Raw genomic sequence first — 72,089 nt, 5'->3', positions numbered from 1 at the left:
CTATCTTTTCAGAATGTACAGAGCTTGATAATGAATCGTAATCTGTCTGTATTGATGTCTCTCCACAATTTGAAGAAAGGTTGATTTTTTCTGTGAAAACGAATCTTCTTTGTAAACGTGGGAACTTTGAAGAGCCTATTTAATTTCTGCTTAGCAAGACGAGTATATAAGAGGTGAAGTTGGGGATATAAGCCATTAGCAACTTGGCCATCGTTCCAGCTTGTAGCCAAATTGTCGTTTTCACACACAACTTTTGAAAATGAAGCGCCAGTCAGAAATAATCTACACTTGTTTGGGATCAACTGAAACACGCTTTTTGATGACACCAAATTTTAACTTTGCTGACGATGCCCACACATCCCGACTGGTGGATTATTCTTTCACAGATGACAGTGACAACGATTATGAAAACGACAGTCGTGCTCCACATTTCAAAGAACCCCTACAGAAACTCGAATCAGAATTGGCTCTGCTCACCTCCAGAGCCCGACAGGTTCAATGTAATCGTCGTCGCCGAGATGTTCAGAGAAGATTCAGCAGACATTTAAAGGAAAGAGCATCCCTTAGACTAAAGACCGAAGAGGACGACGAGAAGCTGAGGAATGAATGTGTCTTAAAACGATTAAATGATGCTTTAAGTCTGCCAAAAACGCATTGCGGCATCCAAGGAAGACTATGCACGCCTCAAGAAAAACAGAGATCAAGGAAGAAGAAATCCACGCAATCCAGTTCACTTACAGTGTATGATACCGAGCGACCCACCAAAAAACCTAAAATGGATTTGAACATATTTCGGAGGTGTTCTAAGAAACCAGTTGTCAAGAAGGTGGCCTGCAAAAGGAAGCAAATGAGTAGTTGGGTTGTAGACGATGACGACACAGCGCCTACGGATTGTTTGTTTGGATTCCTTAAGATAAAAAGATAAACTTTCATGCAAAACTGTTTGATAGGTACATCCAAAAGAAGTGCTTTGTTTCACCCGTTTCAGTGCTATCGTATGTGTCCATATTATGTCCAATAAACTTCAAAAGGTTTACTCGTGTTTTAGTCATACTCAAATTTAATCTTTCCAAATAGGAATGAAAAAATGTCTTCAGAATGGGCGTTGCATGATAGTTACAATTCCATGTCATATTGATAGTAAGCAAATTCTTTTTCTCCATTGCCATGTACATAATAGGTCAAGAACGGTATAGGGTTAAGCCAACACAAAGACATTAGCTCCAGAATGATAGTGACAGAATTCAGCCAGTTTGAACATTACTGAGAACCAAGTTTTAAGCATTCAATGTAATATTTGAAAAGGGTCACTCCAAACGGTTTTGTCACTACTTATTTTGACACAAAAAGAACATTTCTTCATTAAACCGATACAAAACTTTATGACTGTTTATCATTACATCTTCTTGGTGAGTTTACAAAGTGTTTGCGTGCAAAGCAAGAAAGTGTTGGCTCTACAGCTCTCCTTCCAAGAAGACATGTGCCTGACTTTTATTTCCAAAGAAAGAAAGAAACTTAGTAAATATGCTTAATATTACAATATGATCCAAACAAGTACCAATAGTAAGTGAAAAATGTTCTCGTAGCTTGGATCACCAAACACACGGTAAGAACCTGCACCTTTTTACACCCAATAAAACAGCACATGCATACGATTAGGTACATATCCGTCCTGTCATTTTACACATTGCACAACGTTTAAATGAAACTTACTGAGAACTTGCACGTATGTATTCCAGGCAGTAAACAATGCAAGATATCAAAAGAGTGTGAAACAATATAAGAAACATGGCATGCTGTGATAGTGGCTAAAATTGAAAGTAAGCATATATTCAAATGGATTGCGCTGTTTAACTGACGACTTGTAACACCTAGAAGAGCCTTTCCGAAAACTGTAAGATGGAATGACAGTGGGGACCGTTTTGGGTTGTATAACAAGTGCACGGGAAACTGCTTACTGTTTCGTCAGTTATTATTATCTTCACAGGTTATCTTGACAAAGTATGGCACGATAGGCTCTATTGCTGGTAAATCTTGAGCCACGCAATAACAGCTTGGCATCTTTGCAACCTTGATGACACTGAATGATTAGTTTAATCAGAATTGACTGTCAATCAGTGAATAATCAATCCCAAGTTGAGAAATTATTGTCATACATACAGCTATTGTTTTTACAGTGGCGCTATGTTATTGTCTTTGAGATCACAGAACCGTAACAAATGAATACTCAGTTCTTTGTGGAGAAAACAGTACTTGCTATTCATGCTGATGTCATATCGGACCTTGTTTGGTCATTTCAATCACGGCGGACAACGGGCAGAAAGTGATGTTTTCAATGCCTATATGACACACAAACCAAACGACTCCTGGTTCAAACCGTTGCAGTTGTGGGGATTTTTCATTTTAACCAACGCACCAAAGTGTCTATGCAAACATGTCTCGTTTAAGGTACTTGTGAAATAGAGATAAAATTCAAGTCCGTGTGCGATTTGTTCAATTACAATGGCTAACAATATTGGGGCCTTATCAAATGTCATGCGTAGGTTATCGGTTGTAAAAATATGTATGAAATTCCACACAACTACCATTACGTGTTGGATTAAATGTCCCTACACTAGTGTGTAGCTAAACAGATTAGCGCTTCGATCTTTCCAAACGCGAATCGGATTAGAGGCTAATGTAAAGAGGAAATTATTTCAACAATAACAAGTTCTTAAACCAATCTATACTAATCTGCTAGAGTGGTACTATCAGGGTCGAAGGATATACCTGACTATCTTTTCAGAATGTACAGAGCTTGATAATGAATCGTAATCTGTCTGTATTGATGTCTCTCCACAATTTGAAGAAAGGTTGATGTTTTCTGTGAAAACGAATCTTCTTTGTAAACGTGGGAACTTTGAAGAGCCTATTTAATTTCTGCTTAGCAAGACGAGTATATAAGAGGTGAAGTTGGGGATATAAGCCATTAGCAACTTGGCCATCGTTCCAGCTTGTAGCCAAATTGTCGTTTTCACACACAACTTTTGAAAATGAAGCGCCAGTCAGAAATAATCTACACTTGTTTGGGATCAACTGAAACACGCTTTTTGATGACACCAAATTTTAACTTTGCTGACGATGCCCACACATCCCGACTGGTGGATTATTCTTTCACAGATGACAGTGACAACGATTATGAAAACGACAGTCGTGCTCCACATTTCAAAGAACCCCTACAGAAACTCGAATCAGAATTGGCTCTGCTCACCTCCAGAGCCCGACAGGTTCAATGTAATCGTCGTCGCCGAGATGTTCAGAGAAGATTCAGCAGACATTTAAAGGAAAGAGCATCCCTTAGACTAAAGACCGAAGAGGACGACGAGAAGCTGAGGAATGAATGTGTCTTAAAACGATTAAATGATGCTTTAAGTCTGCCAAAAACGCATTGCGGCATCCAAGGAAGACTATGCACGCCTCAAGAAAAACAGAGATCAAGGAAGAAGAAATCCACGCAATCCAGTTCACTTACAGTGTATGATACCGAGCGACCCACCAAAAAACCTAAAATGGATTTGAACATATTTCGGAGGTGTTCTAAGAAACCAGTTGTCAAGAAGGTGGCCTGCAAAAGGAAGCAAATGAGTAGTTGGGTTGTAGACGATGACGACACAGCGCCTACGGATTGTTTGTTTGGATTCCTTAAGATAAAAAGATAAACTTTCATGCAAAACTGTTTGATAGGTACATCCAAAAGAAGTGCTTTGTTTCACCCGTTTCAGTGCTATCGTATGTGTCCATATTATGTCCAATAAACTTCAAAAGGTTTACTCGTGTTTTAGTCATACTCAAATTTAATCTTTCCAAATAGGAATGAAAAAATGTCTTCAGAATGGGCGTTGCATGATAGTTACAATTCCATGTCATATTGATAGTAAGCAAATTCTTTTTCTCCATTGCCATGTACATAATAGGTCAAGAACGGTATAGGGTTAAGCCAACACAAAGACATTAGCTCCAGAATGATAGTGACAGAATTCAGCCAGTTTGAACATTACTGAGAACCAAGTTTTAAGCATTCAATGTAATATTTGAAAAGGGTCACTCCAAACGGTTTTGTCACTACTTATTTTGACACAAAAAGAACATTTCTTCATTAAACCGATACAAAACTTTATGACTGTTTATCATTACATCTTCTTGGTGAGTTTACAAAGTGTTTGCGTGCAAAGCAAGAAAGTGTTGGCTCTACAGCTCTCCTTCCAAGAAGACATGTGCCTGACTTTTATTTCCAAAGAAAGAAAGAAACTTAGTAAATATGCTTAATATTACAATATGATCCAAACAAGTACCAATAGTAAGTGAAAAATGTTCTCGTAGCTTGGATCACCAAACACACGGTAAGAACCTGCACCTTTTTACACCCAATAAAACAGCACATGCATACGATTAGGTACATATCCGTCCTGTCATTTTACACATTGCACAACGTTTAAATGAAACTTACTGAGAACTTGCACGTATGTATTCCAGGCAGTAAACAATGCAAGATATCAAAAGAGTGTGAAACAATATAAGAAACATGGCATGCTGTGATAGTGGCTAAAATTGAAAGTAAGCATATATTCAAATGGATTGCGCTGTTTAACTGACGACTTGTAACACCTAGAAGAGCCTTTCCGAAAACTGTAAGATGGAATGACAGTGGGGACCGTTTTGGGTTGTATAACAAGTGCACGGGAAACTGCTTACTGTTTCGTCAGTTATTATTATCTTCACAGGTTATCTTGACAAAGTATGGCACGATAGGCTCTATTGCTGGTAAATCTTGAGCCACGCAATAACAGCTTGGCATCTTTGCAACCTTGATGACACTGAATGATTAGTTTAATCAGAATTGACTGTCAATCAGTGAATAATCAATCCCAAGTTGAGAAATTATTGTCATACATACAGCTATTGTTTTTACAGTGGCGCTATGTTATTGTCTTTGAGATCACAGAACCGTAACAAATGAATACTCAGTTCTTTGTGGAGAAAACAGTACTTGCTATTCATGCTGATGTCATATCGGACCTTGTTTGGTCATTTCAATCACGGCGGACAACGGGCAGAAAGTGATGTTTTCAATGCCTATATGACACACAAACCAAACGACTCCTGGTTCAAACCGTTGCAGTTGTGGGGATTTTTCATTTTAACCAACGCACCAAAGTGTCTATGCAAACATGTCTCGTTTAAGGTACTTGTGAAATAGAGATAAAATTCAAGTCCGTGTGCGATTTGTTCAATTACAATGGCTAACAATATTGGGGCCTTATCAAATGTCATGCGTAGGTTATCGGTTGTAAAAATATGTATGAAATTCCACACAACTACCATTACGTGTTGGATTAAATGTCCCTACACTAGTGTGTAGCTAAACAGATTAGCGCTTCGATCTTTCCAAACGCGAATCGGATTAGAGGCTAATGTAAAGAGGAAATTATTTCAACAATAACAAGTTCTTAAACCAATCTATACTAATCTGCTAGAGTGGTACTATCAGGGTCGAAGGATATACCTGACTATCTTTTCAGAATGTACAGAGCTTGATAATGAATCGTAATCTGTCTGTATTGATGTCTCTCCACAATTTGAAGAAAGGTTGATGTTTTCTGTGAAAACAAATCTTCATTGTAAACGTGGGAACTTTGACGAGCCTATTTAATTTCTGCTTAGCAAGACGAGTATATAAGAGGTGAAGTTGGGGATATAAGCCATTAGCAACTTGGCCATCTTTCCAGCTTGTAGCCAAATTGTTCTTTTCACACAAAACTTTTGAAAATGAAGCGCCAGTCTGAAATAATCTACACTTGTTTGGGATCAACTGAAACACGCTTTTTGATGACACCAAATTTTAACTTTGCTGACGATGCTCACACATCCCGACTGGTGGATTATTCTTTCACAGATGACAGTGACAACGATTATGAAAACGACAGTCGTGCTCCACATTTCAAAGAACCCCTACAGAAACTCAAATCAGAATTGGCTCTGCTCACCTCCAGAGCCCGACAGGTTCAATGTGATCGTCGTCGCCGAGATGTTCAGAGAAGATTCAGCAGACATTTAAAGGAAAGAGCATCCCTTAGACTAAAGACCGAAGAGGACGACGAGAAGCTGAGGAATGAATGTGTCTTAAAACGATTAAATGATGCTTTAAGTCTGCCAAAAACGCATTGCGGCATCCAAGGAAGACTATGCACGCCTCAAGAAAAACAGAGATCAAGGAAGATGAAATCCACGCAATCCAGTTCACTTACAGTGTATGATACCGAGCGACTCATCAAAAAACCCAAAATGGATTTGAACATATTTCGGAGGTGTTCTAAGAAACCAGTTGTCAAGAAGGTGGCCTGCAAAAGGAAGCAAATGAGTAGTTGGGTTGTAGACGATGACGACACAGTGCATACGGATTGCCTGTTTGGATTCCTCAAGATAAAAAGATAAACTTTCATGCAAAACTGTTTGATAGGTACATCCAAAAGAAGTGCTTTGTTTCACCCGTTTCAGTGCTATCGTATCTGTCCATATCATGTCCAATAAACTTCAAAAAGTTTACTCGTGTTTTAGTCATACTCAAATTTAATCTTTCCAAATAGGAATGAAAAAATGTCTTCAGAATGGGCGTTGCATGATAGTTACAATTCCATGTCATATTGATAGTAAGCAGATTCGTTTTCTCCATTGCCATTTACATAATAGGTCAAGAACGGTATAAGGTTAAGCCAACACAAAGACATTAGCTCCAGAATGATAGTGACAGAATTCAGCCAGTTTGAACATTACTGAGAACCAAGTTTTAAGCATTCAATGTAATATTTGAAAAGGGTCGCTCCAAACGGTTTTGTCACTACTTATTTTGACACACAAAGAACATTTCTTCATTAAACCGATACAAAACTTTATGACTGTTTATCATTACATCTTCTTGGTGAGTTTACAAAGTGTTTGCGTGCAAAGCAAGAAAGTGTTGGCTCTACAGCTCTCCTTCCAAGAAGACATGTGCCTGACTTTTATTTCCAAAGAAAGAAAGAAACTTAGTAAATCTGCTTAATATTACCAACCTAGACAGTGAAGTAAAATGCAATGATTCCTAACCCATGTCAGTCAGATTACCCCCTTGAGATGTGAAGCGCCTCACTTTGGTTCATAATATGATCCAAACAAGTACCAATAGTAAGTGAAAAATGTTCTCGTAGCTTGGATCACCAAACACACGGTAAGAACCTGCACCTTTAAACACCCAATAAGCAAAACATGCATACGATTAGGTACATATCCGTCCTGTCATTTTACACATTGCACAACGTTTAAATGAAACTTACTGAGAACTTGCACGTATGTATTCCAGGCAGTATACAATGCAAGATATCAGAGAGGGTGAAACAATATAAGAAACATGGCATGCTGTGATAGTGGCTAAAATTGAAAGTAAGCATATATTCAAATGGATTGCGCTGTTTAACTGACGACTTGTAACACCTAGAAGAGCCTTTCCGAAAACTGTAAGATGGAATGACAGTGGGGACCGTTTTGGGTTGTATAACAAGTGCACGGGAAACTGCTTACTGTTTCGTCAGTTATTATTATCTTCACAGGTTATCTTGACAAAGTATGGCACGATAGGCTCTATTGCTGGCAAATCTTGAGCCACGCAATAACAGTTTGCCATCCTTGCAACCTTGATGACACTGAATGATTAGTTTAAACAGAATTGACTGTCAATCAGTGAATAATCAATCCCAAGTTGAGAAATTATTGTCATACATACAGCTATTGTTTTTACAGTGGCACTATGTTATTGTCTTTGAGATCACAGAACCGTAACAAATGAATACTCAGTTCTTTGTGGAGAAAACAGTACTTGCTATTCATGCTGATGTCATATCGGACCTTGTTTGGTCATTTCAGTCACGGCGGACAACGGGCAGAAAGTGATGTTTTCAATGCCTATATGACACACAAACCAAACGACTCCTGGTTCAAACCGTTGCACTTGTGGGGATTTTTCATTTTAACCAACGCACCAAAGTGTCTATGCAAACATGTCTCGTTTAAGGTACTTGTGAAATAGAGATAAAATTCAAGTCCGTGTGCGATTTGTTCAATTACAATGGCTAACAATATTGGGGCCTTATCAAATGTCATGCGTAGGTTATCGGTTGTAAAAATATGTATGAAATTCCACACAACTACAATTACGTCTTGGATTAAATGTCCCTACGTTAGTGTGTAGTTAAACAGATAAGCGCTTCGATCTTTCCAAACGCTAATCGGATTAGAGGCTAATGTAAAGAGGAAATTATTTCAACAATAACAAGTTCTTAAACCAATCTATACCAATCTGCTAGAGTGGTACTATCAGGGTCGAAGGATATACCTGACTATCTTTTCAGAATGTACAGAGCTTGATAATGAATCGTAATCTGTCTGTATTGATGTCTCTCCACAATTTGAAGAAAGGTTGATGTTTTCTGTGAAAACGAATCTTCTTTGTAAACGTGGGAACTTTGAAGAGCCTATTTAATTTCTGCTTAGCAAGACGAGTATATAAGAGGTGAAGTTGGGGATATAAGCCATTAGCAACTTGGCCATCGTTCCAGCTTGTAGCCAAATTGTCGTTTTCACACACAACTTTTGAAAATGAAGCGCCAGTCAGAAATAATCTACACTTGTTTGGGATCAACTGAAACACGCTTTTTGATGACACCAAATTTTAACTTTGCTGACGATGCCCACACATCCCGACTGGTGGATTATTCTTTCACAGATGACAGTGACAACGATTATGAAAACGACAGTCGTGCTCCACATTTCAAAGAACCCCTACAGAAACTCAAATCAGAATTGGCTCTGCTCACCTCCAGAGCCCGACAGGTTCAATGTAATCGTCGTCGCCGAGATGTTCAGAGAAGATTCAGCAGACATTTAAAGGAAAGAGCATCCCTTAGACTAAAGACCGAAGAGGACGACGAGAAGCTGAGGAATGAATGTGTCTTAAAACGATTAAATGATGCTTTAAGTCTGCCAAAAACGCATTGCGGCATCCAAGGAAGACTATGCACGCCTCAAGAAAAACAGAGATCAAGGAAGAAGAAATCCACGCAATCCAGTTCACTTACAGTGTATGATACCGAGCGACCCACCAAAAAACCTAAAATGGATTTGAACATATTTCGGAGGTGTTCTAAGAAACCAGTTGTCAAGAAGGTGGCCTGCAAAAGGAAGCAAATGAGTAGTTGGGTTGTAGACGATGACGACACAGCGCCTACGGATTGTTTGTTTGGATTCCTTAAGATAAAAAGATAAACTTTCATGCAAAACTGTTTGATAGGTACATCCAAAAGAAGTGCTTTGTTTCACCCGTTTCAGTGCTATCGTATGTGTCCATATTATGTCCAATAAACTTCAAAAGGTTTACTCGTGTTTTAGTCATACTCAAATTTAATCTTTCCAAATAGGAATGAAAAAATGTCTTCAGAATGGGCGTTGCATGATAGTTACAATTCCATGTCATATTGATAGTAAGCAAATTCTTTTTCTCCATTGCCATGTACATAATAGGTCAAGAACGGTATAGGGTTAAGCCAACACAAAGACATTAGCTCCAGAATGATAGTGACAGAATTCAGCCAGTTTGAACATTACTGAGAACCAAGTTTTAAGCATTCAATGTAATATTTGAAAAGGGTCACTCCAAACGGTTTTGTCACTACTTATTTTGACACAAAAAGAACATTTCTTCATTAAACCGATACAAAACTTTATGACTGTTTATCATTACATCTTCTTGGTGAGTTTACAAAGTGTTTGCGTGCAAAGCAAGAAAGTGTTGGCTCTACAGCTCTCCTTCCAAGAAGACATGTGCCTGACTTTTATTTCCAAAGAAAGAAAGAAACTTAGTAAATATGCTTAATATTACAAACCTAGACAGTGAAGTAAAATGCAATGATTCCTAACCCATGTCAGTCAGATTACCCCCTTGAGATGTGAAGCGCCTCACTTTGGTTCATAATATGATCCAAACAAGTACCAATAGTAAGTGAAAAATGTTCTCGTAGCTTGGATAACCAAACACACGATAAGAACCTGCACCTTTAAACACCCAATAAAACAAAACATGCATACGATTAGGTACATATCCGTCCTGTCATTTTACACATTGCACAACGTTTAAATGAAATTTACTGAGAACATGCACGTATGTATTCCAGGCAGTATACAATGCAAGATATCAAAAGAGTGTGAAACAATATAAGAAACATGGCATGCTGTGATAGTGGCTAAAATTGAAAGTAAGCATATATTCAAATGGATTGCGCTGTTTAACTGACGACTTGTAACACCTAGAAGAGCCTTTCCGAAAACTGTAAGATGGAATGACAGTAGGGACCGTTTTGGGTTGTATAACAAGTGCACGGGAAACTGCTTACTGTTTCGTCAGTTATTATTATCTTCACAGGTTATCTTGACAAAGTATGGCACGATAGGCTCTATTGCTGGTAAATCTTGAGCCACGCAATAACAGCTTGGCATCTTTGCAACCTTGATGACACTGAATGATTAGTTTAATCAGAATTGACTGTCAATCAGTGAATAATCAATCCCAAGTTGAGAAATTATTGTCATACATACAGCTATTGTTTTTACAGTGGCACTATGTTATTGTCTTTGAGATCACAGAACCGTAACAAATGAATACTCAGTTCTTTGTGGAGAAAACAGTACTTGCTATTCATGCTGATGTCATATCGGACCTTGTTTGGTCATTTCAATCACGGCGGACAATGGGCGGGCAGAAAGTGATGTTTTCAATGCCTATATGACACACAAACCAAACGACTCCTGGTTCAAACCGTTGCACTTGTGGGGATTTTTCATTTTAACCAACGCACCAAAGTGTCTATGCAAACATGTCTCGTTTAAGGTACTTGTGAAATAGAGATAAAATTCAAGTCCGTGTGCGATTTGTTCAATTACAATGGCTAACAATATTGGGGCCTTATCAAATGTCATGCGTAGGTTATCGGTTGTAAAAATATGTATGAAATTCCACACAACTACAATTACGTGTTGGATTAAATGTCCCTACGTTAGTGTGTAGTTAAACAGATAAGCGCTTCGATCTTTCCAAACGCGAATCGGATTAGAGGCTAATGTAAAGAGGAAATTATTTCAACAACAACAAGTTCTTAAACCAATCTATACCAATCTGCTAGAGTGGTACTATCAGGGTCAAAGGATATACCTGACTATCTTTTCAGAATGTACAGAGCTTGATAATGAATCGTAATCTGTCTGTATTGATGTCTCTCCACAATTTGAAGAAAAGTTGATGTTTTCTGTGAAAACAAATCTTCATTGTAAACGTGGGAACTTTGAACAGCCTATTTAATTTCTGCTTAGCAAGACGAGTATATAAGAGGTGAAGTTGGGGATTATAAGCCATTAGCAACTTGGCCATCGTTCCAGCTTGTAGCCAAATTGTCGTTTTCACACACAACTTTTGAAAATGAAGCGCCAGTCAGAAATAATCTACACTTGTTTGGGATCAACTGAAACACGCTTTTTGATGACACCAAATTTTAACTTTGCTGACGATGCTCACACATCCCGACTGGTGGATTATTCTTTCACAGATGACAGTGACAACGATTATGAAAACGACAGTCGTGCTCCACATTTCAAAGAACCCCTACAGAAACTCAAATCAGAATTGGCTCTGCTCACCTCCAGAGCCCGACAGGTTCAATGTGATCGTCGTCGCCGAGATGTTCAGAGAAGATTCAGCAGACATTTAAAGGAAAGAGCATCCCTTAGACTAAAGACCGAAGAGGACGACGAGAAGCTGAGGAATGAATGTGTCTTAAAACGATTAAATGATGCTTTAAGTCTGCCAAAAACGCATTGCGGCATCCAAGGAAGACTATGCACGCCTCAAGAAAAACAGAGATCAAGGAAGATGAAATCCACGCAATCCAGTTCACTTACAGTGTATGATACCGAGCGACCCACCAAAAAACCCAAAATGGATTTGAACATATTTCGGAGGTGTTCTAAGAAACCAGTTGTCAAGAAGGTGGCCTGCAAAAGGAAGCAAATGAGTAGTTGGGTTGTAGACGATGACGACACAGTGCCTACGGATTGTTTGTTTGGATTCCTCAAGATAAAAAGATAAACTTTCATGCAAAACTGTTTGATAGGTACATCCAAAAGAAGTGCTTTGTTTCACCCGTTTCAGTGCTATCGTATCTGTCCATATTATGTCCAATAAACTTCAAAAAGTTTACTCGTGTTTTAGTCATACTCAAATTTAATCTTTCCAAATAGGAATGAAAAAATGTCTTCAGAATGGGCGTTGCATGATAGTTACAATTCCATGTCATATTGATAGTAAGCAAATTCTTTTTCTCCATTGCCATGTACATAATAGGTCAAGAACGGTATAAGGTTAAGCCAACACAAAGACATTAGCTCCAGAATGATAGTGACAGAATTCAGCCAGTTTGAACATTACTGAGAACCAAGTTTTAAGCATTCAATGTAATATTTGAAAAGGGTCGCTCCAAACGGTTTTGTCACTACTTATTTTGACACAAAAAGAACATTTCTTCATTAAACCGATACAAAACTTTATGACTGTTTATCATTACATCTTCTTGGTGAGTTTACAAAGTGTTTGCATGCAAAGCAAGAAAGTGTTGGCTCTACAGCTCTCTTTCCAAGAAGACATGTGCCTGACTTTTATTTCCAAAGAAAGAAAGAAACTTAGTAAATATGCTTAATATTACCAACCTAGACAGTGAAGTAAAATGCAATGATTCCTAACCCATGTCAGTCAGATTACCTCCTTGAGATGTGAAGCGCCTCACTTTGGTTCATAATATGATCCAAACAAGTACCAATAGTAAGTGAAAAATGTTCTCGTAGCTTGGATCACCAAACACACGGTAAGAACCTGCACCTTTTTACACCCAATAAAACAAAACATGCATACGATTAGGTACATATCCGTCCTGTCATTTTACACATTGCACAACGTTTAAATGAAACTTACTGAGAACATGCACGTATGTATTCCAGGCAGTAAACAATGCAAGATATCAAAAGAGTGTGAAACAATATAAGAAACATGGCATGCTGTGATAGTGGCTAAAATTGAAAGTAAGCATATATTCAAATGGATTGCGCTGTTTAACTGACGACTTGTAACACCTAGAAGAGCCTTTCCGAAAACTGTAAGATGGAATGACAGTGGGGACCGTTTTGGGTTGTATAACAAGTGCACGGGAAACTGCTTACTGTTTCGTCAGTTATTATTATCTTCACAGGTTATCTTGACAAAGTATGGAACGATAGGCTCTATTGCTGGTAAATCTTGAGCCACGCAATAACAGCTTGCCATCTTTGCAACCTTGATGACACTGAATGATTAGTTTAATCAGAATTGACTGTCAATCAGTGAATAATCAATCCCAAGTTGAGAAATTATTGTCATACATACAGCTATTGTTTTTACAGTTGCACTATGTTATTGTCTTTGAGATCACAGAACCGTAACAAATGTATACTCAGTTCTTTGTGGAGAAAACAGTACTTGCTATTCATGCTGATGTCATATCGGACCTTGTTTGGTCATTTCAGTCACGGCGGACAACGGGCAGAAAGTGATGTTTTCAATGCCTATATGACACACAAACCAAACGACTCCTGGTTCAAACCGTTGCAGTTGTGGGGATTTTTCATTTTAACCAACGCACCAAAGTGTCTATGCAAACATGTCTCGTTTAAGGTACTTGTGAAATAGAGATAAAATTCAAGTCCGTGTGCGATTTGTTCAATTACAATGGCTAACAATATTGGGGCCTTATCAAATGTCATGCGTAGGTTATCGGTTGTAAAAATATGTATGAAATTCCACACAACTACAATTACGTGTTGGATTAAATGTCCCTATGCTAGTGTGTAGCTAAACAGTTTAGCGCATCGATCTTTCCAAACGCGAATCGGATTAGAGGCTAATGTAAAGAGGAAATTATTTCAACAATAACAAGTTCTTAAACCAATCTATATATATTGATGTCTCTCCACAATTTGAAGAAAGGTTGATGTTTTCTTTGAAAACAAATCTTCTTTGTAAACGTGCGAACTTTGACGAGCCTATTTAATTTCTGCTTAGCAAGGCGAGTATATAAGAGGTGAAGTTGGGGATATAAGCCATTAGCAACTTGGCCATCGTTCCAGCTTGTAGCCAAATTGTCGTTTTCACACACAACTTTTGAAAATGAAGCGCCAGTCAGAAATAATCTACACTTGTTTGGGATCAACTGAAACACGCTTTTTGATGACACCAAATTTTAACTTTGCTGACGATGCTCACACATCCCGACTGGTGGATTATTCTTTCACAGATGACAGTGACAACGATTATGAAAACGACAGTCGTGCTCCACATTTCAAAGAACCCCTACAGAAACTCAAATCAGAATTGGCTCTGCTCACCTCCAGAGCCCGACAGGTTCAATGTGATCGTCGTCGCCGAGATGTTCAGAGAAGATTCAGCAGACATTTAAAGGAAAGAGCATCCCTTAGACTAAAGACCGAAGAGGACGACGAGAAGCTGAGGAATGAATGTGTCTTATAACGATTAAATGATGCTTTAAGTCTGCCAAAAACGCATTGCGGCATCCAAGGAAGACTATGCATGCATCAAGAAAAACAGAGATCAAGGAAGATGAAATCCGCGCAATCCAGTTCACTTACAGTGTATGATACCGAGCGACCCACCAAAAAACCCAAAATGGATTTGAACATATTTCGGAGGTGTTCTAAAAAAACAGTTGTCAAGAAGGTGGCCTGCAAAAGGAAGCAAATGAGTAGTTGGGTTGCAGACGATGACGACACAGTGCCTACGGATTGTTTGTTTGGATTCCTCAAGATAAAAAAATAAACTATCATGCAAAACTGTTTGATAGGTACATCCAAAAGAAGTGCTTTGTTTCACCCGTTTCAGTGCTATCGTATCTGTCCATATTATGTCCAATAAACTTCAAAGCGGTCAAAAGTTCACTCGTGTTTTTGTCATATTCAAATTTAATCTTTCCAAATAGGAATGAAAAAATGTCTTCAGAATGGGCGTTGCATGATAGTTACAGTTCCATGTCATATTGATAGTAAGCAGATTCGTTTTCTCCATTGCCATTTACATAATAGGTCAAGAACGGTATAAGGTTAAGCCAACACAAAGACATTAGCTCCAGAATGATAGTGACAGAATTCAGCCAGTTTGAACATTACTGAGAACCACGTTTTAAGCATTCAATGTAATATTTGAAAAGGGTCACTCCAAACGGTTTTGTCACTACTTATTTTGACCCAAAAAGAACATTTCTTCATTAAACCGATACAAAACTTTATGACTGTTTATCATTACATCTTCTTGGTGAGTTTACAAAGTGTTTGCGTGCAAAGCAAGAAAGTGTTGGCTCTACAGCTCTCTTTTCCTGACTTTTATTTCCAAAAAAAGAAAGAAACTTAGTTCATATGCTTAATATTACAAACCTAGACAGTGAAGTAAAATGCAATGATTCCTAACCCATGTCAGTCAGATTACCCCTTTGAGATGTGAAGCGCCTAAATTTGGTTCATAATATGATCCAAACAAGTACCAATAGTAAGTGAAAAATGTTCTCGTAGCTTGGATCACCAAATACACGGTAAGAACCTGCACATTTAAACACCCAATAAACAGAAACAAAAAATGCATACGATTAGGTACATATCCGTCCTGTCATTTTACACACTGCACAAAGTTTAAATGAAACTTACTGAGAACATGCACGTATTTATTCCAGGCAGTATACAATGCAAGATATCAAGAGAGTGTGAAACAATATAAGAAACATGGCATGCTGTGATAGAGGCTGAAACTGAAAGTAATCATATATTCAATTGGATTGCGCTGTTAAAAATGACGACTTGTAACACCTAGAAGAGCCTTTCCGAGAACTGTCAGATGGAATCACAGTGGGGACCGTTTTGGGTTGTTTAACAAGTGCACGGGAAACTGCTTACTGTTTCGTCAGTTATTATTATCTTCACAGGTTATCTTGACAAAGTATGGAACGATAGGCTCTATTGCTGGTAAATCTTGAGCCACGCAATAACAGCTTGCCATCTTTGCAACCTTGATGACACTGAATGATTAGTTTAATCAGAATTGACTGTCAATCAGTGAATAATCAATCCCAAGTTGAGAAATAATTGTCATACATACAGCTATTGTTTTTTACAGTGGCACTATGTTATTGCCTTTGAGATCACAGAACCGTAACAAATGAATACTCAGTTCTTTGCGGAGAAAACATTACTTGCTATTCATGCTGATGTCATATCGGACCTTGTTTGGTCATTTCAATCACGGCGGACAACGGGCAGAAAGTGATGTTTTCAATGCCCTCGTATATGACACACAAACCAAACGACTCTTTGTTCAAACCATTGCAGTTGTGGGGATTTTTCATTTTAACCAGCGCACAATAGTGTCTATACAAACATGTCTCGTTTAAGGTACTTGTGAAATATCGATAAAATTCAAGTCCGTGTGCGATTTGTTCAATTACAATGGCTAACAATATTGGGGCCTTATCAAATGTCATGCGTAGGTTATCGGTTGTAAAAATGTGTATGAAATTCCACACAACTACAATTACGTGTTGGATTAAATGTCCCTACGCTACTGTGTAGCTAAACAGATTGGCGCATCGATCTTTCCAAACGCGAATCGGATTAGAGGCTAATGTAAAGAGGAAATTATTTCAACAATAACAAGTTCTTAAACCAATCTATACCAATCTGCTAGAGTGGTACTATTAGGGTCGAGGAATATACCTGACTACCTTTTAGAATGTACAGAGTTTGAAAATGAATCGTAATCTGTCTGTATTGATTTCTCTCCACAATTTGAAGAAAGGTTGATGTTTTCTTTGAAAACAAATCTTCTTTGTAAACGTGCGAACTTTGACGAGCCTATTTAATTTCTGCTTAGCAAGACGAGTATATAAGAGGTGAAGTTGGGGATATAAGCCATTAGCAACTTGGCCATCGTTCCATCTTGTAGCCAAATTGTCGTTTCCACACACAACTTTTGAAAATGAAGCGCCAGTCAGAAATAATCTACACTTGTTTGGGATCAACTGAAACACGCTTTTTGATGACACCAAATTTTAACTTTGCTGACGATGCTCACACATCCCGACTGGTGGATTATTCTTTCACAGATGACAGTGACAATGATTATGAAAACGACAGTCGTGCTCCACATTTCAAAGAACCCCTACAGAAACTCAAATCAGAATTGGCTCTGCTCACCTCCAGAGCCCGACAGGTTCAATGTGATCGTCGTCGCCGAGATGTTCAGAGAAGATTTAGCAGACATTTAAAGGAAAGAGCATCCCTTAGACTAGAGACCGAAGAGGACGACGAGAAGCTGGGGAATGAATGTGTCTTAAAACGATTAAATGATGCTTTAAGTCTGCCAAAAACGCATTGCAGCATCCAAGGAAGACTATGCACGTCTCAAGAAAAACAGAGATCAAGGAAGATGAAATCCGCGCAATCCAGTTCACTTACAGTGTATGATACCGAGCGACCCACCAAAAAACCCAAAATGGATTTGAACATATTTCGGAGGTGTTCTAAAAAAACAGTTGTCAAGAAGGTGGCCTGCAAAAGGAAGCAAATGAGTAGTTGGGTTGTAGACGATGACGACACAGTGCCTACGGATTGCCTGTTTGGATTCCTCAAGATAAAAAGATAAACTTTCATGCAAAACTGTTTGATAGGTACATCCAAAAGAAGTGCTTTGTTTCACCCGTTTCAGTGCTATCGTATCTGTCCATATTATGTCAAATAAACTTCAAAGCGGATCAAAAGTTTACTCGTGTTTTTGTCATATTCAAATTTTATCTTTCCAAATAGGAATGAAAAAATGTCTTCAGAATGGGCGTTGCATGATAGTTACAGTTCCATGTCATATTGATAGTAAGCAGATTCGTTTTCTCCATTGCCATTTACATAATAGGTCAAGAACGGTATAAGGTTAAGCCAACACAAAGACATTAGCTCCAGAATGATAGTGACAGAATTCAGCCAGTTTGAACATTACTGAGAACCACGTTTTAAGCATTCAATGTAATATTTGAAAAGGGTCACTCCAAACGGTTTTGTCACTACTGATTTTGACACACAAAGAACATTTCTTCTTAAAAGGATACAAAACTTTATGACTGTTTATCATTACATCTTCTTAGTGAGTTTATAAAGTGTTTGCGTGCAAAGCAAGAAAGTGTTGGCTCTACAGCTCTCTTTCCAAGAAGACATGTGCCTGACTTTTATTTTTTTAAACAGAAAGAAACTTAGTTAATATGCTTAATATTACAAACCTAGACAGTGAAGTAAAATGCAATGATTCCTAACCCATGTCAGTCAGATTACCCCTTTGAGATGTGAGGCGCCTAAATTTGGTTCATAATATGATCCAAACAAGTACCAATAGTAAGTGAAAAATGTTCTCGTAGCTTGGATCACCAAATACACGGTAAGAACCTGCACCTTTAATCACCCAATAAACAGAAACAAAAAATGCATACGATTAGGTACATATCCGTCCTGTCATTTTACACATTGCACAAAGTTTAAATGAAACTTACTGAGAACATGCACGTATGTGCTCCAGGCAGTATACAATGCAAGATATCAAGAGAGTGTGAAACAATATAAGAAACATGGCATGCTGTGATAGAGGCTAAAACTGAAAGTAAGCATACATTCAATTGGATTGTGCTGTTTAAATGACGACTTGTAACACCTAGAAGAGCCTTTCCGAAAACTGTACCGTTTGGGGTTGTATAACAAGTGCACGGGAAACTGCTTACTGTTTCGTCAGTTATTATTATCTTCACAGGTTAGAGGTTTGGCAAAGTATGGCACGATAGACTCTATTGCTGGTAAATCTTGAGCCACGCAATAACAGCTTGCCATCTTTGCAACCTTGATGACACTGAATGATTAGTTTAATCAGAATTGACTGTCAATCAGTGAATAATCAATTCCCAGTTGAGAAATTATTGTCATACATACAACGATTTTTTTACAGTGGCACTATGTTATTGTCTTTGAGATCACAGAACCGTACCAAATGAATACTCAGTTCTTTGCGGAGAAAACATTACTTGCTATTCATGCTGATGTCATATCGGACCTTGTTTGGTCATTTCAATCACGGCGGACAACGGGCAGAAAGTGACGTTTTCAATGCCTATATGACACATAAACCAAACGACTCTTGGTTCAAACCATTGCAGTTGTAGGGATTTTTCATTTTAACCAATGCACCATAGTATCTATGCAATCATGTCTCGTTTAAGGTACTTGTGAAATATAGATAAAATTCAAGTCCGTGTGCGATTTGTTCAATTACAATGGCTAACAATATTGGGGCCTTATCAAATGTCATGCGTAGGTTATCGGTTGTAAAAATATGTATGAAATTCCACACAACTACAATTACGTGTTGGATTAAATGTCCCTACGTTAGTGTGTAGTTAAACAGATTAGCGCTTCGGTCTTTCGAGGGCAATCGGATTAGAAGCCAAAGTGTTTGCTTGGAAAACAAGAAAGTGTTGGCTCTATTTCTCTCTATCATCATCATCTTCATTTATTATTCAAAAAAAGAACCACCCACGGTGGTACAGGAGAAAAAGTTTCATAACATGAAAATAATTAATATTTAAGAAGATGTCGGTTATACTGTACAAATATTTGGCGATAAACATGTTGCTTGAAGATGTGTACGAACATTTAAACAGAATCATTTACATAAACAAACACACATATACACAGTTACACTCAAATGTACGCATCTATAATACATATGAATTTTGTAAGGTTCTTGATTTATTTTACATTTCTGGTACTCAGCATTTTTTGGGGGTATTATTATATTCGGAAACTGCGTATATTTATTTGAGCTAAGTTTAGATCTTGATTCACGGAACGCTTCACATTTAAACAGGTTGTGGAATTTATCGGCTATAGCTGGTGACATACACAGTTTACATGTCCTAAATTTTCTATCTGTACCAAGCCAACAGCCAACTTCCACAGGTAGATTATGGTTACAGGTTCTTTGTTTTAGAATAGGGTAATACATTTGTTAAGATAGGAGAAGAAAGAGGACATGTGCCTGACTTTTATTTCCAAAGAAAGAATCTCAATTAATATGCTTAATATTACAAACATAGACAGTGAAGTAAAATGCAATGATTCCGGTCATATCTCACCTTCTACGCCGATTTGCGGCATAATCATTTTAACAAAATATATACGACTGACCCGACGTTTCTGGGAAAATCTCTTCATTACAAAAGGTTATCCACCTGCTGAATTATGACAATAACATCACACCCCTAGCTGCTGCTTCTTCTTCTTCTCCTCCTTCTTCTTCTTCTTCTCATTTGTCAGACTACCCAGTTGTTAGACAGTGCAGTAGAGATGGCTTGTCAAAGCATATGAGATTTACCTGTTGCAGACCAGTCTTAATAGACTTAATCCATAGCCCCTTTTCCCATTCCTGATGTTCAGCATACGTGGATATGCTATGGAAACCTGCCAAGATGTGCCGTCTGCTGGGGTCTTTAATGACTACAGTCACCACCTTGGTTGACGATGAGTCACTCTTCACTATTCTAGTGTGGAACCACCATGAGACATGTGGTCCTAGAGCCAACAACAGCCTTGAAGGTTTCAACAGTCGTTTGAATGCCAGTCATTCCTGCCGACACCCAAACCTTTTCCGTCTTATGAAGATCATGAAGAAAATCGAAAAAGCAGACAACATGAAACTTGTTCAGTTGGACTTTGGTGCTGCTCCTCCACCTCGGAGATGAGTTTCCCGAGAGACAGAAAACCGTCATGGTAGACTCAAAGACCAGTTGACTCATGGGGTCAAGACCCCAATGCAGTATTTGGATGCTGTGAGCAGACTGGTGAAATTGGGTTGACTCTTGTTGAATTATTTGTATTATCTGTGTGACTATTTAAGCCTAGACAGACAGACAGTTTATTAGGGTCTCACCTCATGTACAGCAATATATACATAAAATAATATACATTTAATATCAAAGTACACAGGCCTTTCTATAAGAATTGCGAGAGACTATGTATAAAACAGGTTATACATAATATATTTAAAAGAGCATTCCCTGAAATAGAATAGAAATACATAATAAACTCAGGAATAGCAAAGCCCTCTTCGCCGGGTTAAGATTAAATACAAGTTTTTTGCCGAAATTAAAAGTAAGCTAGTAAATGACAGTAAAACACACATCTTATCAATATCAGACAGAGAGTTGTATTGCGGTAATAGCAGCGTCGCGTTCTGCTCTAGCTTGTACCTCAGGTCTGAATATACTGCACAATGTAAAAGGACATGTATCTCATCTTCGATGCAGTTGTCACAAAAGGGGCATAACCGTTGTTGAAGGGACAGTTCTTCATATCGGCCCGATTCAATACGTATGGGGGCGACACCACAGCGAAATTTACTTAATGCACTCCTGAAGTTTTGGGGCATGTTAACTTGAGTATAAGATTCCATACAGTAATCTTGTTTGAAAAGACGATAATTTCTCAATTATCTATCATTTTGCCGAATGTTGTCTCTCCATGCTTCCAATATTTTCAGTTCATATGCATTAATAACACTATCGATCACATTCTTGGATATAAAAGTTTCAACGTTGTAGGAATTACTCGACCTTTGGTTTTCAAAGAACTTGTAAAGTCTGTAGTTCCATATCTTAAATCTTGATACTCGGTAATTGTCCAGTAAAATGAATATTCTTCTGTTCAATCTATCCCAGTTCATGTTCACCAATCTTCTCCACTGACGTAACGCGGCTTTCCACAGGTCGACACACATAGGGGTCCATCCCATCTCCCCCTGTACTGCATCATTAGGAGTATATTTTCCGACCCCAAGAATATGTGTACACGCTCTGTTTTGAATCTTTGTAATTGTGGAAAATCTTCGAGTTCCCCAAACTGTTGCACCATACGTAATCACAGGTAGCACAATTGCATCATATAGTTTGGAATACGCATCGTAGGGGAGACCACCCAGGGCTTTACTTTTAGCAATGATAAGACCCAGGGCTCTACTCGCTGACTGTGAAACTGCTTTTGTCGTCGTGTTAAAATCCAGGAATTCATCAATTAAAAGTCCGAATTGGTTGTAAGATGAAACTGTCCTTAGGGGGTCGTCACCGTAGTAAAAAATACAATTCGTTCTGCTGCACGATGGGTTACGAAAATGTACAATACCGGTCTTTTCTCTGTTAACACACATCTTGTTATCGACACACCACTTGTGAACATGACTTAGCATTAGTTGGAGATCCGTTTCATTCTCCGCGAGTAATACAAGGTCGTCAGCATAAAGTAAAATACATACTAACTCGTCGTTTATTGTCACTCCTTTCCCAAGCGGGGTGATTGCTAGATCATTAATATACATATTGAAAAGTAGTGGAGACAGCAGACAACCCTGTTTAACACCACCATATAGTTCAAACCAGTCCGTTTTAAAACCATTTATTCTCACACAACTTGAGACGTTTGTATATAACTCACGTACTATCTGTAGTATGTTTCCACCCAGACCGAGGTGGTGTAGCTTCTCCCACAATATTCATCTGTCCACTGAATCGTACGCCTTTGTAAAGTCTATGAGTGCTGCGTATGTTGACAATTTCTTCTTTTTTTCTCAGCTCCACAATCGATGTCAGAGTGTTTAAATGATCAACTGTACTTCTTCCCTTTCTGAATCCATTTTGTTCTTCAACTTAAATGCCATTTTGTTCAACCCATTCAGTAAGTCTATTGTTAAGAATTTTGAAAAACAGTATATTCATAACATTTATCAGAGTAATGCCTCTATATGACATAGGATCTCGCATGTCTGCTGTAGATACTTTGGGGATTGGGTTGATGATACCTTGTCGCCATGAATCAGGAATTACGCCACTGCTAAAACATTTGTTGAAAGGCTCAGAAGAAATGCATGCGAAAGTCCATTACGTAATACTTCAATTGGTATTTCATCACTTCCGGTTGCTTTCCCATTTTTCATACTAGAGATGGCACGGGATACTTCTTCCTCCGTTATAGGAATATTCAAGGTATGATCAACATTAGGTAGCTGCATATCTGTGGAGAGATTAATATCAGAGTCTGCGTGAACATTTAAAAGATTTCTAAAATCGGTTTTCCATTTGCCCATTACAACATGAAATAAGTTGGATACAGTCCCATCATCCTTAATCACTTCCATACGGATTATCTTTCTGCGTTCATTACCCACGCCCACTTTTCATATTGTCTTCCAAAACTGTGTGTTATCATCCCTTACCATGTCAGCAACCTCACCATGCAATTTCTTCACATAGTCCCGTTTTGAGCCTGTACACAGCGATCGAATTGCTTACAAAGTCAGCTTTGAGAATTTTCTTTTGTAACCCTTTACCTTTCGTCCATACTTTCTCTGCTTTACACAAGTCACACTACATGTCAGTAAGATTGCCATTCCACCATGACTTTCTCTGCTTACACTTCTTGTTATTACCCTGATATACTTTAACCTTTTTGCACTGTAGCTTCGAGTTCATCTCCGTTTTAACATGAGAACAAAATTCCTGGTATATACCATTCACATCAGTTTGTGTGTTCTCTGCACTCTGTATTCTATCAATTGTGTCTTGGACAGCTAACACAATGTCCTGCTCGCTCAAGAAGGTAACGGGAATATTTTTCAAATCAAACTTGGTATATTCCGCAGTGGGTAAAGGTTGATACGACTCGTCGCTATATGGAAGGTTAATCTCCCAGGAAAGCAAGGAATGGGCGGGAACACATCTAGGTCCTACACCCGACTGTCCGCATATCGTACTTGGAAGGTCGGAGGCACGATTCACACTGAAATTACTGTAGTTATCTAAACATTCGTGTGGGACAATACAGTAGTCGACAACAGCACACCCTCTTGATGAAATAGATGTAAAGTCATTATGTCTACATTTTCTTCCATTAAGCATACACATGTTGCATTCGATCATGAAATCAAAATGGGGCGGTCGGGTAGCCTAGTGGTTAGAGCGTACAATGGGTACAATGTGTGAAGCCCATTTCTGGTGTCCCCCGCCGTGATATTGCTGGAATATTGCTAAAAGCGGCGTTAAACCATACTCACTCACTCATGAAATCAATAAAGAGTTCACCATATCTATTCACCACATTATCAACAACACCTCTCTCTGATATATCATCCACTCCCTCAATATAATCACACAAGTCGCCACAGCGACTGTTGAAATCACCACACACCGAAACACTTCCCTGCTTTTGAAATTCATAAATATTAAACAATAATGTATCAAGAAAGTCATTTACATCCACGTGTCTGCTTGAGTTTTCAGGGGGGAGGTAGCATACACATAAACTATGTTGAAAGTTCAGTTCTTTATGTGTAAGGGATATCCATAGAATAACCTCAGTGTTCCCATCTAAAACACCAAACACATATTCATTTAAAACACAATCCTTTATCAAGAAACCTACCCCACCTGATCCGGACTTGGCCTTACGGTTGACTTTGTTTGATAGGCATTACTTACGGTTAACCCTGGTCCTGTTATGACCGACCCACTTGTATCCGGGGACACATATAACTTCATCTCTTCTTAAATGAGTTTCGCTAAGTCCAACAATGTCATATTTACCATATTCTATACAAGCAACAAGGAACGAATGATTATCTTAGTTTATGTTAGTGTTCCACCCGTTGACATTCCAAAACCCTGTCTTCACCTATCTTCTGCGCTGTGACCTTGGCTGGCTTGAACGTCGCTCAACACGTGACCAGTCTTCACCGCTAATCCCGCTCTCTGCGCCCAAGTTATGTCTTCTTGACGTCGTGTAGCGGTTCTCGGATGAGTCATGCCTTATTGCCTCTTGCACGGACGCTTTCATGGCGGCTGTTGTTGTGATTGCTTGTACTGACCTTATCACTAGACACAACCCGGTTTCCTTTCAGCTCCAGTTTACCTCGTCCCACAACATTTACAATTTTCCTCAAATTTTGAATTTCACGTTGCTCGCTTCTTGTTTGGTAGGGCGCAATGTACACATCTTTAAAGTTCCTTGTATTTTTAAGGGATTTCTACTTTTCTAAAATGCTCTTCTTTTGTTCTAGATTTTCACACTGCGCGATGATTACCACAGGCTTGTCAGTTTTGGATTTTAGCCTCGTAACTTTAACCATGTTAACGTTGTGAAGCTTTAGACCGTCTCTGATCACAGAAATGACCATGTTTGACACATTTTCGCCGTTCGTCTGGTGAACGTTGAGAAGCACAATTTTGTCCCTGTCAGCTGTATGATGATATGATAGGCTTTCTTCATTTGCGCATTTACGATCTTCCAGTTTGCAGACTTTACGTGACAAATCTTGCTTTACATTGTCTATTTCATTTTCAAACTCACCACGTAATCTTCTTGTTATTCGGTCTTCAAGTGCAACTAACTTGTTGTTGAAGGCTGTTTTCATGTCTTCTCTTGTTGAATTATTTGTGTTATCTGTTTGACTATTAAAGCCTATGACTATTCTCGCCTATTTGTTTACTATGGCTTATATTTTCGTGAGGTGTCTGACAAAAAATGGATATGATCGGGACTAATCCATTTTACCACTTGGATAACATGCATTGGGCGTTGGGAGAAGTCAACCGTGACATTTGTGATTTTAAGGTGTCTGACAAAAGCTGTGGTGCGTATCATTCTACTGCTGTGGGTCTAACATTGATGTAATGAAACCTGCTGTGGTGTAACATCTGCTGTGGATCTAACGTTGATCTAATGTAACGATGCTGTGGTGTGTATCGTTCTACTGCTGTGGGTCTAACATTGATATAATGTAACTATGCTGTGGTGTAACATCTGATGTGGATCTAACATTGATCTAATGTAACGATGCTGTGGTGTGTATCATTCTACTGCTGTGGGTCTAACATTGATGTAATGCAGCTATGCTGTGGATCTAACATTGTTCTAATGTAACGATGCTGTGGTGTGTATCGTTCTACTGCTGTGGGTCTAACATTGATATAATGTAACTATGCTGTGGTGTAACATCTACTGTGGATCTAACATTGATCTAATGTAACGATGATGTGGTGTGTATCATTCTACTGATGTGGTGTGTATCATTCTACTGCTGTGGGTCTAACATTGATATAATGTAACTATGCTTTTGTGTAACATCTGCTGTGGATCTAACATTGTTCTAATGTAACGATGTTGTGGTGTGTATCATTCTACTGATGTAGGTCTAACATTGATGTAATGCAGCTATGCTGTGGATCTAACACTGTTCTAATGTAACGATGCTGTGGTGTGTATCGTTCTACTGTTGTGGGTCTAACATTGATAAAATGTAACTATGCTGTGGTGTAACATCTGCTGTGGATCTAACATTGATCTAATGTAACGATGCTGTGGTGTTTATCATTCTACTGATGTGGGTCTAACATTGATGTAATGTAACTATGCTGTGGTGTAACATCTGCTGTGGATCTAACATTGTTCTAATGTAACGACGGTGTGGTGGGTATCATTCTACTGATGTGGGTCTAACATTGATGTAATGCAGCTATGCTGTGGATCTAACCTTGTTCTAATGTAACGATGCTGTGGTGTGTATCGTTCTACTGCTGTGGGTCTAACATTGCTATAATGTAACTATGCTGTGGTGTAACATCTGCTGTGGATCTATTATTGATCTAATGTAACGATGTTGTGGTGTGTATCATTCTACTGATGTGGTGTGTATCGTTCTACTGCTGTGGGTCTAACATTGCTATAATGTAACCATGATGTGGTGTAACATCTGCTGTGGATCTAAAATTGATGTAATGTAACGATGCTGTGGTGTGTATCATTCTACTGCTGTGGGTCTAACATTCATGTAATATAACGATGCTGTAGTATACGTCATTCTATCTGCTGTTGTTTGACATGTATTTAATGTAACGATAATGTGGTGTGTATCATTCTACTGATGTGGTGTGTATCATTCTACTGCTGTGGGTCTAACATTCATGTAATATAACGATGCTGTAGTATACGTCATTCTATCTGCTGTTGTTTGACATGTATTTAATGTAACGATAATGTGGTGTGTATCATTCTACTGATGTGGTGTGTATCATTCTACTGATGTGGGTCTAACATTGATGTAATGCAGCTATGCTGTGGATCTAACACTGTTCTAATGTAACGATGCTGTGGTGTGTATCGTTCTACTGTTGTGGGTCTAACATTGATATAATGTAACTATGGTGTGGTGTAACATCTGCTGTGGATCTAACATTGATCTAATGTAACGATGATGTGGTGTTTATCATTCTACTGATGTGGGTCTAACATTGATGTAATGTAACTATGCTGTGGTGTAACATCTGCTGTGGATCTAACATTGTTCTAATGTAACGATGGTGTGGTGTGTATCATTCTACTGATGTGGGTCTAACATTGATGTAATGCAGCTATGCTGTGGATCTAACCTTGTTCTAATGTAACGATGCTGTGGTGTGTATCGTTCTACTGCTGTGGGTCTAACATTGCTATAATGTAACTATGCTGTGGTGTAACATCTGCTGTGGATCTATTATTGATCTAATGTAACGATGTTGTGGTGTGTATCATTCTACTGATGTGGTGTGTATCGTTCTACTGCTGTGGGTCTAACATTGCTATAATGTAACTATGCTGTGGTGTAACATCTGCTGTGGATCTAAAATTGATGTAATGTAACGATGCTGTGGTGTGTATCATTCTACTGCTGTGGGTCTAACATTGATGTAATATAACGATGCTGTAGTATACGTCATTCTATCTGCTGTTGTTTAACATGTATTTAATGTAACGATACTGTGGTGTGTATCATTCTACTGCTGTGGGTCTAACATTGGTGTAATGTAACGATGCTGTAGTATACGTCCTTCTATCTGCTGTTGTTTAACATGCATTTAATGTTACGATGGTTAAGTGTACGTCATTGGTCGAACATGAAGTCTAACTTCTCTAGGGCAGATTTAATGATGAGGACGCGATATATGGTATTCTGTACTACTATCATAGACCTAATAAGATATCTATGATTATGGCATTGGGTTGAGTGAAGGGACACTCAAGATGAATGACATCCTCTTGGTGTCTTCCGATGGTCTCTTATTACGTATGTTATGATAAAAGGGGGAATCAGATACTATATCAAGCTCAGAAAAAAATAGTTTTGATCTCTCATAAGCAGTGTGCGTGTGAGTGAGCGCGTTTGCGTATATAACTAACGATCGGATAGCATATTATTGATAAACACTATTTTCAATCTGTCACCGGCAATAACGCATCCAACAATACATGTAGAGAAGTCAGCAGAAGCGGTCAATATTATTTATCATATATGAACTTGTATCGCTCCAGCGGTCACTTGCAATCTGCCAATCACATGAGAAATTTATGATCGAATATGACATACCGGGACAATTGTGTTCGTTCCCCGTCTGCACTTCCCCACGCAAAACGAGAGAGAAGCAAGAGTGCGTCATTGAAATCTGAGGAGGCAAATCGGTCAGCCGGGTGGCAAGATGAACAGCTGAACCGCACTTCTCATGGCATCGCCATGTCAAAATTGAGGACACATCTTAACGTTGAAAGTTAGATACAAGACATCCGCAATTTGTAAATTGCCCTCAACACACAGGACTCTATGAAATGAATCTGTTTGGCGTAGCAGTAAATACCTTTTTCAAGAAGTGATCAAGTCGACTCCAAACATGGTCGACTATTCACATGTAGTTATTATTTATGGACCGCCACTTGCATTGTGAAACGTGAACAATAGTCAGGAAAATCTTAAGACGAAACCGTAACAAAAAGCGTTATAACTGATGACATCGATATCACTATTCATTCCATAAACGGGCATATATTTTATCATATAAACGGGCATATATTTTATTCGAATTCGGGTTTTATGGATATTCAAAACTTTACTGCAGTTTTCATTTCCATACAATATTTACTGAAGATTGCGTGTTACTCAGTTCAATGCATACAACATTTACCACGTGTTTCGTCCCCAACGCCCATGGTAGTCCCTTGTGATGACAGTCAATACATTGTGATTGTATGACACCGACACATGAGCGTCGCTCAGTCACTCAATCAGCTTAATGCAGTCAATAATATGATGTGGACGTGGCCACGCCCGAATTGAGACAAGGATTACTTGCTATTGAAGGCGTTGTCATGGAGATATAAACTCTTTTGTCTGCTTCCCCATACTACTATGGAAACGGCGACTAATGAGAGTATTACATAACATACAATCTTCAACAACTTCAATCAAAGTGACGCCCTCAATATACGAGCATAAAGAGAATATACTAGCAGAATATACGGAGAGTTTGGGTGATTCTGGCACAGTCTCGCTGGTTAGGGTCATCATCAGCTCAGGTCCCTTGCCCTCTCTACACGCAGCCCAGTCAGTGAATGGGACTTCTCCCAGGAAGCGTTGCCTAGTCAAATCCACCCAAATTTTTCGAGAATGTGAAGACTCCCCAACACTGCAGCCTTCTACATTACCCAGATTGTCAGAAGGGCTGTATTCCTGGTAGCAAACCAGGGTACTCTCCCAATGTCAGTCAACAGATTGGGAGGTACCAAGCCTAAGGCACCAAGAACAATGGGGAGTCAACTTGGTAGGTGGGATGCAAGCGTGACATTTCCAAAGTGAGGTCCGCATATTTGCTATGTTTCTCCTGAATATTGTCAATCACATTAGTGTCAAAAGGGACAGAAGAATTAATTAAATAAATGATTTCATTGGATTTATCAAAAGGACAAGATCAGGTTTGTTGGCCTGGATAGGTCAGAGGCTGTGTAGGGCCTATTCCAAAAACAATTGTATTTATCATTTTCAATGACACCCTCTGAATATACTGAGTCGTACCATGGATGCACCTCTGTGTCAAAACCACAAGCATTATTATTATTATTATTATTATTATTATTATTGACAAATAAGTCAACACAACAAACAAAAGTACTGTAAGAACACTCACATTTATTTTAAACAGAACTGACAATAAATTTGTAATATTACCAGATATGGTTGTAAAGCCAAGATAATAAAAACAGTACTGGAAATCTGCCAGATAAAGGAACTGCAGAATCAGTCTAAGATATTCCATATATTGCACATAGCATGTTTCTTGAACAAAATGCTACATGCCAGAGCTAGAAATGCAGTAATAGATTATGGAGTCATTTCCAAAAACACTCAAATATTAAGCATGATCCAACTTGAGTACAGCTGGATCGTGCATCTCCAACATCGCAATGCCTGGGAGTGTCCATCATAAATAGGAAGATGTCTTTGTAATTAAAACATATTGCACATGACACTGATTGTAACAAGGATATCCAAAATGTTGGTACACACGATGAGTACATGCAAATATCTAGGACAGAATATTGGTATAAACATAGATAATAGTAAACAGTTCATAATTCATTTATTGCACATAACCACATATTTCATATATGACCTGGTTACAAATGCTGGGAGAATATATATATACAATGTAATATATAATATATATTCAATATACCTCAAACAAAAACATTCTATGCACATGGAAACAATATGTAACACTAAAATAAATATCTGATTTGTTGCATACTGATCACTCTCATAGGCATCTGGTCCCCTGATATTTCACCATTTGAATAGTATTAGCAACACTTTTGTTGTCCTGGAGTAGATTAGTAAACTACATGTATTAGTTAACCATTATTGAACCATTATAAACACCCTACAAAGTTTTTGAATATCATGCTAGTCAGACAACATAAAAAGTTTTTAAACCAACCAGGTTACTTTTGGCTGAGGTTTTCACTACTGGTATTCTCTTTGAAACATTAAATGAAAACAAATGTCACTGCTATGCAATTTTCTGCAGAACACATAAAACACTAGGTATTTCCCTTATTGAAACACTTCCTACTACTGTGCAGGAACATACATGGATGTAAATGCATGTGCTGTCATTCACTACAGCTGCTGTAATAAGCTTGCATGGGAGCGACAAGACTGAAAATGTTCATCATTAACAGGTGTTGATCATTAGAATTTAAGTGTCTTACTGATATAAGATGGTAATTATTCAACTGTTCATTTCTCCTCCCCTGTGTCAAGTGCCTGCCATGTGGTATGGGACGGTCGCCAGGCTGCAGTACGAGACTGCCTGGTATTTATGCAGGGAAGGCTGCACTGTGAACCTGTAACCGAAGAGCCCCCACCATACACACGTGTCTTGTGTGACCAGGAAATACTCTCAAGTTGGACTCTCTGGTATTTCTCAATGTGGGATTACATCTGCCTGGCTTAATATTATTCATCCTTGTTATACTGCTAGAATTTGGCACATTGATCTCCAGGCAAATAGCTCTCTTCTGTCCTAAAGCTTTTTATATGTATGCATCAATCCTTCTTACACCGAAATCTCCAAATAAGGACAATCATAAAAAAACATCCGTAACTACAGCCCAATATGAAACTGATTCTATGAAATAATAGACCTCTAAAGATAATAGACTGCTAATTGTTGTTGCATGTAAGGTTATAATGTGGAGGCCTTTGAGATTGTGTGATCAAAATAATCAATATCTCATGTTACAGGGCCTGTGCAAGATGTAGGGAGCATGTAGTTGTTACACCTAGCAGGGCTGTATACAGCTGTGTTGCTGCATGCTGCCCCATAGCCCCACAGCATCCTCCTGTTAGGTGTGATATGACATTCATACACTCTCCGGGAGACATGGGACTGTGTCACTTCATTAACTGATGATAATTTCAGAAATGTTCAACTTCGCACTGGTAATTTCTATCTGTCACATCTCAAGGGAATAACCTGACAAATGCGTGTCACTCGTTTACCACTGGTCAAACACAATCAGGACACTGTACTACATTGTACCTTAAATAATGTACAAACAGGAAATGGTAGATCTGTAACAACAACAACAACAACAACAACCAAATATCACCTGTTGTGGCACACATAAATATATATCATTGAATAGAAACCATCTGGCATTCTCAAGTCAAAGCACAACAAGCTGGAGATGTGATGATATACTTGGATTACTGGCTTAGTTACCAAACTGGCATGATTTTCCCAAACGAATGCACCATCAATAATATCCATCAATTACCATTGTAATCTGGGGAAAGATTGATATCCCACACAAAGGATTTATTTCAGTGTCAAAATCATAGGTCTTTTGTAAACCTGACAATTCCTCAATCTATTATCATCACAGACTTCCAACAAACTTTGTAAAATAGCCTTCTTTGGCAAGTGTAAGAAATGTGATAATTACTGAAAGGTTAATAAAACGAATAAAAGTTCTACATTGTATCCTGGTACCATAAGGATAACCTTACATTTCATGTGACATTAGCCAGCACCCAATCACAGTTAATAACAGAACTATTATTACATATAATTATGCTAAATCACCTAACCTACTGCTAAGTCTGATAGGGTTATACATGACATAGCAATTATCCCCCTTCCCAGAGATGAAGAAACAACTGAATAGGACAAAAAAAGACCAAACAAAAACAATTCTAGAAAAGTGAAGAGAAAACTAAATAGTAGATTACATTTTCGAACTCAAGGCAATAGTGTATAAATAAGCCCTGTGCATAATAACACACCAAGTTGGAGCTGAAACACAGAAGTATCTGTGAACACACTGTAACAAAACATGGACGCCATGAACATGTGGTAGTATTAAATTTTTAAAAAGATTAAAACATGTTCATATAATCCCTCCCCACAAACTAGTCACCCTGTTATCTGTTGCAACACATCCTACTGACTGTTCTTAATTGACACCCTTGGAAGTTGGGATTGTCCTATTTATTTTGGCAAGATCAACATGCAAATGAAATGATGAATAAAGATCAACTGAACTCGGCAAATGCTTTTCCTCAATCATGTGTTAATACTCAAACACAGTTATACCCTATTCCTTTCTGGAAATTTACAATGAATAATAAAATGAAAAGTAAAGGACGTTAAATTTGAATAAAGTATTTCTCCCCACACACTTTCCACTACGAAATAAAGCCATATGTTCCAGTGTATAACCAACTATTCATAGCGAGGCACTGTAACAATACTGAATCACAAAGAGGTATAGTACAGAGTCATCACTGATGTCTAACCTAGCAGCATCCAGGGCCAGCAACAGTCTGTCACGCTGCACACCACCACGTGGGAGAAACAGCTGGCACTACATTGAGGAATACATCTAACAATCACATCATGCTGAAACACATTGTTCCATATTCTTTATGTCAGAATTTAGAAGGAGACAGTATAACACTCTCAACAGAAGTCTTGAAGTCAAACATTGATCTTGTGCATAAAAGAACAAGGTAATCATATTGTATGTTACATATTGTGTGTCATGAATACTGACATTCATGACACTGTTTGGTGTTGAAACTTCTGTCCAAGAGGGTTGCCTGCTGGCAGGTGCATGCTGTGGCCCTGCTCTGTCTCCTAGTGGTTGGCCAGGCACACACTCCAGCACCACTCTCCTGGACGCCACCAGGTCACAACATTATTGCTGTCTGTCCACAGAAGGCGCTAGGCCAAACCTATAGGTCCAGAATAGACGAAGATGATGACGTAAGGTACAATAGATACAATGACTTATTTGAGACAGATTGCTGATGGTGAATGTCATCCCAAGGGACTAATTACTGACAGTACAAGATACCACACCCATCATCATCCATCCATGACTATGGGCAGACTACCTCGGAGATGACAAGTACCTGAAACAACATTGAAAATATTTGTCAATAAGTGTAAAGAATAGAAACTAAAATATAATCTGCTTTGCAGACTGCACATACTTTCAAAATATAATCCATCATAAATGCCAGAAAGGCAAACGTACATTGTATGTATGTAGTAGTACATAATCAGTCATAAGAATATCCATATAAATATATATACATGATCAGATGATAGTATGTGTGTATGTGTGTGTGTGTGTGTGTGTGTGTGTGTGTGAACACAAAACAACAGTTTTTTTAAAGCTAACAACATAGGCACAACAAATGCAAAATGCAATGTGCCAAATACCTAGCATTTCATCAAGTCTAGTAATCTTATTTCACAACAACACAATATAACAAGTTTGTCACCTGTTCATTCACCTGAGGTGATATTATGTAGCTTTTGACAGCACAGTGCATATGAAATGGCAATTCTTTCTAAACATGCTACCAACAACGGGGGATGCTCACTGTACTGTGCTGTGTACACAGAGCTTCAGAGAAGCTGCATATTTACGACCATATCAAATACACCAAATACATCACCATACAAATAGACATTGCAGTTTTTAAAAGTCATTAGTATAACAACACGTACCTATATGTCTTTACATTATTTTTTACTGAATGCAGGCATCATGTCACATGTACATGAACTCTCAACTGCAGCAAATAGTGCACAGAAGTTGCAGGTCTTGCTTACGGGTACTGTAATTCAGACATGTAAGGAACACAAATGAACAGATGCAAATTAGAAGTCATCTAATACCGCATTAAAAAGCAGACTTAATATTTTTAGAAAAGGTATGCACATTGGTATAAAAAATATTCAAAAGACTCGAGTCAGTGGAGTAAAAATATATTCAATACACAAAGAGAACCATGAACATGATGAATCCAATGTGAATGATGATGTGAGTAAATACACAATGGCTCCAAAATTTTTCTGGGGCGGTATTCACAAAGCTTCTTAGAATTTTCTTAGAACTTGACTGAAGTTTTCTAAAAAATTCTTAGCTAAGAAAAAATCTTAAGTATCAATTCACGAACAGTCTAAGCATGATTCTTAGCAAAGTATTAGTATAATATCTAAGAGTTTTCTTAGTCTACCCCGTTGCATCTTGGGAAGTAAAGTTTTGACTAAGAATATTCTTAACACCTTTCGAGTGACGTTTTGGACATTCCCTTATCTATAAATAGCAACAAAACACGACTCTTCAGTGTTGAAAACGCGAAAGTAAAAAGTTTTGGCAGACGACCTATTTTCGATTCGGCGGGAATATCGACGGCAGCCAGCGAACATGACTGACAAAAAGCGAAAACCCAACTGGTCTGAGGACCAAAACCTGCTCCTGACGAAACTTGTTGACGAAAACAAAGCGGTTTTATTAGGAAAGTTCGGGGCAGGCGTGAAAGCTCAAAAGAAAAAGGAAAAGTGGGTGGAGTTTACCCACACGATCAACGCAGCCTTTCCAGGTACGGCAGACCATAAAGATAGTTTTGGGTATTGAAATATATTAAGATTCAAATAATGTTCAAAATTCTATTGTTATTCAAGATTTTAGTATTTTGCAAATTTTCACAGCAGCAACGCACATAAAATCGGAAGGATTTTTTTGGATAGAACCAGATTGTATTGTATAAGATCTATATTTTATTTAACATAAAATTTATTTTCAGGGAAAGAAAAAAATAAATGTTATTGTACAGGTTATCAGTTATATTACAGTGTCACATCCAGTACCTATTCGTTTATTTCTGAAATTTACATTACACAGTTGAGAATTGAATATTTTTATGTAAATCATAGGATGCATCAGAGCCCCCGAGGAGGTGGAAAAGAAATGGCATAACATCCAAAGTAAAGCCAGGGGAGAAATTGCAAGGTACAAGCAAGGTGTTATCAGCACAGGTAATTATTGTAGTTCACATTTTGCAACACTGAACTGTAATAGTAGTTTTACAGTGCATAAATCACCAGATCTGAGATACATTTAATCTTAATGTGTTACAATTATTGTTTATTCTAGCTTTCAAGTAAAAATATTTGTATTTGGTGTCTTTAAGTACATTTTGGTGTCCCATACAGTGTATAATCAATTCTAAAAAGTTTGAATTTACATATGTATATACAATTCTTAGGCTGTCTTCAATTGATACTTTAGTATTATTTAACACATTGATTCGGAATAAAACTTTCTCAATTTTTCTGATGTAAGTAAAAATAATTTTCACTTCGACAGGTGGTGGTCCATCACCATGCCACATCCGAGGTAGTGTGGGATATTCTGGGGCAGGATAATGTATCCATATCTGGAATCCCATCAGCCATGGACACATCCCTCCTACAGGTGGTCAGCCTTTCTGACACAGTTAATGCAAGGTAATTCTACTGATGTATTCCCTTGCCCTTGTAGTGAGTATAATCATTCATATAGCATAACTCTACTTAAATGATTTGCTATGAAAAACTATTATGTTAGCAAAGTACCTCCTGTGTATAAGTGGTCATACACATTACTATAAAAGCATCCATATTAAATTATATAACACATCAATAACAGAGAATAACCAATCTTGATTATCTTCCTAAACAAATCCTGCAAAGTGCAAGATTGTGGTGAAAAGTATTTGAAGGGATCACTAAAAATTATTGATACTCCATGTGTTTGAAACTGATTATTACCTCATATTTTTACCCTATTCAGATACATAGATACTCAAAAACAACAATGACTAAAACATTTTCTGTCCATTTATATACAGTGAATACAGTGATATGGCAGCACTTGACTTGCAGACACTCCAGGCCATGGGAGGAGCTGTCCCTACTGCATCAACAGTGTCTGTGCCTTTACAGCCGGAACCATCAGTGCCAGACACCACCTCCTCAGCACTGGGATCCATGAAGAGACCAGCAGGATGGAGCACAGTCCAGGAGCCAAAGTCCTCGCGACAAACTTTCCCTGTTGGGGGAAAGCTATGATGAGCTACTCTACAAGAAACTTAAACTTGAAACTGATTGTTTAAGTCTTAAGAAGAAAATTATGGAAATTCAACTTCAAAAACTGCAGAATGAATAAAATTTATATCTATACCATGTATGCATATCACTTTTTAAGGCCAGAGAGTTTACCATGTTTTCAAAATGTAATGTATTCTTTGAAGAGAAAGATTTGAAACCTATTTTGACACAACCATACTCCTTTTCAGTTTAAATTTATCTTCAATAATATAATATTGGTTAATGTGTGAGGTTACAGTGTGTGAAATGTCATTTCTATCAATAGATACATTGATAACATGTCATAATTTGAATGTGTTTTCATTCAACCATATTCTCATGTTTTACTTCTTCTTACAGCAACATTGCATTTCAGGGTTCAAAATCTTCGTATTTGGGTGCCAATGATATGGATAAAATCAATAAAATGTAAGACCTTAGCTGACTAAGCTTGTAACACACTTTTTCCAGTTAAGTATTTCATTGAACAGTATTGTGTATCTCTGTTGAATGCCTTTCATATTTTTATAAGAATATTGTTCCCACAACAAGGAGGCAAACAGTTCAGGATAATGTCAAAATGATCCACAAAAGATTTTGTTAATCTATTTTAGGAATAGGGTACTAGTCATCATATTGTGTTACTTATCGCGAAACTGGAAGATGTCCATTATGGGGTGCCTGTCACTAATTGTAGAAAGTACTTGCTCCGTCTGTTGAGACTATCACCTGACAGGTATGTTTATCAGTGCTAAAAAGGATTGTTATCTATGGCCAGTGGCCAGTGAGGATGAATATCTTATTCTGTGTCACTGCATTTGATATGACAGACAGGGCCAGTTACTCCAAGAAATTGTGATATGTATTACAACATGTATTTGCTAAATTTCTGAAATATGTATAAGAAATGCAGGAAGAATTTAAACGTGTTTAACTTTCAACAATGATTATGTATTGAAGACTTTATGTACTATCGTTCTTTTGAATTTACTACAATAAAATCTGTCTGTCATAAGATGTTTCTTACAAGAAGATAAATGTATTTTCATATACCAGGTAAGTAAACTGGGAAAATGCATTGCAATTGAACCCTTGAGCATTTTTTAAAGAATCCTTGAGATTCACAAATTATATATAATATTTAACAATTATAGTAACAATATTAAATTCATTAACCAGTTGTAATAAATTGTTTGTGAATTATTTTTGAAAAAAGGTAAACCTTATCAACTAATTCTTATACTCTTATTTGTTAAAATAAACTGTTTTTTTACTGAAATTTTTTGTTGTTGAATATAATTCATTAAATAGTGGTTTTACTCAATTAAAAGAAGAATTATCACTCACACTGAAAGTGAGTGTTTGCAAAGTGATTCCTGAAGGTCAAGTTGTGGCCAGGAATATCTCTCTCTCTGTAGGGGGCTGTCATGTCTTCATCCGGATCATTGGACTCACTGTCAGGTAATGGGATATTCCTTATCTTGCAGATGTTATGCAGAATTCCACAACATGTTATGATTTTACATGCCTTAATTGGAGAAAGGCGAATCTCTCCATGTAAGACATGGAACCGTCTCTTGAGCTGGCCTATACCTCTTTCCACGACACTCCGCGTCCTTTTATGTGCTCTGGAAAACAAGTTCAGAACCCGTCTAATACACACACACACACACACACACACACACACACACACACAACAATTTACAGATATGTGTGTATTACAGTCAGTGTGTTCCATAATGAATTTCCACAAATTTGTTTCAGTTATCTTACAAATTGAGTAAAAATATGTCCATTTTATTTATAATAATAATGAAATCCAAACATTATTATGCTCTATTTCATCACTCAGTGATTGAACATGAGTAGTCAATAATTATTGTGAAGTGTCTAAGCCCTTTTGAACTCCAATAACGATTATCCAGTCTGTTAGGTGAATGGACAGATGTTTTAGTCACTTGATGTAATGACTAAAATATTTACGCTTTTTTATACTTTGTAAAAAGTGATTCACATTGACCTATATATTTTTAGAATATTTTTTATGTTTTTTTAAACATAAATGTTTTTATGTGTCATTAAATATATTTCATATTTTTATATGGGTAATTTCTTAATGTTCAATTTCGATATAAATATGCACAACCAAATATCTTTTCACATTTGAACACTTAAACTTTTCACAACAACCAATTCTCACTTTTGTAATTTTGAAGGGGGATAACTCTCATTACGATTGCGTGTTCACGAATGTAGGAGAATATTACCGATTGTAGGATGTCTGTGAGCCAGGATTTGGTCTCAGGTACGGCGTAAGCAGCCAGTTTCTGCAGGGGTAGCCACTATCTCCAAGTAGGTGACATCCGGTTGGCACGATGTGTCGTTCAAATAAAATATGAAGCCCGCTTTCGGTGAATATTCTCGAGTCGTGTGTCGAGCCTGGCCACTTCGCAACAAGGTCAATTATCATATTGTTTGGATCGAATACAAGCTGTGTGTTTATACTGTGGTACTGTTTACGATTTACATATGAGGGTTCGTCGACAGATGGTGCAATAATCACTAATTACCAGGGAAGTGAGCGATGTTGTAAAACGCCGCTTGATTCCGACGAATGCAACCCTGTGTTGTCGGAAAGTGAATAAACTGGGATGCTATCTCAGCGTCGGACAAAGCTGACACTGTCTGCTCTATCGCCCGACTGACCGACGATTGGGAAAGACCCAAGTCATCCCCGTTGCATAATTGCATTTTGCCTGTAGCGAAATAACGTAGCGTTGCTACAACCTTTTCAGTTCCTGTCATGGCATGAGAACGAGAGGTGCTAGGACATATTTTATCAGCAATTAACCCAGTCACATATTCAATACCACTTTTGTTTAACCTGTATCTTCTGATTAGTTCTTTGTCAGAATATATTTGCAGTACATCTCGTCTAGCGGTGGTTTGTACAATACCTATGGCAGCCATATTGGATGTCTTAAGAAAATTCTTAAGGACTTAAGTAAGCTCATGAGGTATCTTAAACTTAAGCAAAGAACTAAGCACTGAGAAGCTCTGTGAATATGACTTAAGAAATTTCTTAAAACTTAAGTTGGTTGTTAGGGAAACTAAGATTTCTTTGTGGATTTAAGAATTCTTAAGGCTTAAGAAAATTCTAAGAAGCTTTGTGAATACCGCCCCTGGAGGCCTGTACACAAGGAAATATGATAAGTTGCCAAGTGTTCAGCGGGTCTCTTACTAAGTCTTAGAGAGAAAATACTGAAGCCTCATGTAAATGACGGACGAAGGGGACACTCGGTTTCAAGTGAGGGATCAAGATTCAATCCCACACTTATCATGTTAATGCAGTACAGAATTTAAAGAGTTAATATCTGATTCTAACATGTCTCAGAACCCTTAGGAAGCCTTGTTTCCATGTAACATGTATTCAACTTCAATGAATTTAATAATGTTCATTTCGTGCTAGCAAGACAAACATGATGAAAGCTATCATAAAGTTTCTTGAAAATCACACTGTAAACATAATTCTAAATTGTCTCTGACCAAATTAGTAAACATCATAGCTGAATCAATGCTACTTTTTTTCTATTATGAGGAAGCATTGCATTACACATTATTTCCACAGGGAGTGGAATTTGACAACTTCTGGGAAAAAAGATCAATCCGATAGGAAATAGACCTATACAATTTGTAATCAAAGGACAAAAAGTCCCAAGGAAGGATATGCTACAAATAGTGAGAAGTTTAAACCTCATTTGATAACACTGCAACTGTTCAAATAATCTTCTTGCTCAACATGCTCAAGCAAAGAAAGAATTAAGTTTCTTCTAATATTTTTTCCAAAGGACCAATTGGTGTTCAAGCATTATTAACTGATTAAATCAGGTCCAAGTTTGATGCATGTAATCGGTTCTGTTTTAATCTGACTATCCATTGTGTAAGACCATGATATATGAATGATCTGGGAAAATATCATAATATATCAGTACAGTACACTTGGGTTTCTGCTGTATTGGATATTTCAGGAAGCCATAATTGTGAATGTGAAATTGTTGCATAGCCACAAAGTATTGTCAGCAACCCTGTCTCACGTTTTCTTACATTGTACCACTAACATCACAACAGAAGAGCAAATTTTGATTTATACACTAATATATCCTCGGCCTGAAGTTCAGGTGTAGACATTTTATTACATTAGCAAAAGAACTGTTAGTGTGCACCAACCAATCAGATGGGACTATTTTCTAAATGTGGTCTCATTTTTTTATTCCATAACACACTGACACCATCACTGCAATAAGACATGTAGATATTCAGACACCATCACTGCAATAAGACATGTAGATATTCAGACACCATCACTGCAATAAGACATGTAGATATTCAGACACCATCACTGCAATAAGACATGTAGATATTCAGACACCATCACTGCAATAAGACATGTAGATATTCAGACACCATCACTGCAATAAGACATGTAGATATTCAGACACCATCACTGCAATAAGACATGTAGATATTCAGACACCATCACTGCAATAAGACATGTAGATATTCAGACACCATCACTGCAATAAGACATGTAGATATTCAGACACCATCACTGCAATAAGACATGTAGATATTCAGACACCATCACTGCAATAAGACATGTAGATATTCAGACACCATCACTGCAATAAGACATGTAGATATTCAGACACCATCACCATGATCACTGCAATAAGACATGTAGATATTCATATTGATTTGGCAAATAAGTTTGGAGTTGATTCTATGGCATGCACATGCTATATTTCAATGGAAATTTGCAATGTTTGTGATGATGCCTAAAATAAGGTCATGATGTCATTTTATACCACAATACTACAGATCATAAAATGCAATGACACTAGTAGATGTGTAAAAGCTTGATCCCATTGTAAAATAAACTTGAACATCTATGTTGCTATTGCAGAGATGAGTGGGATGAAGTTGGTCTTAAATAGCATTAAAGACATACTGTTCTTCTGTATTTAATGACTCATGTTCAGACACTGTGTAACTACTGTTCTCTTTTAGTACAAACTGTAAATTAGTGTAATGTTTAGATATGTCATCTTATCAATGCAGTGATTTCTTCTCATGTATTGAAAATCATGTGTGATGAAAGGCATCAATTACTATGATATTACAGCCCATCATATGAGTGGCCTTTCCATGCCACCTGGAATGTCTTGTCATATTCATATTCATGTTTTCCACTCAAATCAACATCAGTTTGGAATTTCAGCTTCAATACCCCAATGTTGTTTTAGAGATCCCTAAAATGCCAGTAAACTAAATGTGTTATAACATGTAAAAATGTCCTTGTGACAGCCGTGTACTTCATGCTTATAGATTTTTTTGTTACAAATCCTGGTATGTATGTACAAAGACAGTTCAGAGATTGTTCGTTCTTCAAAACTTGTGTGAGTACCATGATATAGTTTTCATGAAGCTGATCTGGTACATTTTACAGGTGAACATACACTAATAATGGTGTGCACCGTTTCTTGTAGTAAAGACACCTGTTTGCATTTGTTGGAATAATACAATATTTCTCTGTCAGAAGAAAAAATGTCCACTTTTTCATATTATAGGGTTGGCAGTTCAGTTAACCAATTTGTTAAATATGTTGAAGTAAAGAATGGCCTTGCATACAACATGCACAAACCCATACGTCATTACGCCTTGTGGTGTTTGCGGCAGAGATGTTACAAGATACAGAGTTGGTACACAAATATTTCAATAGTATTTCTCAAGGAACTATACTAGAAGTATTGGAGGAAACTAGATTTCTTAGCTATTTTGAGACAAAAAGCTCCAGCCGCTGTTTGCATGGTTGGCCAAAACTTGCTAGCTAATTCCTAAAACAAATAGAAGTGATTATCTTTCAAACCCAGCCCTGGTAATTGGTGAGTCAAGGTCATGTAAATCCTTTTACCATGTTTACAGTCAGAAACTTGGAAAAGATCAAATCAAATCCAAACAGTCCTCTATTAATTAAGCAGCAAGACATTTCATACTATGGTGAAGTTCTTTAACCGTTTAGTCTCTATATCCAGAAAAAAATGAATCAGTCAACCCCTCAATTATCACTACCATTGTATGGAATCAAAGTTCAGGGATTTATCTACACCTGCTCAGAGGCTGCTCATTTGGTTCCAAATCTCTAGCAAATGTCACTAAAACTTCCCAAAATGGAATTTAAAAATTCGCAATTCATGTTCAAAATATTACAAATAACTAATGTTATGGCTTCGTAGTGAGTGAGTGAGTATGGTTTTACGCCGCTTTTAGCAATATTCCAGCAATATCACGGCAGGGGACACCAGAAATGGGCTTCACACATTGTACCCATGTCGGGAAACCCGGGTCTTTGGCGTGACGAGCGAACGCTTTAACCACTAGGCTACCCGACAGCCCCTATGGCTTTGTAGGGCATATAGAGATAACCTGTACTTCACTGATAAGAAGACCAGTACATAAAATGCAGTTTAATGCTTTGTGTTATAGTATTGCAATGAATGCAATAATAAAATACAATGTAACAAATGTTATACTTGGAATAACACTTTCTCAGTCAAGTACAAATTCTGGTATTATTTTGTACTGTCCTGTATGGAGATACAAGGCCCATGATACAGTACATCAATTTAAGAGTCCTGTATCCCGATACATGATACATTTCATTGCCAGTTGGTGTAAAAACATGTGACTAATAACAGAAATAACTGTTCAACCACCAGCTTAGGCACATGATGCAGATTCTCTAGTATTTTATGGTTTGACATAAAAAGCATAACATATTCACATTCACAGTGCCCTTTAGCCAATATATTTTTGCCTTACAATGTCCCATCTTTGATCTCCGAACTTTAATAACAAATGTTTCAGGATTGTGATTCACCTTCAAAAAGGAACTTGTGAAATATAAGTACTGTATTGGGATACAAATTGTATTGCACCCATAGTATCGGGATATATACATTTTTTTTTAATCAATAATGGCTACCTTTTCTATACATATTACCAGGAAAGGCAACACCCAAAACAGCATGTTGATTAAAATCCTAATTTCTGTTGTTTTCTTCTTTTTTAGCCGTTTTTGACCAATCTATATATTAAAAGTTGTTGCCATTTATCATAAATATGTGTGACTGTTTCTGAAAATTTCTGTTTTATGTGGATCCCATGCAATGCCTGCACTGGTACTACAACAATGAAGGATGTCAATCATTTTTGTTTACAAATATGGTCCCAACCAAACAGTTTTTACACAAATATGAACCTCAGGAATGAAGTCCTCTTGTGTCTCTCCCATTTATGAACCCTCGGGTTAGCTGTGACTGATAGGGTTAGCCATATAAACTCTTTTAGCATGTTTAGTGAAATGTTTCCTATGGAAATCAAACATTATTTAAAGCAAATCCATTATTTTGTCCAGTTTCCTCTGTTATTGAGAATGATGGGGGAATCTTGTGACCTAATGTACATATCTATTGTACCCATTAAAAAAACAACTGCATCAAATGATGGTATGATCCATGCAGGTTGTACTGCAGATGTATGTCGCACTCATTAGTTGATTAAGGGGCATATGTATTCTGAGGAATTTGTTTAATTTCAAGCTTGAGATAAATTTTAAATACACATATAACATAAATAACTTTGATTAAGGTGATGTTTGTATTTGTGTTCAAACAGTCCTTCTACCAAAAGCAAAACTTAAAACTACTTCTAAAATAAATCACAGCCCATTTAGCAACGACTAGTATCTGTGTAATTATGGCTAGTAACATTCTAATATGTGTGGATGTACAATCGTCAACCTTACAAAGTGTACATCAATTACACGGTAATTTATACATAATTATAAGATAGTGTGCGCTTTTACTGATATAGAAGACCACTTACCACAGAATGTTGACATCCTACGGGCCCGAGCTCACGGCGGCGGGGGTGCCTACAGACATGGTGAGATTAGAGTCATGAACCTGCGTCACACCGAAGTTCTCTGGGGCTGGGATGGTGGTGGTTTGTGCAACTGATGAGGAGGGCATCTTGTTCAGTTTTGGCTTCCAAATCAAACTGTAGTACGTGGCCAACACAATAGCAGCTAGGGAGACTGCCAACACATAGGCGAGGACAGTGGCAAGGCGAACCCACTTTTTGTTTGTTTTCGCTGCCATTTTATTCTTGTTCTTCTCCGTTGTGAAAGTTGGTCCTTTCGAAGCATTGGTTGTAGCGTTGCCTCTGTAGTTAGCGCTTCCATCTTCCTTATCCATGGTAACTGGTGAGAGATGGTGATGTTAACAGCCAAGCGGGAGAAAGACGAACGGAGAATGAGCCTTGGGCGAGGTCACAACACTAGATCAGCTTGCTGTACTTCGATCTAACGACATAAAGACCAAGCCTTTCTATTGACTTCTGTACCAACTGTGCCGTGGCGCCCTCTATAAAAATCATTAACTGGCACCACGAAAGATAACTCTGGCGATGCTTATGCCCAGCAGCTGTTGATCATGAATGTGTACCATGGCGTTCAAAGTCAGCGTTAGAAATTGACACTAGTCCTATAGTCCTTGCCAAACTGCCCAGTAGGACTAGTAGAAATTTGCCAATTTTAAGACTTTTGCTATATGTTATCATTATAAGGTCTAGTGGACTAAAGCTGTAAGTTTCTACCGCTGAAAGTAGGTGTATTCAGAGAACATAAAATAGATCCATTATATGGTCTCTGGTGTATATATGTGTCCAGCCACTGCTAGTCAAAACAAGGGGCGGGTTTGGACGATGATGATGAATTGTATTGTCAATCAGGTGATGTGAGATGCTGCAAACAAGAGTCATACCTCCACTAGAGTTCGTGCAGAATTAAAATAATTAGTGTCCTGACGCCCCCTCCCCACCTTTGTTTCTTTGGAAAACCACACGTAGCATGTTGTAGACAATAAAATTGACTGAGAGATGATTTTGATATTTTTGACCACCCCCTTTTAAGAATGCTGGATCCGCACGTGTAATTCTAGAAACGACTGTATTCGCGCAAAGCAGCCATCATGACCTTCCATAAGTTTTGATTAACGATGTTATCTGAAATATTGATTGTAACTTGTCATGGTAACCAAATCCTACTTGGGAAGATGTCAAATCAATACACCACAGATCACGTATGACAGGTAGATCAAGATCTCGTGTTGGACATGGAGTCTCAAATGTGTTTTGATCCTTCTGGTCTGCAGTAAATTTACATGTCGATATATTGCTCACAGTAAGCCGAAGGTTTTTAAATGAGGGCCTGAAGAATTTGGTCTGGGCCTGCAGGTCCTAAAGTATGTGGATCCTGATGACACCCTTTCATTGTTTATATTTCACACACTGTAAGATAGACGTCCTGAATCGGAATTGTGTACAAAGAGGTCGTATTCAGATACATTGTATCACACATTAAAGGGAATGTAAACGATCAATATTATGAAAACCGCGCGATTCTGCAGCGCCCCTTTGGTTTATAACGTGAGTTCTTCTCTGCATTGAATATCAACTGTACAAAATCTATGCCGGTGTTTCCAAAACAGGCACAGCAAAGTTAAGTATCGCCAGTCACGAGTGAGTTGTCTCCCTTCATGAATCATTCGGCAACAATGGAGCCCGAGCTCTACCATCCGCTCAATTACCGCGCTATAGTGCGACCGCTGTCTCGCTATAACGTTACCGTACCTCACGCTCCAGTGACTCTCGCTTCACGATCCAACACTCCTTTTCGGTCTTAGGAAAACTTACACGTCTTTACGACCTAACACCCCCTTTCGGTTTAGGGAAACTTACACGTCTTTACGATCCAACAACCCTTTTCGGTCTTAGGGTAACTTGCTTAGGGCATGGATCTGAAAAAGTGCGCCAGGTAAAGTGCACTACTCAGCAATATTCCAGCTATATGACGGCGGTTTGTAAATAATCGAGTCTGGACCTGACAATCCAGTGATTGATATCATGAACATCGATCCACGCAATTGGGATCGATGACATGTATCAACCAAGTCAGCCAGCCTGACCACCCGATCCCGTTAGTCGAGGCATGGATTTGACTTATATGCCAGTGGTCACAGCGTTGCGAGGGGTGATTCGTATGTTTTACGCCTCGCATGAAAGACTTGACCTGAAATCATTAACTGTTCAACACAACCCCGGGTTGATTCGTATGTTGTGAGCCTCGCGTTGGAGAGATTTTTCCCAGTTTCGTAGAAGGTCTTCTCTTGGCTGTCCAAATAGGTCTCCACAGCTGCTATGACGTCATCGTTCGAGTCGAAATGGGTTCCGGTTAAAGCTTTTTTCATGTTTGGGAACAGATGGAAGTCTGACGGAAGCAGATCGGGAGAGTACGGTCGGTTCTGAAGGTGTTCAAAGCTACACTTGTGTATTATAGCCATGGCAATGACTGATTTGTGGATTGGCGGATTGTCCTGATGGAAGATCACACCTTTTGTAGCTTCTCAAATCTCGTAGTCGTCATTTCATCCCGTAAATGCCTCAAACGTGCAGCATAATATGCTTCGTATAATTGTCTAGGAGTTTGGAAGATAGTCCACCATGACGACACCTTCGACATCCTAGAATACGAAGGTCACAACCTTTCAAGCTGACTGAACAGTCCTTGCCTTTTGGTGGTGGGAATATAAAATGGCTCCACTGTTTTGATTGTTGTTTGGCCTTGACGTTTCTGTATCGGCTTCAAACAGAGCTGGATTATCACGATCCATGTTGTGAGAAGCTTTGGAACCCAAACGAGCTGATACTTTTTTAATTGTCAAAGTTTCTGCGATAATGGATTGTACCCTTTCTTTGGAAACACCCACTGAATTATATAAAATGGGATCTCCATACACGACTGGAACGAATTATTCAATGTACAAATTACATCAGTATTTGTCACCCGTTCGAAATTGGCTGGATCAGGTAAATGCTGGAAAACATATTAATATCATACTCAAGTGGACCTGTTCGTTGAAAATGAGATAATCACACATTTTAGCAAGTGCTGACACAGTATCAAACTTCCTCCTCTATTTCAAATGCAGCTGTATGTAGATATTCGAGATCGCAATCAAAACAAACTACACATTTCTCATTTGTAACCTCCCTATAACATTTACCGATCATCAAAAGAAGTAAGCAATACATCAGAGATATCTGTAATTCATTTAGGAACACGTTTGTGTAGTTTTAAAAAGTTGGAAATTCGTACTATATGTCCTTTGAGTGATAATAAGGAACCACCCTTCAACAGTCATAGTACGCATTAGACAAACACATATTGTAACCACTGCACCTGGCTAGAATTTCCTGTAAGTACTTAATCACCGCATGTTCCTCAAGTTGGTTCATTTTACAAAATTCACAGATCCCTGCTTATTTAACTGACTTATCAAAGGGACCATTCTTAGCCAATATGCATGACCTCGAGGTCAAATCGAAAGCGAGGCTAACGTAGGCAATCACACCCAGGAAATGGCGACCTCGAAAAGGAAAGATTACTGCTGTGTGCCTTTGTGTAGAAGCGATGACCGTAGTGATTTTACGGTGTCATTCCACCGCATTCCCAAGGATAAGACCGTAAGAACTAAGAAGGCAGTGGTTGGCGAAAATACGCGGAGATCCTTGAAAGTCATTCAGAGTGAGTACATACTAATTATGATATGTCACATAGACATCGCGAAACATACTTAATCTATTCAATATTCAAGATCAAAATGACATCAATCCACCCAAAGTCACCGATGAACAGGGATTACTCACATTTACTTCTGAAAATTATTTGTATCCCTTTCCCATCTGTGATTTTCCACTTTCTGAATATAGCCTTCAACGAACGAAAACTTGAAATCAGGAAGTACATTTAGATCTTTCGCATTCGCCGCCATTATGTTAATGTGGCTTTGCCTACGTTAGCCTCGTTTTGGTTTAGATAAGAATATTCATGAAACCTCATGAGATCGTGTTTGTGGATGATATATCTATATAACATCATGTAATGTCTACAACAAAACATTTCACTATTACGCCTTTCCTTCCTTATCAGTCGGCCCTCGGACACTACCGATTTCCCAAGCTAAGATGTTATTCTCAACTTCGCAGCTAAAACAGATACTATCGAGTGAAACAAGAATGTTATTTTATATTTTTGGTGAATAACAAATGCCTATTACTCTGTTTACAATCACATGGAACAATCTGATGACGTCACTGAACAAACTGGCGTTGCCATTATTATTAGTCGGGTTGGATTTCATCGTTGTCCGGTGGTTTCAACGAGTGAGTTAGTGAGTGAGTGATACGAACCAACGATCATAGGTCCCTGGCGCCCTAAGGGAGTTTCAACAGGGTAGATTCAGTTAATACTGGTACATAAGAAGTTTACCTTATCGTATTTCTGTCTGAAAACTTAAAATCGATATGTCACTCGGGTAAAATAACACGTGTTGCCAGAAAGTATTTCACTCTGCCTGATCGGCACTATATATTTTCTCAAGTAAGATTACTGAGAAAATACATTATACAAAGACCATTTTTGGCTTTCCTTGTAAAATAACATGTTAGTTTCATCTCGAACGTGTTTAAATTTTCCTTCGTGGCTGTGCCACTCTTGAACACAGCAATTTTGTCAGATCACTTGATGAGAAAAACGTGATATCTTGTGAACAAGATTTGGTTCCAGGCGTATATACGTTCCGGGGGAACTTTTGCTATCAACATTTGTTCCCTTGGAGGTTCATATCGCGTCAAGTCTTGGTTCCTATCACACTGAAATTTGTTGCGGTCATACTAGAACTTTCACACACATATGTTCTACCTTGTGAAACTGTCAAGTGTCTAAAAGTGGGATTTTTGTGATGGGTCTGTATTAATAAATGGAGCTTGGTTATTTTGTTTCTTGTTTTATTTGTTTTGATTGTTGTTTGTTGTTTTTTTCTTTCTTTCTTTTTGGTGTGTGAGGGTGTGGGTGTGGGTGTGTGAGTGGGAATATCTGTGTGAAAATTCCTGTTTGACATTTCCGTGAACAGTTTGTAAAACATTTAATTCATGAAAACACTTTATATATCTGTTACCATGGTAAATAGAATCTGTTAAGTCTTCAGGATACTTCATCCCGACAGCCGCAGTATTCACTGCCAACTGCCTTATTGTTTAATGTATTTGACATAAACACAGTAATTTCATGGAATTATCGTGCAGCAGTACATTCGATTTTGGTTGCGTTTTGGGATCTGCATTCTTTCCGTTTCTGTCATACTTACGTATTTCACATTTGCCTTTTTCATTAATAAACTATTAATTGGGATTTGTTTCATGCTTTCCCATTTCATCATATTCATATTTTGTTTTAGATTCTTTTAGATTATATTGCCACAGTGTCCTAGATGCTCTGTTTTTCATGTTGCTCATTAACAATATACAGGAACATCTCTCATAAACACACCCAAATGTTTGTTCCTATCAACCGGGACTTTTCACGGGTTATAGCGAAAACGGCACCTCAGCAAAACGTCACCGGGCGAAAACGGCACCGATTGGCGAAACCGGCACCTCGACTCGAGCGAAAACGGCACCTCGACTCGAGCGAAAACGGCACCTTATTTTTTTGTTTTACCTTGGTCAAATAAATGACTACAGGGTCGGATCATTTTCAAAGCAATTTTGTGTATTTCATCCTGATATCTTTTTCCGTGTCGGAACTAAGTTTGGGCGGAACATAAAAGTACTTACAATATGAAAAACACACCATATATATTCTACAGGAACCGCGTCATTGAAAAGGCGAATCTTAAATATACTGGGTATTTCTTTTAGAAATATGACTGAAATTCTGAACGCAATAACGACTGCATTTTCACCGGGAACCTAGTTAAAATGACACCGGATTTCGGTGGGCGGGGTATAAAATCTCGTGACCTCTCGTCGGTCAGTATAGCAATATGGCGTTTGCAGACGACGCATGGAGATATGTGCACGGCCTGGCAGGCGGTGAAGTGCAATTGATATACTATGTGTCATATATGTTTCTCGCGTGGGGAGCACTTGTTGCAGTGTCATTACAGGTCGTCAGTGCTCCGTATGGCCGGTATGCCCGAAAAGGTTGGGGCGTCGGCGTGACTGCGAATGTGGCCTGGGCGATCCAAGAACTGCCTTCGTTTGCTGTGCCGTTACTGCTGCTGGCATTATCAGACTCTCCAAAGATTCATGATCTACCAAATAAAATAATCCTCGGCTTGTTTCTCCTCCATTATTTTCAAAGGTACGTTATACGGGTAGACAATCCAAATGACAGACTAATGTACTTCATATCACATGTAAATGTATACTACATGCTATATCACATTTTCAAATATAGTGTTTCAACTTATTCAAGTACAATGTTTCAATATTGTAATCTCCTGTCTTCCCTGTTTTAATGTTAATGTATTCATAACTAATACATTGTAAATATTCAATTTATCTATTATTGTCACTTAATGTAACAAACAACTGAGGTTTTTTTACAAGTATTACACAATTCATTACAGCTGTGGTATAAATTTATTAATGTCCTATGACTGGATTTTTTAGTTGGACATGCCATGTTAAATAGCAGGCATCAATACAGATTAATTGTAGCAAGCACAATTGTCAGCTCAGCTGGTGATGAACTGGTGGAGTTAAAATAGTCCAATCAATGATGCAGTGTTTGTTGTCTGTACTGTCCATCCATCTGCAAGTCTGAGGTCACAAGGTTCAGCGCAAACATTGCTGGGCAAGTAGAAACAGAGGACAAGTAAGGATTAAGTTAGCATTGTAGTTTCTCCAAAATTTAGTAACCTATACATGCACTACTTACATTGAAAGAATTGTGGATAAGTGGGATTCAGCACCTGGTGTCTACCTTTTGTCTCATCTTGATCTAGATGACTTGAGTGTCACACCCTCAATCCAGCCCTAGTTACTTCTTTAATGATTAAATAGTGGACACGTCATTACAACTCTTATGATAGTATGATAATCCAACTGTCTATTTAGACCTCATGTAAAACATACAAGTAATGGTCCATTCAGGGAAGTTATTGCAGATTGTGTGCTCACATTTACTGAATCAAGTCTTGAGCAGTGCTCTAGTCAGCATGGGTGATATGATCACTTGTTCATCAGTGTCGTGTATGACCTGTCATCAGCTGCTTAGAGTAGCTGCCCTTCATCATACCACTATGAGCCCACACCACTCAGGTGATGATAGACACTGATAACAGCCCTCAATATTACTCCATAACAAAACTAACTTGTTCACATTCACACTTCTAGATTTCAGCACATCTGCATCTGGGGGAGGGCTTATTACCAAAACATCAGTTTCCTCTTCATTACTCTTTTTACCTTTGAACATGTCAAGGTCTCACATACTGAATTAGTGGAATCTTGGTGAGATGAGGGCAAATAATGTACTTTGGTCATTTGTTTCCTGATAATGAATGCTATGTTATCATTTGGCATTTTTACTTTGACAGTGCTGAATATTTTCTTTTTTTCTGAATTCATTCTTTTTTTATTCATATTCTCGGAGACTGAAATTGATATCTCTAGTTCAACTGGTGCGTACTGGTTTAGTCAGTTGTTTCTTTAGATTTGTTGTAAGGGGAGATAACTGGAATCTGTGTTTGTTCAAGTTCCTGAAATCAAGTTGAAAATCTCATTGAAATCAGATTTTAGTGCTCGCTACCACTACAAAAGGTCTGAAGATGTCCCATTACAGGTTACATCAGATCCATGTTTCACCAACTTTGACTGACCAATGAAACTACTAAAAAGAAATCTACTTTAATAAATCAGAAAGAAGCTTTCTTGAGTTTTACGGCACTAGTTTCAAAGTGCAAAGTATCAATGAAACAAATATTACAATTGAACAAAAGACATTTGTGGAATGTCTAATAGATGGTCACAGGCTATGGAGAGTCTCGTTTCAAATATTTATCCCATTGAAGTGAGAGATAGATGCTGATTTTGACAGTCAGTCGTACAGTCCATGTTAACCTTTTCGAGGTTGCATGATTAGAAAGCACATTCCGACTGTCACTCAATTGATCTGGTAAGTGATGCTCTGATTGGTTGAATGAAAGGTCATTCTGACATTCTGTTCGATGCTTACTTGATAGAATTGTAACAGACCCAAACATAGGTAATATATAACTACCGATCACAATAGAGGATACCTTTGATTAACTTTGATTAACTATATGGATGCCACTGGCACTGGCAGGTGAGCTATAGTGCTCCAGCACAGAAAGACCTATGTGAGACTGATAAGCCATCATTTGTTTGAAAAATGCACAAGGGCACACACCTTTATTTTGCACTTTGCAGAAATTTGTCCGACCACTCTCTGGTGGATTAGAAATAATAATAGTAATAATAATAAAATTTAAACATAGAAATATTTACTGATTTAAATAATGATTAGATGTATTGTATATAGTCTAAGGGCCACTTCTTATGAAGAGACAAAGCTTTCACTTACTGAAATATAAGTATACATGAAGTTTACTTATCCTCGTTAAACTAACAGAACTTTAATGCCAAATAGAATAAAAACAATATTCAGCGAAACAAATGTTGTAATTTTATTAACAGTAACAGAATCCAAAGTATGTGTAAAATATACAGGGCCTGGCCTAAAGAGATCTCAACTGCTGCATCACAGGAAGTCATGTTTGTGACCATTGTAGGTCATTATAGCTCGAATGGATAGAATTAGGAGATAAACATACTGTGTATTCAATGTAGAGCTAGGTTACCTGTAGATTTAACCGCACTAAATTGAATTTGGAACCGAACGCGCAGCGTGAGGTTTCAAATGTTAAATTTAGCGCAGTTAACATGGTTAAATCTACAGGTAACCTAGCTCTACATTGAAAACACAGTATGTTTATTTCCATTCTACCATGACTAAATAAAACGCGAACTCTTTGGTGTTAGCAAATATACTGAGTGAAGTGGCATGGGTTGAGTCCAGTGTTTTGAGTGGGTTACCGATCTGAATTACGGAATCACCGAACAAAATATGGCGCTGTATATACTCAAGTAGTTTGTTTACACCGTAATACTTCACTCGAACAGGCATTGAAAGCATATAAGCACGACAACTTGGTAAGCTAACATGAGGTGGGCATCCCTAAAGAAAACAAAGCAAGCTTTGCAATGCTTTCGCTCTACATCGCACGTCACCATTATGACGTCATATTTCCCATTGTGCCACAAAAGATATGACGTCACAGTCGTATATAGAAAAGCGCCAAAATTCCAAGCTCTCTGTTGTCTCCAAAACGTAAACACATTCCCTTTCCAGATTTCTATCGTGTTTTCTGCACAAAATGTATTGCCACACATCCTTTGAATATTGTAGAATCCGCATCTGTGCATTTTGTAACCTGTAATTGTAGATATAATTATTTAAATATGCCTACCAACAATGCCTGAAAAAAGGTGCTATTCTATGATTATTAGCTTCCGCGGTGATACGGCCGTCAAACCAGCTGTATCAATCAGAGGGGGTTTACTGTGATTTAATAGCCTCTGATTGACCAATCAGAATCGAGTAAATTCCAATTTCATGGTAGAATTATCATTAAACCGCCTGCATGTTTTCAGAAATGAGCAGGCCACTGTAACTTTATAATGCCTTCATATTGCTTGACCACGGGCCATTATCACACCCATTGTTAGGTGACGTCATAGGGATACGGAAAGGTGATGTCACATTCAATAGTGACATCATTTGGTTTGTTCTATGACGTTTCCATATTTTAAAAGTGGGTCAGTAAAATCCGTGTTGATTGCAGTAAATGTTTCAAAACCGATGTTGGGTTCTGTTTGATAACACATTCTATCCATTTTAGCTATCATAACAGTAATGCTATTTTTCAGGGCATTGTCATTTGCAGATGCCCTCTGTCTTTTCAACTGCCCTCCTTTGTCAGGCAGTTAATGGGAGACCTCAGGCTTCTGCAAATAATAATGCTCTGAAAAAAAGTGTTATCCTTATATTAGACCACACCATATTATGTTCACAGTGTATGGTGCACAATGCATATCACACTACATTGGAAACTGCATATTCATCATTTTAGGGAACATAAAAGTGAAACATGAAATTATTTTCCCACTTGATAATCTCTATACACCCAATGCCAAGTCCAAGAAAACACATCATCAAACAGAATATTGCCAAAGTACCACTTGGAAGATCATCTGATGGTAATTTTAGAAAATGAACAAGTTTTAATTTTGCAAACATTGTATTTATACAATTATAAAGAATTGTGCAGGTTGTAGGAGTATAAATTATTTCAGTCTTAGACTGCAGATACTGAGAAAGTATGTTAACATTTGGAAGGTCTTGATATGCTTATAGGCTTAAACAGTATGTTTGCACATCAGGCATGTTTCTTGCCATGTATGTTGCCCTCAAGTGTACAAGTTCAGTAGGAGCCAGGTACACAGCTTGGTATTGTGAACTACCATGTTCAGTATAAAGAGGACACATGTTCCATGAAGAAGGTAGCGGCTCATCTGACCTAACATTGACAGACATGGAGAAACTATTGAAGTTATTGATGCTTCATCTTTTGCAGAACCTTCATTTTCTCACCACTGATAAAAGGAGGCAAGGCTACACCTCTTGTGCCATTCCTGATGGCATTTGTGTTCTGTACAATGAATGGGTACTTACAGGGCCGTTACCTGCTCAGGTATGCTGACTTCAGTGCTGACTGGGAGAGGAAACCCACTTTCCTTCTTGGTAAGTGATCTTATTTGTCAGGCTTGTTCCTACTCATCTTCCTGAGGCAGGGGAGTTTACTGACTGTAAAAGATGAACAAAGATGGAATTTCTGGGCTCAATCGTAGTGCCACCAGAGTTAGGTTCCTTCAATGTCCCTAATATTGACCCATCAGATTCCCATCTCATACCAGCTGTTTCAAACAAAATGACAGCCTCCAGTCTGATCGATAGTCAAGATCTATATTGTAGTAATATAGGTCTTACCTCACCAAGTGCATCAAATCCCGTGAGTATCTTGATCAAAAACATGTAAATATTTGGAAAATAGTTTCTGACGCCCACTTGGCGGTACATATGTTCTGCAAATCTTGCAATCGACAGGAATCTGCAAACCGGATGTCAATTTTGGAACACAATTTTGATTGGACTATGCATAGACTCGTTGGTCCAGACAAAATACAACTACTGAAGCCTAGTTGGGCAAGGTTGGAAACTAGACTTTTATGGTCAATTAACTGCCTTGCCTCGGTAAGACGGTCCCTATTTAGATCAGTCACTGAATCAGTTTGTCTGGGTGAATCAAGAACAGGTATCACTTAAAATAAATTCACTAGAATACTTCAACGTGGGGAATACTGTGTGCACACATTTTTAGTTGGATCCACCCAAGCCAACTGGTTACCAAACATCCTCTCTAACATGTCTAAGAAGCTTGATGTCATATGTTTCTCAAATCCTGGCCAGAGCTTGTTATTTTACATTCATCTTCAAGTGCAGAGTTTTTAAATTCAGCTGATTTTACACTGACCTAAAGTATTACAGGACAGACAGAAGTCTTGATTGTGTGGGGAGTTGTTGCATTAAGTGTTTAAGAGGTCGCCTTCTGCCTAGGCAATTTCGACTGGCCTGTCCCTCTTTGGGACTCCTGTGTGTGAGAAGGGTACACATATCTATTGTGAGTTTGGTGTTCACATAATTTCTGTTTTTGTATTGATATCATTTCTATTTTCTTATATTGATATGATTTCATTTTTATCCTTGGCTGCTCTGTTTATATACGTTCGAGTAGCTGTCCATCTCTCAGAAATAGAGTTAGTTTGGCCTTCGCTATTGCATCTCTTGGCTTTAGGAGATCTATGACAGATAGCAGATCTAACTGCAATTCTTGTTTTAACCTAGCCCGGGCTGGGGCATGGTCTTGACATTCTAGTAACACGTGATCAATGGTGTGTGGGGAACTGATATTAGGGTTTTTATTCTTTCGCAATGTGTTTCTACAAAGAGACCTTACGGAGAACATCACTAAGATGTGTGAAGCTATATTGTTATACACCTCACTGTTGCAGTTGAAGCTGTATATCTATATAATTATGCAAAACTATGTAAAGTGCACCGAAAGTCCTGCATAAGGCCCATCTGTTCTTATTTCAGAATAAGTGTGTATGTTTACAAACAAGAGAATAGTCCAGTCAGGTGATAAGCCTACAACTGCAGTGTGGTCACTGGAGCCGAACACTTTGTCTCAGAATAAGGCAGGCTGAGCCGAGTAAGCTCAAGGGTTGCCGGCTATTGTTTACAAACAAAGCCTCAGAACAGTCAACGTCCTGTTTCTTTGATGCACAAATCTGTGGCCATTTGAAGTAATATTAATCCATCCAGCACCAAGCTTCTCCAGTAACTATAAAATGAAGGTTAAGTTTCACATATTCAAACATGTTTGCAAGCACCAAAGTTTGTGTCTGTTTAGCGAGCCAGGCACAGGTGGCCCAGTCATCTAAGGCACCAGAATGTGCTGTGCAGGCTTCTTGTCCCTTAGGCATGCCAGGCCCTGTTATCATGTGTAGGAATCCCAGACTCACCCCGATTAGGATCATTGGCTTGTCAGCACCATACCCGTTTTCGTGGGTTTCACCATAGTGCTAAACATCTAAGACCTGTATCACTTGGGTCTTTCCTCCTCTGTGAAGATGGCATGCTGTGATATGACTGAAATACTGTTAAAAGTAGGGTTAGACGCAACTCACTAAGTCACTATGTGAAATTTTGAAAACCCTATAGAATTATAGCTATTCTTACAATTACCAGTAACAGTGACAATTTATTTCAGGCATTGCCATGTTTTTCTCAGGGATGTTTATCAATATCCAGTCTGACTCAATATTGAGGAACCTCCGTGATCCTGGAGAAACATGCTACAAGATACCTAGAGGTACACATTTATCCTTGGGTCTAGGTGCATCATGTGCATTCAAGTCCTTCAACAATATCATATCAACATCAGCTGCTGCTCATTAAATGCAAAACTGAAAGCAACGGTTTGACTTCCATGCTGTTTTTGTTTTCTAAAACATTGTAAAACCATGTGTAAAATGTTGTCCTTTATCTGTTGTGTGCATAACATGTAACTTCTGTAATTCCTCTGTGTGTGTGTGTGTGTTTTCTGGTGCCAGCTATCAAGTGTAATTCCTTCTGCAGGGGGGATGTTTGAGTATGTTTCTGGAGCCAACTTCCTGGGTGAGATTCTGGAATGGTGGGGCTTTGCTGTGGCCAGTTGTACCCTGCCAGCGTTGGGGTTTGCCGTGTTCACCACATGTAACATCGGCCCACGTGCCTGCCAACACCATCAGTGAGTGTCCTATTCTCATCCCTCTGTAATCAGACTGCAGGCAGTTCATGGGCTGTAATTTATATAATCCCTTCAAATACCCTTCCTCTATTACATCACAGACACAAATTCCATATTTTGGCTGACCTCACACCATAAAAACCTAAGATTTTTCAACATATGTCCCCTTCACTGCCAGCCATGTATAAACAGTTGCCTAGAAAGTTGTATGTTAAAAGGCGCTAGTAGAAGTAAAAGGTCATTCGTGGTTCCACAGAGTACCCAGGCTTGCAGGCTGAGTGTACTCACCATGAAGTTGCTGAAGCTGTCTGGGTCTATCACTTTTGTCCTGTGAAGGAATTCTTTGAGAAACCAACTATGAAGATAAGTTCGCCTTATCTGCAACCATGAGTGCTATGATTCGTTAAGAGCTCATGTCTGTTAAACAAGACATCTCTCATTTACAAGGTGTGTACCATTACTGAGATACAAACATATCAGGCTGACTCCTGTGCCCTTTACTCGGGACAGGGATGTTAATTTTTCTAGCATCTCTCCTGACCATGTTCTAAAATCTCTCCCAACCATCATGCTCCTCATGCAGGGGGCGTACTGTTTGGGCGTAACCTGAGAGAATCTGCTACATCTCGTGCTGCTATTGGAGTCAGTAAGAGATTATGCAGGTCTTGTATAAGTTTATGCCGTCTCTGCCTCTGAAGCATGACAAGGAACTGAGCCGACTCGCCTTTAGGTTGAACGACAGCGATAACCCTATGCTGTCGTTCACTTCATTGTCAAGGTGAAGGATGATCATTTGAACAGGCACATCATGCAGTTAGGTTTGTACCCAAGGAACCACCCAAGAGAAGGAATATTCATTTCAAGCACAAGCTTGGAAAGAAAAATACAACAAACAGTTCCCAAGTGAGATGATACTTTCTTTCAAAGTGATGTAACTGAGTGCTTTCAATAATCCCAAGTTACACAGAATCCTATCGACCTGGCATTGCTTACGGACCTTGATTCAGACTACTGCACTTCAACACAATGGCAACTCCAGGAGGACGTTACACTGACGACTGGAAATCAGTGACGTCAAACCACTTGTTACTCAAAGTTATAAAGATCAGATACAACATGCATTTCTTCCAACGCCCAGCACTTGTATCCTGGCCTGAAAGTGCTTAAAACTATTTAGTATGTTCACCAAAGTTTCAAGTAAACTCTTGTCAAGGTTAGGAGACTGGGCCATGAGCATGGATTTACAAAACCGACTATATCCATATCCCGAAACATCCAAGCTACCGTCATTACCAGAGCTTCGCAGTCAACAGGCAGAGGTACGAGTTCCTGGTCCTTCCATTCAGACATCTCCATAGCATCTACCCTGGAGATCATGACAATGATGTATGGTTTGCCAGGGGATTCTCCCATCACTTCAAGGCCTTACTTACAGAGGAACTGGATGAATACCTCACAATCTAGATCTGGATGAACTGATTACACATCCAGCACCCAGACAACTGAATCTGAAATGATGGCTCATCCATCCCAACATCACTCCAGGCATTTCCCTCATGTTTCCTCCCCCAGTACATCACCTGTACATGGATGCCTCGAGCACAGGGTGGGGAGCTCACATGGCAAGCTCTACAGTCCAGGGGATATGGTCAGAAGGGGACAAGGCACTTCATATCTACTACCAGGAAGTATAGGACATTTGTCTTGCTCTGAAGACTTAGAGCCCTTGGCTTCATCACTTCTCAGTACTACTGGCGACTGACAATACTTCTGTGGGAGCCTACATCCAGACTCAGGTGGGGAATTCCTAGGGAAAAACCTCTTAAGACAGAACTTTGAGATCAATTGCACGAAGCACAATTAGACATATACTCCATGGAAACCACCATTACGTCCACCTATTCGCATGGATGTTATGGTGTCCAAAATGCAGGCTGCAGGATTCTCAGAATTTGCCTCTGCAGCAGTGTCACGATCTTGGAGGCCTTCATCATCTGACATATGAATGACACAAGATGAAAAAAGTGGAGAAGAGCAGGTGGATTGGAAGATGTGGAGATAAGCATTGCCATGGTTGCCAGATTCTTTCTACATTTGAGACAAGACAAGGAATTCAGGCATTGCACTATTGAGGGGAAGAGTCCAGGGATCAGCAACCTTATGTGGTAATTAGCTTCTTATACCCTGACCTAAAAGGGGTATGTTGTTATATTAAGTCTGTCCATCCTTCTAAGGACATTTTTGTGCGACCTGTAACCTGAAAACTACTGCATAGATTCTTTTCAGACACTTTAACACTTTCTATACCAATAGGAGAGGTGCAGTGCGAAGTTTGTTTTCAATATATGTATTTTCAACAACAAAAAATTATTTTCATGTTTTGAACTTTTTTCTTACTTCAATCTTTGTTTGACCTCTGACTTGAAAACAGCTTAATAGAAATCTTTTCCAATTGTGAGTGGAGTTTCTATACTAACAAGGTGAGGTTTCCTTGCCTTGTGCAAGTGCAGTTGCTCCATTTAAGATACTACTTTCTAGCCAACTAATTATAGATGTCTGGCAGTGAAGGGAATGTCTGTTGAAAACTCTGAAGATTGTATGGTGTGAGGTCAGCCAAAATACAGGATTTGTGCTATTATGTAACAGAGTGATAACTACTGTTTGATATTATATGTAATTATGTCGTATCCTAATACGGAAATGAGCATAATTTGATTTATTGTGTATCACACTGTGTTTCATTGAGAACTTGAGTCTAACTGGTCACAATGTTATGTATGATGTGTCCTTGTTTCAGGTGGTACAGACAGAAGTTTGAAGATTATCCCAAGGGTAGAAGAGCTGTTCTGCCCTTTATTCTGTAACTACTATTCCTGAGTTCCTTATGTATGTGCCTACAAACATCTTGTATCTTTTCCAGCAGACTCGACTGCTCACTGGGCTGTTGTCTGTATTTGCTGTAACTAATATTGACATTTGTATTTCAATGATTACAATGTGAAGAAACTGGTCTGGCCTTTTGAAAAAAAGCAGTTATGATTTACTGATGCATTAAAGAATTAAGAATAGAATGTGTACGCTCTTTCAGTTGATTCCTGGAGAATCTCTGTTGGGTAGAAATCTCAGAGTGTTTGGCGCTTCTGTGGTTCACAGAATATGTCTCAGGGAAATTGGTCACTGTGTTTTCTACCATGAATTGGTCCATCAAAGCTGTTTCAAATCACAAGAACAACTTCTTATTGAAATAGTTGTTTTTGATTGCTGCATAACAACCACAGCAAATATTTATTTGCAAAGGACTTTTTCTCCATTATTGTTGATTGGCATCTTCAAATAATCAATGTAAAATGTTGCAAACTTCACATATGCAGTTACTCCAATGTTCAAAGTAAACAAAAATGTTTAAGAGACCAGTCATTTATTATAAGGTGGGGTGGGTCAGAGATAATCCGGAGGGAGGGGAGGGTCACTAAATAATATGACAGTCTCAATGGGAGGGTTATGAATAATGATAAACATATTTGGGGTGGGTCATGAACAAAATTACCAGTCCCTAACTTTTGAAACCTTCTGCTGCATCTTTGGTTCTATATTCAATTTAGTAAGGTTAACTCTGGGGATTAACTGTGGAGGTAGACCTAGCTCTCCAGTAAAAAGACAGTATGTTTACCTCCTACATGATCATCAATAAACCATGTGACTGCAATATATTCCAACTTGGCACATATAATGTCTGGAGTACTGTCACCACTGCTGTCTGCCATGTACATACCGTTCAACAAGGCTGGACACTGTGATTGACACTAGTCTCTCTGGACCTGCATAATACAGGAAAATGTGAACCAGGACATGTTGTTTGTTTCTGTGATTGGTGTAAATGTTTTGTGTTCTCTTGTTCCGTAGAAATATCCAGTTGACAAAATTTGATTATCTTTGAATAAAATATGGTCCTTTTTTGTGCTGTTTAAAGTGTTTGCAAGTACTGTCTTAGAAGGTCTCAGACCCTATGGGTTTTCCTGGCAGGAATTGGCCCTCAGCAACCTGTGCTTGTCACATGAAGCGATTTGTGTGGTCTGGCTCAGCAACCTGTGCTTGTCACATGAAGCGACTTGTGTGGTCTGGCTCAGCAACCTGTGCTTGTCACATGAAGCGACTTGTGTGGTCTGGATCAGCAACCTGTGCTTGTCACATGAAGCGACTTGTGTGGTCTGGCTCAGCAAACTGTGCTTGTCACATGAAGCGACTTGTGTGGTCTGGCTCAGCAACCTGTGCTTGTCACATGAAGCGACTCGTGTGGTCTGGCTCAGCAACCTGTGCTTGTCACATGAAGCGACTTGTGTGGTCTGGCTCAGCAACCTGTGCTTGTCACATGAAGCGACTTGTATGGTCTGGCTCAGTGACCTGTTACCCCCTGAAGATCAATTTTAGAATTGGTCTTCAGGAACCCATGTTTGTCATAAGATTTTGTTTGTTTGTTGTCTATCGCCGCACACAGCAATATTCCATCTATATGACGGCGGTCTGTAAATAATCGAATCTGGACCAGACAATCCAGTGATTGACATCATGAGCATTGATCCACGCAATTGGGATCGATAACATGCATCAACCAAGTCAGCATTAGTCGCCTTTTATGACAAGCATGGGTTGTCTACCCCGCATCTTCACGGTTCGTTTGTCATTATAGGCAGTTAACGAGATGGGTGGTCAGTGACAACAAACAGTGACCTAGTTGATATTGCGTCACTGTAGCCCACCCTCAGTGACTGTTGGTGTGTTCCACTTGATTATTGACAGGATGGCATATTGCTGAGGTGGCTGTTACTAATAACGCACGGGTTGAGTGAGTGAGTATGGTTTTACGCCGCTTTTAGCAATATTCCAGCAATATCACGGCAGGGTCACAAGAAATGGGCATCACACATTGTACCAATGTCAGGAATCAAACCCAGGTCTTCGGCGTGGCGAGCGAATGCTTACACCACTAGGCTACCCGACCGCCCCCGCACGGGTTGAACCAGAACACCAACAAGTAGATTATTGACAGGATGGCATATTGCTGAGTGGGGTGTTACTAATAACACACGGGTTGAATCCGAACACCAACAAGTAGATTATTGACAGGATGGTATATTGCTGAGTGGGGTGTTACTAATGACACACGGGTGGATCAGAACACCAACAAGTAGATTATTGACAGGCTGGCATATTGCTGAGTGGGGTGTTACTAATAACACACGGGTTGAATCAGAACACCAACAAGTAGATTATTGACAGAATGGCATATTGCTGAGTGGGGTGTTACTAATAACACACGGGTTGAATCAGAACACCAACAAGTAGATTATTGACAGGATGGCATATTGCTGAGTGGGGTGTTACTAATAACACACGGGTTGAATCAGAACACCATCAAGTAGATTATTGACAGGATGGCATATTGCTGAGTGGGGTGTTACTAATAACACACTGGTTGAATCAGAACACCAACAAGTAGATTATTGACAGGATGGCATATTGCTGAGTGGGGTGTTACTAATAACACACGGGTTGAATCAGAACACCAACAAGTAGATTATTGACAGGATGGCATATTGCTGAGTGGGGTGTTACTAACAACACACGGGTTGAATCAGAACACCAACAAGTAGATTATTGACAGGATGGCATATTGCTGAGTGGGGTGTTACTAATAACACACGGGTTGAATCAGAACACCAACAAGTAGATTATTGACAGGATGGCATATTGCTGAGTGGGGTGTTACTAATAACACACGGGTTGGATCAGAACACCAACAAGTAGATTATTGACAGGATGGCATATTGCTGAGTTGGATGTTACTAATAACACACGGGTTGAATCAGAACACCAACAAGTAGATTATTGACAGGCTGGCATATTGCTGAGTGGGGTGTTACTAATAACACACGGGTTGAATCAGAACACCAACAAGTAGAATATTGACAGGATGGCATATTGCTGAGTGGGGTGTTACTAATAACACATGGGTTGAATCAGAACGCCAACGAGTAGATTATTGACATGATGGCATATTGCTGAGTGGGGTGTTACTAATAACACACGGGTTGAATCAGAACACCAACAAGTAGATTATTGACAGGATGGCATATTGCTGAGTGTGGTGTTACTAATAACACACGGGTTGGATCAGAAGACCAACAAGTAGATTATTGACAGGGTGGCATATTGCTGAGTGGGGTGTTACTAATAACACACGGGTTGAATCAGAACACCAACAAGTAGAATATTGACAGGATGGCATATTGCTGAGTGGGGTGTTACTAATAACACACGGGTTGAATCAGAACACCAACAAGTAGATTATTGACAGGATGGCATATTGCTGAGTGTGGTGTTACTAATAACACACAGGTTGAATCAGAACACCAACACGTAGATTATTGACAGGATGGCATATTGCTGAGTGGGGTGTTACTAATAACACACGGGTTGAATCAGAACACCAACAAGTAGATTATTGACAGGATGGCATATTGCTGAGTGTGGTGTTACTAATAACACACGGGTTGGATCAGAACACCAACACGTAGATTATTGACAGGGTGGCATATTGCTGAGTGGGGTGTTACTAATACTTGCTGCGCAGCAAGTATTGTAATTGTAATTGTACTCTAGGCCACTTGGCCCAAAATACTGAATAAAGAATCTTGAATCTTGAATCTTGTGTTACTAATAACACACGGGTTGGATCAGAACACCAACACGTAGACCTAACTTAAGAATGACCATAACAGTAACCTTGAAGGTTGCTCAAAACCTAATCACTTCAATGCCCCATTCCAAAAATATGTCCCAAATACAGCAAATACTTCTTGAGTTCATTTTTTTAACGCCACACTGCTGAATATTGCAGTTATGTGATAACAGTATGTACATAATCAAGTCTACCAGATAATCCATTAATTGACATAATAAGCATCAATGTACACAATTGGGATATCATGATGGGCATCAACCAAGTCAGCGAGTCTGACCACTTGATCCCGTTAGTACGATAATCATTGGTTGCTGAAGGCCAATTCTAACTCGGATCTTCATGTAAGTTGGAAAGTTGATTATCTGCAAATGAAGAGTAACATAAGCCCATGACGTCATCATCAGTCTTCAGCAACCCATGCTTGCCATAAAAGGCAACTAACGTGGTCAGGCTCTGTGACTTGGTTGATGCATGTCATCGTATCCCAATTGCGTAGATCGGCTCTCATGATGTCAATCACTCGATTATCAACAGGCCGCCGTCATATAGCTGGAATGTTGCTGAGTGTAGCGTTAAACAACAAACAAACATTACGTCATGAACACCAAATCACAAAGTAAATAAGACCACTAATTGCAAATACATATTTAGGAGATGTCCAATCATTATTTCTTCCATTTGAAGCACGTTTCAACCTCTCAAGACTTTTCCGTCGAGCCAATGTCATTTTACACACATCTTTCAATCTTAAGGACAAGACATAAACGAGGTGACGACGTGATGGACTTACCGGTTTCTGTTTAGACTTGGGCAGGTTGTGTGAAGTTTTTAAACCAGAAGTGCTTACAACTTTCTTTAGGCTAAGGCATAAAACTTTATGTCTCATGCATGAGACATTGCTGGAAATGTGTTTCCACAAACCGAATGTGAAGTTATTACACCGGGAGTGTATGGGACTTTCCAGGCTGAAGTCCCTACTGCACTTATCATCAGTTTTCGCAAACTGTGTTACCATCAGATCATCAATACTTGTCAGTCCTTGCACTTTGTTTAACAGTCTATCAGGTAATGATTACCCTAGTTGCACAGAGAAAGTTAGTTGTGTGGTTGACTCCACTAGTCCATATGCACCGGAATGACCAGGGTAGCGTCATTGGGTTTTTTCTTCATTTTAGGGGGCTGAGATTTTTCTTCTTCTTAATAGAGAGCTGAAACTCTATTTTATGGCACATTTCAAATTCAACCTTTGGCAAGAATGTTAAAATTGTCGCACTGTTCGATTAAACATAATAACTGTACAGATGTAGGTGATTTTAAAACAGAACAACGAAAATAGAGCATTTAGTAAAAGATTATTTTATGAAAGACCTTTCGCAAGAACACAAGTCCGCCTTCATGTATTACACCCTATGGTGTTTTTTAATGGAATCGCCTCCCTTTCAGCCTCAAAAATGCTCTTATGGCATTTCAGCAAACCATTTCAGGCACAAAAAGAAATGTATTGATGTTACATATTAATCTATGTAGATGACATATTTTCTAAAACGTTTTCAAAACATTTGAATCACCTCAAGGCAGTATTCCAAAAGATCAAAGAAGCAGGACTCACTCTTAACCCAAGACAATGTAAATTTGCGTCGAACAAGTCACCTACTTCGGGCATTTCTTCAACAAAGATGGCATCCATGTCGACCCATGCCTCGTATTATCGCAAAATTGTAGGAAACACTTCTGGCATCTATCCCCTCCATACAACCTTCGGAAAAACAGGCAATTTGAAAACTGAAGTAAGCTCTCACAACAGCTCCCATCCTTGCACATCCCGACCAAAACAAACCCTTTATCCTCACAACTGAATCTGATGCTTCTCAAACTGCAATAGGGTACATTTTAGGTCAACTTGATTCTCGTGGTATAACATAATGATGTTGTTAGTTCATGTCTTTTGACAATACAAGTATCTTCTTTGACATTGGTCCTGTTTTGTTTTTAGGAACAAACAATCTTGGTTGTCAAAGTTTCTTTTGCTCGCTAGTTTAGGTTATTGTAATAAACTATTTTTATTTATATACATGTTTATGTTGTATTTGTTTTCCAAGTAAGGGTAAAAGATGAATTATGTTAATTTCACTTCACAGTCAACAACTGTTTCAGACCTATCACAGTGGGACAAGCGAGTCAATAACCTTGTCCAAGGATACAACACAGTGACTTGCATGATATGGCCTTTTGAAATGGAAGATTTTAATGGTTATTAATAAATAAGGGTTACAGACACATTGTTTCTCATAGTAATGTCTCCCTGTCAAGGATTATGGCTCTACTCGAGAAATACTCTGTATTGATGGGGATGGCCATATTGCGGTCGAGACTTTTTATTGAGGCTGAATTTATTTTTTTAAGCAGATAGAGGCTGAGTTTTTTATTTACACAAAATTCATGTTGGTGTCAATTGTCATCCCAGTCCAAAATAAAAAAGTACCGGTTGAAATTATGACTGGTTCATATAATATTTCGTATTTTAGCATGGTTTAACATGGTTAAACTATGTTTTAACTGACCAACACCTGAAGGGAATCTCAGATTTCGTTAACTATGGTGAACTGTGTTGATGGATTTGATTGCTAAATATTTTACAACGTAATCCCCTCCGAGGTCCACACACTTCTGACGATACGGGAATGCCTGGATCCCACTGGTGTAGAAGGCGTCCTCCTGGTGGTGTAAAAAGTCACAACAGAAATAACGTCATCATTTGCATAATGCTTCTTTCTTCGAGTTTGTGAAGAGGTGAAAATATGACTGTGCCAAAGCTGGTATAATAATAATAATGATGATAATAATAATAATAATAATAATAATAATAATAATTATAGATAGACTTTAATGTTGGATAGACTACAGAAAAGCTTGAATGGATTGTATTGACCTCCCCGGGCGACTACTTGTTTTACTCAAGTCTTTAATGAATTGCTGGTCAACTCAACTTGAGATGTATTCGCGGGGGCAGGTGGTGGCTTCGGAACCGATTTCTATTTGAAGAGAAATATGTATTTCAGGGCGATTCTTTCAGTCCATGGCTTTACTGTTTGTCATTAATTCCTTTAAGCTTTTTGCTTAGCAAAGAGGAAGGTTATCATCCCGGACCTCCTTAGCACAGATCCCCAACACCCCATACTCACCTCCTTTACATGGATGACCTTGAACCTATTGCGAATGGAGGATCCACACTCAAAAAAACAGATTCTCCTTGTCGAGTCCTTTTCTAATGATATCGGCATGTCCTCTTGACTCGACAAATGCAACATTCTTCATCTGAAACGTGGCAAGGTAGAAGAGGGAGGATCAGTCAGTTTACTTGGAGGAGGAGTTATTCACCATCTCGTGGAAGGTCAGGCCTATACGTACTTAGGGATGCAGATTAGGTACAAACTCCAGAATGCCCATAGCATGTAAAAACTTCGAGCAGAGTACAAATGTAGACTTAAGAAAATCTGGGAGTTCAGAGCTGAACGCTCGCAACAAAGTCAAAGCCACAAATACTTCTGCTCTGCCCGTCCTTTCGTATTCTTTTGGTGTTGTTGGTTGGACGAAACAAGAAATTCAGGGTATTGACACCCTCACACGAAGAATCATGTCAGACAATAGAGATCCCACCACCCTCGCTCTTCCCTCAATCACTTATATTTACCAATCATTATGGGAGGACGTGGTTTGATTAACGTTGGGGCTCTTCTTGATAGAATTGATTTGTGCACTTTTGCACACATTTATTTGTCTGATGATCCCCTTGTGAAGCATGTCAAGACTCATGATGAAAACAAAGCGTTCCACAGTTTTCAAAAACGAGCCAAGGGTGTGGGACATAAGCTCAGTGTCAGTGTTGATTTTGTTGATGGTTCTGTACTGCTGGACGGTACAGAAATGAGTGTCAACCAAGCGAAGTGCCATATCAAATCGGCCCAGTTTTTAAAAGGAGAGGCTATCGGAACGACCACTGCATCGAGTAATCTGTAAATAATAATCATAATCATAATCATAATCATAATAATGCTGGCTATATATATTACTTTAACTTACTGTAATGTAAAGTTATATTCAATGTAAGTTAAAGTTTCCATTACACCTGAAGAGCCGTAGTATCTTGTGTGGATAAAGGAGTTTTGACAAGCACAAATGGACTTTTTTTTGTATATTTTATACTTATACACCTGATGAAATATATATATGATCAGTACAAGCAGAAAAACAATACGATACCACAAATTCATACAAGCCACATCCACTCAACCCACCCTGCATGCACAACCCCACACCCACATACATGCATACTCATCCAAAAGCGCGCGCGCACGCACGCACACATTACCTCGATCGATGAAACTGGATCATGAGATGATACCCACGCAGGGGGAGTGGAACAAGGACAATAATCGCATTCAAAAATTCAGTGTTCGTACACATTATGGGGGCGGTCGGGTAGCCTAGTGGTTAAAGTGTTCGCTCGTCACGCCGAAGACCCGGGTTCCATTCCCGACATGGGTACAATGTGTGAAGCCCATTCCTGGTGTCCCAAGCCGTGATATTGCTAAAAGCGGCGTAAAATCAAACTCACTCCACATTGACAAAGCAAAATAATGACAGATGGTCATTTATGGAGTTAATATCACTCCTTGCCGTTTGTTATTCTCTCGAAAATGTTTCTTTATAAACTTTCAATTTCTGATTTAACAATCGAGATCGGTCCTTTCGGAAAGCGCCATTTTTGTTAGTTGACCAGCGTGTATGTTTTCGCCAGCGGTCTCCTAGTTTTCAAGAATATTTTTGCAATCGACTTAAGCAGAAGCAACACCAGCAGCACCTACATTTTACAGCACCCAGGCCCTCGTGTACACGTTCAGAGGTAAGAAATTCCATCCACTGCCACAAAGGCGATCAGACATCAACCTTCTCCAGATCTGCACTCAGACATCCAACAGCGACAACTTCCTATTCCATTCCGACGAGATTCTCATTTTCACTACCGAGTCCAATCTGTGACATCTATCTATGACAACAACTTTTTCCGGACCCTCCAACTCAAGTCTTCATAACTCATCCTTGAATATGACCGCATCAAGCTGCTGTTCAACTGAAAGGCTGTATGTTCCAGTATGAGAGGCTGTATGTTCCAGTATAGACAAGCCATATGGTGAAGTGCAATCAAGATGTTCAACTGACCCAGCTGTAAACCATGCTGCTCAACGTGCTTGTGTTTTGCCCCTTGTTGAGACTATGTGACATTGATGACGTGTGGTTTCATGCTCTTGAAGAAGCAGACCTTGCTGATCTAGCAGTTCTACGTTTTACTGACTGTTTCGGAAAAGTGGATTGGGAATGACGTTACATCCACCTGCAAGTAGCTGGTTCTGATGCACCGCCAGATCTAGCTGGTTCGGAAACGCAAAATAATTAATAAAGCAAATGAAGTATTAAGCGATACCTCGCCTGTTTTACATTCGGCACCAGGTTCTTTCTTCTGGCCGCCGATACGATTGCCGATGTTGAGAACAAACAGGGGCCGGAATTCCTTCCTACCAGATACTAGTCTACTACCAGGTTTTATAATTAGTTGTGTGATAAATAAGTGTTGAGCATTTTACTCGCTAGTGCAACATTTAATCACATTACGTTTGTGGTGCTCTTATTTATTTGAATGTGTTTTATCAATAAGCTAAGGCCTTGAGCTGATATAACACGAATTCTCTTCTCTGTTCTTCTCTTCTCTTCTCCATAAAGAACCACTTCAAAAACAATTAGATCCGCCATCTGTCGTGGATCTCCTGAACTATTGAAGGCCAAACTAACTCTATTTCTGAAAGATGGTCAGCTACTCGGACGTATATCATTAGAGCAGCCAAAGAAATTCTACCAATTTCTAAAAATATAAAAATCAATTCATATCAATACAAATCTTATCAATACAAAAACAAAAATCTTACCAATACTAAGACTCCCAATATAAAGGTGTACCTATTCACCCACGAGTCCTTAGGAGGGACAGGTCAGCCGAAATGGCTAAGACAGAAGGCGACCTCTTAAACACTTAATGCAACAAGAACCTTTTGTTTCTCATTTTATTTTCATTAGCATTCAATGATATTGCTTATCATTGTATTATGAATGCGAGCATAAGAAACTGGTAATAAGTCTTATTAACAACGATTAAGCCATATGATTAAGCACGATAGTGTTAGTCATGGAAAGACGTGTCCTTACAAAGGGTATATTTTATCAATGTCTATGCTATATATACTGTTGACATTATTATTCCACAGCCTGTCTTGTGTATAAATTATATATATATGTGTATATATATGGATGATAGCTGCCCATTTACCTGTTCACCAAAGTACACCTGTACATCAAACATTAAATAAGACCACACCGGTTTTTCCCTCGTGTGATCCGCCCAACCGATATTTCCTGATTCCGAAAATAACATGAAAAATGATTAATTGTTTTTTTTAATAATTCGACGACCAACCTGTACAGTATAATATCAATCGATTTGTCAATGCAAAGGAAGCAACTCTTGACTATAACGCGCAGTTAACATTTTGGGGTAGATGTTTTGGGAAAATTGTTATTTTGTGTATTGTGTGCAGTCAAAACCTACATCGTATCACTTCAGGTGAACTCGAGAAAATTGCTCAATGAAAACTGCGAGACATATCACTATAGACATGATAATTTACCATTTTAGTTGTATTTCCTGTTATCACCTGGTTATGACAATGATCGGAATAACTTGTATCTGAAACTATTAAACATGTTCCAATA

The 72,089-nt window shown here is 38.6% G+C and overlaps 3 protein-coding genes across 5 annotated transcripts; 2 read left to right on the top strand and 1 right to left on the bottom strand.

Moving 5' to 3' along the window:
* Nucleotides 1–35,364: 35,364 nt before the first annotated feature.
* LOC124124723 lies at nucleotides 35,365–36,440 on the top strand. Its single transcript, XM_046487976.1, has 3 exons — nucleotides 35,365–35,539; nucleotides 35,874–35,975; nucleotides 36,307–36,440. The coding sequence occupies exons 1-3, from the start codon at nucleotides 35,365–35,367 to the stop codon at nucleotides 36,363–36,365; spliced, it is 336 nt and encodes a 111-aa protein (XP_046343932.1). The 3' UTR covers nucleotides 36,366–36,440.
* Nucleotides 36,441–45,028: 8,588 nt separating this feature from the next.
* Nucleotides 45,029–45,382, bottom strand: LOC124125123 (putative transmembrane protein INAFM2). Its single transcript, XM_046488434.1, has one exon. The coding sequence runs from the start codon at nucleotides 45,380–45,382 to the stop codon at nucleotides 45,029–45,031; it is 354 nt and encodes a 117-aa protein (XP_046344390.1).
* A 5,664-nt stretch (nucleotides 45,383–51,046) lies between these two features.
* Nucleotides 51,047–62,479, top strand: LOC124124697 (3-oxo-5-alpha-steroid 4-dehydrogenase 1-like). Of its 3 annotated transcripts, none has more exons than XM_046487934.2 (5): nucleotides 51,047–51,390; nucleotides 55,751–55,917; nucleotides 58,028–58,108; nucleotides 58,375–58,525; nucleotides 61,323–62,479. In XM_046487934.2, exons 1-5 carry the CDS (start codon nucleotides 51,071–51,073, stop codon nucleotides 61,387–61,389), a joined length of 786 nt encoding a protein of 261 aa, XP_046343890.1. In that variant the 5' UTR covers nucleotides 51,047–51,070; the 3' UTR covers nucleotides 61,390–62,479. The 3 variants fall into 3 exon arrangements, with proteins under 3 accessions (XP_046343890.1, XP_046343882.1, XP_046343897.1); XM_046487926.2 differs by having other exon boundaries at nucleotides 51,048–51,390; nucleotides 58,007–58,108; XM_046487941.2 differs by lacking the exon at nucleotides 58,028–58,108 and having other exon boundaries at nucleotides 51,048–51,390.
* The last annotated feature ends 9,610 nt before the right edge of the window (nucleotides 62,480–72,089 follow it).

Source organism: Haliotis rufescens, unplaced genomic scaffold (assembly GCF_023055435.1).
Source record: "Haliotis rufescens isolate VD_foot unplaced genomic scaffold, xgHalRufe1.0.p SCAF_3, whole genome shotgun sequence".
NCBI lineage: Eukaryota > Metazoa > Mollusca > Gastropoda > Lepetellida > Haliotidae > Haliotis > Haliotis rufescens.
Note: the sequence above shows the minus strand (reverse complement) of the source record. Positions and strands in the feature narration are given on the sequence as shown.

What these genes read in the sequence shown, in the direction of transcription:
- LOC124124697 (XM_046487926.2), top strand. Translation starts at nt 51,071, where the DNA reads ATGGCGTTTGCAGACGACGCATGGAGATATGTGCACGGCCTGGCAGGC. An exon ending in GAAACCCACTTTCCTTCTTG is followed by an intron (nt 55,918 to 58,006) that starts GTAAGTGATCTT and finishes AATTTATTTCAG; the next exon opens with GCATTGCCATGTTTTTCTCA. An exon ending in ATGCTACAAGATACCTAGAG is followed by an intron (nt 58,109 to 58,374) that starts GTACACATTTAT and finishes TTCCTTCTGCAG; the next exon opens with GGGGGATGTTTGAGTATGTT.
- LOC124124723 (XM_046487976.1), top strand. Translation starts at nt 35,365, where the DNA reads ATGACTGACAAAAAGCGAAAACCCAACTGGTCTGAGGACCAAAACCTG. An exon ending in GATCAACGCAGCCTTTCCAG is followed by an intron (nt 35,540 to 35,873) that starts GTACGGCAGACC and finishes TGTAAATCATAG; the next exon opens with GATGCATCAGAGCCCCCGAG. An exon ending in GCAAGGTGTTATCAGCACAG is followed by an intron (nt 35,976 to 36,306) that starts GTAATTATTGTA and finishes TCACTTCGACAG; the next exon opens with GTGGTGGTCCATCACCATGC.
- LOC124125123 (XM_046488434.1), bottom strand. Translation starts at nt 45,382, where the DNA reads ATGGATAAGGAAGATGGAAGCGCTAACTACAGAGGCAACGCTACAACC.